The 72,089-nt window shown below is 51.3% G+C and overlaps 2 protein-coding genes across 3 annotated transcripts in view; one reads left to right on the top strand and one right to left on the bottom strand.

Annotated features, from left to right (window-relative positions):
- The window catches only part of LOC119967978 (A disintegrin and metalloproteinase with thrombospondin motifs 5-like), an 81,284-nt gene extending 71,757 nt beyond the window's left edge, over positions 1-9,527 (top strand). Inside the window, 4 exon segments of the mRNA XM_038801079.1 lie at positions 830-999; positions 7,393-7,488; positions 7,490-7,569; positions 8,245-9,527. Coding sequence (XP_038657007.1) covers positions 830-999; positions 7,393-7,488; positions 7,490-7,569; positions 8,245-9,415 — 1,517 coding nt within the window. The 3' untranslated portion in view covers positions 9,416-9,527.
- Positions 9,528-36,136: 26,609 nt separating this feature from the next.
- On the bottom strand, positions 36,137-68,963 carry LOC119967791 (rho GTPase-activating protein 30-like). Of its 2 annotated transcripts, none has more exons than XM_038800790.1 (8): positions 68,859-68,963; positions 66,138-66,274; positions 63,109-63,286; positions 60,999-61,099; positions 55,730-55,807; positions 53,563-54,009; positions 41,296-41,543; positions 36,137-37,124 (listed from the first exon to the last, which is right to left on the bottom strand). In XM_038800790.1, exons 1-8 carry the CDS (start codon positions 68,948-68,950, stop codon positions 36,150-36,152), a joined length of 2,256 nt encoding a protein of 751 aa, XP_038656718.1. In that variant the 5' UTR covers positions 68,951-68,963; the 3' UTR covers positions 36,137-36,149. The 2 variants fall into 2 exon arrangements, with proteins under 2 accessions (XP_038656718.1, XP_038656719.1); XM_038800791.1 differs by having other exon boundaries at positions 53,563-54,006.
- Positions 68,964-72,089: the final 3,126 nt, after the last annotated feature.

The following is a 72,089-nucleotide window of genomic DNA, read 5'->3' as shown; positions in this document are numbered from 1 at the left end:
GGCACACACACCTCGCACTGTGACACACACACTGTGATACATACACACACACACACACACACACCTCGTACTGTGACACACACACACACTGTGATACATACACACACACACCTCGCACTGTGACACACACACTGTGATACATACGCACACACACCTCGCACTGTGACACACACACACACTGTGATACATACACACACACACACACACACCTCGTACTGTGACACACACACTGTGATACATACACACACACACACCTCGTACTGTGACACACACACACACTGTGATACATACGCACACACATACACCCATGCTGTGACACATACAGAAATGAAATGAAATGAAAATCGCTATTGTCACAAGTTGGCTTCTAATGAAGTTACTGTGAAAAGCCCCTAGTCGCCACATTCCGGCGCCTGTTCGGGGAGGCTGGTACGGGAATCGAACCGTGCTGCTGGCCTGCCTTGCTCTGCTTCCAAAGCCAGTGATTTAGCCCTGTGTGCTAAACCAGCCATGTGATACATACGCATACACATACACCCATACTGTGACACACACACACACTGTGATACACACTCACACCTATCCTGTGATACGTACTCACAAATACTGCGATACACACACACACACGTTCACACACGCACACAAACACACTATGTTACACACTGACTCACACACCCATACTGTGATGCACACTCACTCACATATTCACACTAACGCAAACAATCACAAAGACCCACACACAAACACGTGGCACAGGAAGATCCCATGTGCATCCTGGGGTGACGTGCTGGCGGTCCGCCTGATTCCTTGACCCTCTTGCCTCTGACAGGTCGGACATATCGAGATGAACAATGCGAGGCCAGAAACGGGCCTGATCCGAATGAGCAGGGCCGCTACCTGGAGTGGGAGCCTTACTACCACGGCATTCGTGAGCCAGACCTTTGCAAGCTGAACTGCCTGCTGAGGAGCACGTCGCAAGTCAACGTTTTCCACATCAGGGTCCGTTTCATTTTCAATTTATTTTTGGTCTCCGAACACCGCTGGCTGGGCCGTGGTATTGCCCGTCCCTAATCCCTTCAGAAGATGGTGGGTTAGTTGTGGTCTTGAACGGCTGCAGTCCCTGTGGTGTAGGTACACCCAGCGTGCTGTTAGGGAGGGAGTTCCAGGACGTTGCCCCAGCGACAGTGAAGGAACGGCCGGTACATTTCCCAGTCAGGGCGGTGAGTGAGTTGGAGGGGAACCTCCAGGTGGTGGGGTTCCCAGGTATCTGCTGCTCTTGTCCTTCTAGATGGCAGTGGTCGTGGGTTTGGAAGGTGGTTAGATCCTCTCTTGTAGGAGATGGTCATTGCCTGGCACTTGCGTGGCACAAAGGGGCTGGTTTAGCTCACTCGGCTAAATCGCTGGCTTTTAAAGCAGACCAAGCAGGCCAGCAGCACGGTTCGATTCCCGTACCAGCCTCCCCGGACAGGCGCCGGAATGTGGCGACTCGAGGCTTTTCACAGTAACTTCATTGAAGCCTACTCGTGACAATAAGCGATTTTCATTTCATTTTCAAATGTAACTTGCCACTTGTCAGCTGAAGCCTGGATATTGTCCAGGTCTTGCTGCGTTTGGACGTGGACTGCTTCATTATCTGAGGTGTCGGGAATGGTGCTGAACATTGTGTAATCATCAGCGAACATCCCCACTTCTGACCTTGTGATGGAAGGGAGGTCATTGTTGAAGCAGCTGAAGGTGGTTGGGCCTCGGACAGTACCCGGAGGAACTCCTGTAGTGATGCATGCCACACAGAATTGGCACGGTGCAAATGGAGGCCATTCAGCCGGCTCTCCAAATGAGCAGCACTATAGCACAAGTGGATAGCACTGCGGCTTCACAGCGCCGGGATCCCAGGTTCGATTCCCCGCTGGGCCACTGCCTGTGCGGAGTCTGCACGTTGTCTGCGTGGGTTTCCTCCGGGTGCTCCGGTTTCGTCCCACGGTCCAAATGTTAGGAGTTATTGGGTTACTGGGATAGGGTGGAAGTGAGGGCTTAAGTGGGTTGGTGCAGACTCGATGGGCTGAATGGCCTCCTTCTGCACTGGTACGTTCCGTAACTCGGAGCCATTCCCCTGCCTTTTCCCCGTACCCCTGCACATTGATTCCGTTCAAATAATCATCTAATTCCCTCTTGAATGCCTTCGATTGAACCTGACTCCACCCCACTTCCAGGTATTCCTGACTCCCAACCACAGTGTGAAAAGGCTTTTTCTTTTGCAAATCACTTTCAATCTGTCCTCTCTCATTCTTGATCCTTTTGTGAGGCGGGAACAGTTTCTCCCGATCGACTCTGTCCAGTCCCTTCATGATTTTGAACATCTCCCCCCATCAAATCTCCCCTCAGTCTTCTCCTCTCCAAGGGAAACAGTCCCAACCTCTCCAAGTGGGCCGAATGGCCTCCTTCTGCACTGCCTGTTCTAGGTTCCAATCTATCCGCATAACTGACGGTTCCTCAGCCCGGGAACTTGTTGGGATCCAGGACGAGAACCCAATTAGTTATCCAAAGTTTTCATCATTTCCTCATTGTCCAATATAATTTGAGGAATGCTGAATTCAAAATAGAACATAGAACACAGAACAGTACAGCACAGAACAGGCCCTTCGGCCCTCGATGTTGTGCCGAGCCATGATCACCCTACTCAAACCCACGTATCCACCCTATACCCGTAACCCAAACAACCCCCCCTTAACCTTACATTTTAGGACACTACGGGCAATTTAGCATGGCCAATCCACCTAACCCGCACATCTTTGGACTGTGGGAGGAAACCGGAGCACCCGGAGGAAACCCACGCACACACGGGGAGGACGTACAGACTCCGCACAGTGACCCAGCCGGGAACCGAACCTGGGACCCTGGAGCTGTGAAGCATTTATGCTAACCACCATGCTACCGTGCTGCCCCAAAATCACCTGGATTTTTTCTCTTCTCCCTGAGTTATAATGCCTGCGCCCCTTACTTCGTCCCTTGTCCATCAAAATACACTTTGAGTTTATTAACACAACACCCTCTGTGAGTTTTCCTTCTGTGTGGCATTCTTATCAAATAATTTACCTCACTCAATTTCCTTTGAATTCAGTAAGGCCCACTAAATCTTGCTTTTATTGATTCCCCTACTAGTGGTAACAATATTGATACTTTCTCCTCACTAACAAAATTACGAAGATATATCAAATGCAACTCATGAAGAAAGTTAACAATTATGATGTTGCTTGATTTTTTTCTGTGCTTAATCTTTGGAGAGAGAACGTTTCAGGACCAAGCTGAACCTCTGTTCAGATTAGAGTTCAATCAAGGACCTACTGACACTTCAGACAGACCTGGCTCCTCCCATCTACTATATAATCTGTACCCAAAGCTTAAGGCATTCTTTTGTCTCTTCTTACAAGATGTCCCTTCACTTGTTTAGCCAGGATCTAACACAATATCCCCAATAAAGTATCGACACCCCAGGGGACCTTCTAACATGAATGATATTCCATTAGCCAGCTATCTGTAAACAAGTAGGACCTACTTCTGCCAACTGGCTGACCTTCGGGACGCAAGGCGGCCTCCCTTTGTGGCAAGCGCCACGCTTGCTTACCATTAGCGCCAGGACCTCCTTGGTCCTCACAACCTCACTCCAAACAGGTTTAAAGGAGGAGTGGGCAAATGCGTATATCAGGTGCCATCTTCAACTAGTTCCTTTATGTCGTCTTCATCTTCACGAATACGAAAAATCCAACCTCGCACATATAGATCGTCATGAAGGGCAATAGCAACAAAATGCTTGTTTTACTCAGCACTGGATACTCCTGGGAGATGCCACACATGAATGCTGACCGCCTCGAGGGCTCTTGGTGTGTTTTTAATGTGGTATCACAGGTCAACTACAGCAGCGTAGTCTTTTCATTTAGAGTCAGCTGTAAATAGTAACTGACTCCAGGGTCTCAGCCTTTAAAATAAATTTTCACCCATCACTTTTCTTTCACAAAGTCTGCCACTTCTCTGATTTGCCAGTACTTCCCTGCCTTTAACTCACATGGCCTTTGCGTCCTTAAATTCAAAATGGAAGCAACACTGCTCCGTGATTTGGCGCCAGTAGCGTGTTCCTGGAGGGTGCTTCATGTCAAGTGCGCGTGCAGAGCATGTGACCTGCTCTCTGCTGCCACATCTGGCCGGAAGATTCCACACAGTCTCGTTTATTTTCGTATGAAAGGCGGCAGCAGCTGCCATTCTCTTCATTTTTATTTGCAATAAATATATTCTTGTGGACAGGTGGGCAGCAGAGATCGCAATATAACCAATAGCAAAGATGTTGAATACCAAAAAAAGCTGTCGACCTTTTTGACACCAAAGTTGGGTTCAGCGGGAGTCCTACTAACGTAGAATGTAAAAAGCTGTGGACACCGCTCCTGAGAATAAATATCATTGCCTCACCCGGATCTCAGCGTGGTCCAGGCCTCCAGCATTTCCGTTTCTCTCTCCGCCCCGCTGACATCTCCCCATCGCTGCTGACTCCCCCTCCCTCTGCCGCAGCCGCAGACGTTTTCAAACTTGGCCGCCATTCTCAATGTAAAGTGCGGACGCGGCGTTAAGTGCTTCTCCCACCCCTCCCCCCAGAGCGGGTCCACCGTGGGAGCGGAGCGACCAATCACTCCGCAACCCTCCCGACACCTTCCCCCAATCCCGACTTTGAGAAACGCTGCCGGGACCTACGCTCCAGCAGCCATACTGTCTATGTCCATCTTAACCCAGGTTTGAATAATATTACCGCACAAAATATAAAATATGACAATTTGTTGTGCTTATCATAGAATCAACAGTGCAGAAGGAGGCCATTTGGCCCATCGAGCCTGCACTGGCTCTTGGAAAGAGCATGCTACTTAAGTCCACGCCCCCACCCTCTCCCCGTATCCCAGTAACCCCACCCAACACTGAGGGCAATTTTGGTCACTAAGGGCAATTTAGCAAGCCCAATCCACCTAACCCGCACATCTTTGGACTGTGGGAGGAAACCGGAGCACCCGGAGGAAACCCACACGCACACAGGGGGAGAACGTGCAGACTCCGCACAGACAGTGACCCAACTGGGAATCGAACTTGGGACCCTGGAGCTGTGAAGCAACGGTGCTAACCACTGTGCTACCGGTGCTGCCCCCCCCCCCCCATCATAAACCGTTCTTGCGAACCTCTTCTGCAGTCTGCAATGCGCCCACACGCTGCCTATAGTGTGGAGCCCAGAACTGGACACAGTACTCCAGCTGTCGTCTAACTAGTGATTTATTTCTTTTTTTTAAAAATATTGTTATTGGAGCATTTGCAAAAATTTTACAACAATAACAAACAAAACAATAATAACATAAACATCAACATGGTAAGCTAGACATTTCCCACCCAACCCCTTCTGTACATCCCTTAACCATATTGCACCTACTCTCCCCCCCCCCTCCCCCCCTTCAGAATGCTGCTGACATTTTAATTTTCCCCGAGAAAGTTGACGAACGGCTGCCACCTCCGGGAGAACCCCAGCATTGACCCCCTCAAGGGAAACTTTATTTTCTCCAGCTTGAGAAACCCAGCCATGTCACTGACCCAGGTCTCCACACTCCGGGGCTTCGAGTCACTCCACATTAACAGGATCCGTCTCCGGCCTAGCAGGGAGGCAGAGGCCAGAACGTCGGCCTCTTTCACTCCCTGAACTCCCGGATCTCCTGACACCCCAAAGATCGCCACCTCTGGACTCGGCACCACACGCGTACCTAGCCCCTTGGTCATTGCCTTGGCAAACCCCTGTCAGGCTCCCCCAAGCTTCGGGCATGCCCAAAACATGCGGACATGGTTTGCTGGGCTTCCCGCACACCTCACACATCTGTCTTCTACCCTGAAAAGCTTGCTCATCCTCGCCACCGTCATGTGTGACCGGTGTACCACCTTAAACTGGATTAGACTGAGCCTGGCACAGAAGAGGAGGAATTAACCCTGTTTAGGCCGTCCGCCCACAGACCTGCCTCTAACTACCCACCTAGCTCCTCCTCCCACTTGCCCTTCAGTTCCTCCACCGGGGTCTCCTCCGCCTCCAACAACTCCTGATAGATATCCGACACTTTCCCCTCCCCCAGCCAGATACCGGAGACTACTCGGTCCTGTATCCCCCATGGCAGGGTCAGCGGGAAAGCCAACACCTGTTTCCTCAGAAAGTCCCGGACTTGTAAATATCTGAAACCGTTCCCCCGGCGACAGCTTGAACTTGTCCTCCAGCGCCTTCAGACTGGGAAAGATCTCCCATCCGTCTAATCCAGGGGTGGGCAAACTACGGCCCGCGGGCCGCATGCGGCCCGCCAAAGGTATTTCTGCGGCCCACCAAGTCATTAAAAAAAAAAAAAATTATTTTTTTTAAAATAATTTTTTTTTTTTTTAACATTTTTTTTAAGGTTAATGGGGGGGGGGGGCTGTTGGGTTACTTACTGGTATAGGGTGGATACGTTGACTTGAGTAGGGTGATCATTGCTCGGCACAACGTCGAGGGCTGAAGGGCCTGTTCTGTGCTGTACTGTTCTATGTTCTATATGAGGCGCCCAGAATCATAACCGGGTGAAGTAATTATTTTACTTAATATACTATGCGGCCCTTTGTGAATTGTGAATTTCTGAATGTGGCCCTTGCACGGAAAAGTTTGCCCACCCCTGGTCTAATCCCTGCTCTCTGCCAACTCCGGAACCCGCCATCTATCCTGCCCGACGCAAACCTGTAGTTATTGCAAATCGGGGTCCAGACTGACGCACCCTCCACCCTCCATTGCCCTCGGATCCTCGTTGCCGCCACCACCACCGGGCTAGTGGAGTAACGGGCCGGCGAGAACGGCAGAGGTGCCGTTACCAGTGCTCCCAGGCTGGTGCCTTTGCATGACGCCGCCTCCATCCGCTCCCATGCCGACCCCTCCCCCATTACCCACTTCCTAATAATCATGGCTATATTCGTCGCCCAGTAGTAGTTGCAGAAGTTCGGCAGCCCCAACCCACCCCCCCCCCCCTCCCCTCCCCCCCTCGACTGCGCTCCAGCAACATTTCTATAAGTTCAGCATCCTTTCTCTTCTACTCTTTTCCCTGATTAATAAAGCCCAGGGTACTGTATGTTTTATTAACTGCTCTCTCTGCCTGTCACCTCCAATGAACCAGGCACCACTACACCAAAGGCCCTCTGCTCCTGGACCCAGTTTTAGAATTTTACTCCTTATTTTATCTCGTCTCTTCACGTAGCTCCTATCACAATGCATCAAACACTTCTACACATCGAACCTGATCTGCCGCCTATCCGCCAATGGTTCTGACCTTGACAACTGACCTCTGAACCCATCCCTTGCCCCCCCTGCAGGTGAAGGACGGGACGCGGTGCAGTCCCCACAGCGACGCCGTTTGTGTCAGGAACCGCTGCGTCAAGACGGGCTGCGACGGGGTCATCGGGTCGAATAAAACGGTACAACAAGTGTGGGATATGCGGCGGGTTGGACACAGTCTGCCAGCGTGTCATCAGACGCTTCCGGAACAGCACGTGAGTCCAAGCGCAAGCCCCGTGGGCAAGCCGCAACCTTTGACCCCGTGCCTCATCTACTTTCCAACCACCTGGCCCTCCTGACCCTCGCTCCCCGCGATATTTCTTTCACCCCCTGAACTCCCCAAGTACGCTTAAATCCAAAGAACCCACAGAATCCTTCCACTGCAGGATAAGCCATTCGGCCCATCGAGTCTGCACCGACCATCCGGAAGAGCACCCTGCCTGGGCCCACTTCCGCGCACTATCCCCGTAACTCTGCACATTGATCGTGGCCAATCCACCTAACCTGCACACCTTTGGACTGTGGGAGGAAACCGGAGCACCCGGAGGAAACCCGCGCTGACACGGGGAGAACGTGCAAACTCGACACTAGTGCTGCATCTGCCATCCTCTCCACAGCCCAAGAGGTTGCTGCCAACATCGCATGACCTCTGACCCCCTTGACATTAAGCATCCAGCCGCTGAAAGCTGACTCACTCCTGCCCCAATCCCCTCTCCCTTGGATCTCACGACGCCACACCCCCCCCCCTCCCCCACACCCAATCCCCCTGAGCCCTTGACCCCACATGTCTCCCTCAATTGGAGAGTGAACAGATTCATCGTGGGGGTGTGGTCGATGGATGACAAAACCTGCCGATTAAAGAACTGAATTCTCTCCCAAATCTCTTCCAGGGTCAACTACAATGACGTGGTTGTCATTCCTGCCGGGGCGGCCAACTTCAAAGCACGTCAGGAGTTTCGGCGAGGACAGACGCGGTTCACGGCCTACCTGGCTCTGAAGAGGGCGAATGGGACCTACGTCCTCAACGGGAACACCCAGATCTCAGGCTTCGAGAGCCTGATAGATGTGGGCGGTGTGGCGCTGCGTTACACAGGGTGGAGCCCGAGGCGAGACGCTGTGGAGGCCATCACTCACGGAGTACTGACCGAGCCACTGACCCTGCAGGTCTACAACCCGAGCAGGCAGAGGGTGGTCAGGATCCTTTACTCTTACTATTTGCGCCGGGCAGAGGTGCGAGGTGAAGGGCAGGGTGGCGCACATGCGTCCATCCCCAGGCAGCCCACTGCAACATCTGTCCATGCACCGCTCCACCTCACGCTGCCCACTCATGTGCCTGGTACTGCCCGGCCCAATGCCACACTGCCCACTGCCACTGTGCGCCCTCGCACGCCAGCTTCAACATCACCCACCACCACAATGCCCACTGCCACTGTGCGCCCTCGCACGCCAGCTTCAACATCACCCACCACCACACTGCCCACTGCCACTGTGCGCCCTCGCACGCCAGCTTCAACATCACCCACCACCACAATGCCCACTGCCACTGTGCGCCCTCGCACGCCAGCTTCAACATCACCCACCACCACAATGCCCACTGCCACTGTGCGCCCTCGCACGCCAGTCCCAACATCTCCCACCACCACACTGCCCACTGCCACTGTGCGCCCTCGCACGCCAGTCCCAACATCTCCCACCACCACACTGCCCACTGCCACTGTGCGCCCTCGCACGCCAGCTCCTGCACTGCCCATTGTCACTCTGCCCACTGCCAGAGTGCCCACCCGCAAAGCTGTGCCACCATCGCTCAGCCCAGCGCTGCCCAGTCACACGCAGACTCCCACAATGACCAGCTCCTCACTGCCCAACTCTACAGTCACTCCCGTTGAGAAGACCACTGAAAGGTGGTACGCAGGACGCTGGCAATCTTGCTCCGCTAAGTGCGGAGTAGGATGGCGTGTTCGTTGGGTGCGTTGCCTCAATGGAAATGACGTTCACAAGGGGGGGTGCAATCAACAGAGGAAGCCAAAAGCCATGGCGTTATGTGTGAAGCGGAGGTGTTAAGTGGGCGAGGGACAGGAGGCTTCCCTCTGCCAGCAACATCCCCTCTCCTACTCAGCTGCCATCACCTCGGTCCCATCAAACACTCCCAGGACAGGTACAGCATGGGGTTAGATACAGAGTAAAGCTCCCTCTGCACTGTCCCCATCAAATACTCCCAGGACAGGTACAGCACGGGGTTAGATACAGAGTAAAGCTCCCTCTGCACTGTCCCCATCAAACATTCCCAGTACAGGTACAGCACGGGGTTAGATACAGAGTAAAGCTCCCTCTGCACTGTCCCCATCAAACACTCCCAGGACAGGTACAGCACGGGGTTAGATACAGAGTAAAGCTCCCTCTACACGGTCCCTATCAAACACTCCCAGGACAGGTACAGCACGGGGTTAGATACAGAGTAAAGCTCCCTCTACACTGTCCCCATCAAACACTCCCAGGACAGGTACAGCACGGGGTTAGACACAGAGTAAAGCTCCCTCTACACTGTACCCCATCAAACACTCCCAGGACAGGTACAGCACGGGGTTAGATACAGAGTAAAGCTCCCTCTACACTGTCCCCATCAAACACTCCCAGGACAGGTACAGCACGGGGTTAGATACAGAGTAAAGCTCCCTCTACACTGTCCCCATCAAACACTCCCAGGACAGGTACAGCACGGGGTTAGATACAGAGTAAAGCTCCCTCTACACTGTCCCCATCAAACACTCCCAGGACAGGTACAGCACGGGGTTAGATACAGAGTAAAGCTCACGTGACATTTTAAATTATTGATTACAGTAAGAAGTCTTAGAACACCAGGTTAAAGTCCAACAGGTTTGTTTCAAACACGAGCTTTCGGAGCGCAGCTCCTTCCTCAGGTGATGGCTCCGAAAGCTCGTGTTTGAAACAAACCTGTTGGACTTTAACCTGGTGTTCTAAGACTTCTTACCGTGCTCACCCCAGTCCAACGCCGGCACCTCCACATCAAAATTATTGATTGATTCTGTTTAAATGTTCTGCTGATAAAAAGCTTGTCAATGCAGATGTCTCTGTAAGAGATGGTCCTCTGCAATTCAGATTATATTTTAGAATGCTCCTTTTGCATTTTTTGAAATTCCCCACTCAAATAAATCAATATTTTGCACAACGTTCATCGATGTCTCTTCGGTTACTGAAGATTACACATTAAGACTCACTTTTCTTCGGGAATTTTGGGGACAGTAACTCACCTCCTGACTCCCAAAGGCTGTCCACCATCTACAAGACACAAGTCAGGAGTGTGATGGATTACTCCCCTACTTGCCTGGACGGGTGCAGCTCCAACAACACTCATGAGGCGGCATGATAGCACAGTGGTTAGCACTGCTGTTTCACAGCTCTAGGGGCCCAAGGTTCGATTCCCAGCTTGGGTCACTGTCTGTGTGGAGTCTGCACGTTCTCCCCGTGTCTGGTGATGAGGAAAGTTGCAATCACCTAATATTATTACACTATTATTATCTTTACACACTTCTGCAAATTACGCACATATTTGCTCCTCAATTTTACGCGACTAGGGGTTTATAATAAACACCTAGCAATGTGCTTGTACCTTTTTTATTCCTAAGCTCTACTCACCAAGCTTCATTTAACAAGATGATGTCCCCCAAGATGTCATCTCTCTGACTGCAGTGATTGACTCCTCAATTAATAGTGCAATGCTTCCCCCTTTTTTGCTCCCTTCCCTGTCCCTCCTGAATATTCTGTTACCCCGGGATGGTAAGCTGAAAGTTATGCTCTTCCCTCAACGCCATCTGTAAATCAGTCCTAGTTATTATTTATTCTATATATAAACCACCCCGAACCCCTCGATCAGATTCCAGCCTGTAACTCAGTCCCAGGTATATGTTATTCTAGATATAAACCACCCCGAACGCCTCGATTAGATTCCAGTCTGTAACTCACTCCCGGGTATCTGTTATTCTAGATATAAACCACCCCGAACGCCTCGATTAGATTCCAGTCTCTAACTCACTCCCGGGTATCTGTTATTCTATATATAAACCACCCCGAGCCCCTCGATTAGATTCCAGTCTCTAACTCACTCCCGGGTATCTGTTATTCTATATATAAACCATCCCGAACCCCTCGATTAGATTCCAGTCTGTAACTCACCCCCGGGTATCTGTTATTCTATATATAAACCACCCTGAACCCCTCGATTAGATTCCAGTCTGTAACTCAGCCCCGGGTATCTGTTATTCTTTATATAAACCACCCCGAACCCCTCGATTAGATTCCAGTCTGTACCTCACTCCCGGGTATCTGTTATTCTATATATAAACCACACTGAACCCCTTGATTAGATTCCAGTCTGTAACTCACTCCTGGGTATCTGTTATTCTATATATAAACCACCCTGAACCCCTCGATTAGATTCCAGTCTGTAACTCAGCCCCGGGTATCTGTTATTCTTTATATAAACCACCCCGAACCCCTCGATTAGATTCCAGTCTGTACCTCACTCCCGGGTATCTGTTATTCTATATATAAACCATCCCGAACCTCTCGATTAGATTCCAGTCTGTAACTCACTCCCGGGTATCTGTTATTCTATCTCTAAACCAACCTGAACCCCTCGATTAGGTTCCAGTCTGTAACTCACTCCCGGGTATCTGTTATTCTATATATAAACCACCCTGAACCCCTCGATTAGATTCCAGTCTGTAACTCACTCCCAGGTATCTGTTATTCTATATATAAACCACCCCGAACCCCTCGATTAGATTCCAGTCTGTAACCCACTCCTGGGTATCTGTTATTCTATATATAAACCATCCCGAACCCCTCAATTAGATTCCAGTCTGTAACTCACTCCCAGGTATCTGTTATTCTATATATAAACCACCCCGAACCCCTCGATTAGATTCCAGTCTGTAACTCACTCCCAGGTATCTGTTATTCTATATATAAACCATCCCGAACCTCTCGATTAGATTCCAGTCTGTAACTCATTCCCGCGTATCTGTTATTCTATATATAAACCACCCCATCCCTTGATTAGATTCCAGTCTGTAACTCACTCCCGGGTATCTGTTATTCTATATATAAACCACCCGAACCCCTCGATTAGATTGAAGTCTGTAACTCACTCCCGGGTATCTGTTATTCTATATATAAACCACCTGAACCCCTCGATTAGATTCCAGTCTGTAACTCACTCTTGGGTATCTGTTATTCTATATATAAACCACACCGAACTCCTCGATTAGATTCCAGTCTGTAACTCACTCTTGGGTATCTGTTATTCTATATATAAACCACCCCGAACTCTTCGATTAGATTCCAGTCTGTAACTCACTCCCGGGTATCTGTTATTCTATATATAAACCATCCCTGAACCCCTTGATTAGAAAGTAGTCTGTAACTCATTCCCAGGTATCTGTTATTCTATATATAAACCACCCTGAACCCCTTGATTAGATTCCAGTCTGTAACTCATTCCCAGGTATCTGTTATTCTATATATAAACCACCCCAATACCCCTCGATTAGATTCTAGTCTGTAACGCACTCCCGGGTATCTGTTATTCTATATATAAACCATCCCGAACCCCACAATTAGATTCCAGTCTGTAACTCACTCTTGGGTATCTGTTATTCTATATATAAACCACCCCGAACACCTCGATTGGATTCCAGTCTGTAACTCACTCCCGGGTATCTGTTATTCTATATATAAACTACCCCGAACCCCTCGATTAGATTCCAATCTGTAACTCACTCCCGGGTATCTGTTATTCTGTATATAAACCATCCCGAACCTCTCGATTAGATTCCAGTCTGTAACTCACTCCCGAGTATCTGTTATTCTATATATAAACCACCCGAACCCCTCGATTAGATTCCAGTCTGTAACTCACTCCCGAGTATCTGTTATTCTATATATAAACCACCCCAAACCCCTCGATTACATTCCCATCTGTAACTCACTGCCGGGTATCTGTTATTCTATACATAAACCACCCCGAGACCCTGGATTAGATTCCCGACATTCTGTCATTCCCGGGTAAATGTAATTATTTTTGTAAGTTATTCCAAATCCATCTATACGATGCTAATACAATACTTTGCCATGCACCAGCCAGTGACACAGTGGATCTGACCTTTTGGTGGGCCAAGTGTAGCTTCCGTCCTTTTTGTCCCGGCTTTTTTTTATTTGTCTCTCCTCTCTCCGAGAGAAAAAAAAAGTTTCGCTTTTTTTTAAGCAATTTTTTTATTGGAATTTATTTTTCTCTCTGACTTCCCTTTCTCGCTCGGTTTTTTAACGCGGTAGCTGAGCAGGTCAGAATTCTGAGGTGTTGAGAGTATGTTCAATTGAAGAAGGCTGCGGGGAACTAATCTCAGACCGAGAGCCTGGTGAAAAACAAAGAACAAAGAAAAATGACAGCACAGGAACACGAGGGGACATAGCTTTAAATTGAGGGGTGGTGGATATAGGACAGATATCAGAGGCAGTTTCTTTACTCAGAGAGTAGTAGGGGTGTGGAATGCCCTGCCTGCAACAGTAGTAGACTCGCCAACTTTAAGGGCATTTAAGTGGTCACTGGATAGGACATATGGATGAAAATGGAATAGTGTAGGTCAGATAGGCTTCAGATGGTTTCACAGGTCGGCGCAACATCGAGGGCCGAAGGGCCCATACTGCGCTGTAGTGTTCTATGTTCTATAGGCCCTTCGGCCCTCCAAGCCTGCGCCGATCCAGATCCTCTATCTAAAACTATCACCTATTTTCTAAGGATGTGTATCCCTCTGCTCCCTGCCCATTCATGTATCTGTCTGGATAAATCTTAAATGAAGCTATCGTGCCCGCCTCTACCACCTCCACCGGCAATGCGTTCCAGGCACCCACCACCCTCTGTGTTAAGAACTTTCCACGTATATCTCCCTTCAACTTTTCCCCTCTAACCTTGAAAACCATGAGGGAGACAAGATGGCGGAGGATTCGGGCGCACCCACCACCTTAGAAACTCTGAGGAAGGCGATCGCACAGGAGCTTGAATATTTTGGAAGACATGTGTATGGCAGGTTCAAAAGGCAGGGCAGGGAACGGAGGGAATCTTTTCCAACCTTCTGCAAGGAGGCGTTGGGCCCACTCTGGGAGTAGCTGAAGCAAAACTCTCAGGGCTGTGAGGGAGCAGGCTGAGACACTAAAGTATTGACGAGGCCCAGTCTGGCCATGGGGACCGACTCACTTCGTTAGAAACCGAGGGGGTGATTCTCCGAGCCCCGCGCCGGGCCGGAGAATCGGCGTAACCGGGCCACGACACTCCGACGCCGGCCCGCGGTTCTCCGAGGTGCGGAGAATCGCCGCCATCTGCGGCGGCGCGGTTGGAGCGGGGCAGCCGCGGGCCGCTGGATCCGGCCCGGAGGGACCGAGCTGCCGCCTGGATACGACAGAGACCCACTGGCGCCGTTCACCCCTGTTCGCTGCCGGCGGGAACTCTGCACAAACGGTGGGGGGGGGGGGGGGGGGGCGGCCTGTGGGGGGAAAGGGAGGATGGGGAGGGGGGCTCCGTTCCTGGGAGGGCCTCAGTTGGGATCTGGCCCACGATCGGGCACCACCGATTGGCGTTCCGGCCTCTCCCCCCCCCTCCCCCTGGGCCTACGTTCCTACGCGGCTGGCCCCTGAACACCGACGTCATGTTGAGTCCGGGCCGGCGCGCTGAAGAAGCCCCCCCCCACATGCGCAGGTTGCCGCAGCGCCCATTTGGCACCGGGAAGGAAGGCTGGAGCGGCGTGAACTACTCCAGCGCCGTGATCGGCCGTCCCCCTGCCCGTTTTGTGCCGTCGTGAAATGCGACGGCGTTCACGATGGCACAAACACTCGGGCTCAATTTGGGAGAATCACCCCCTCAATGTTACATTCAGCTGCTTCGTCGGATAGAATTAGTGCACTAGTGAACGCCTAGTTTGTGACTAGTTGAATGTTTGTTGTTCATCAATAACGTGGATCAGATAACAATAAGAAAACTAACAAAATCTACTCACTACAATATTGCTATTATTAAATTGTCTAAGAGCTGCTACTAATGGAACTATCCACGATGACGACTATCTCCGGACTCCCTGAGGTAACGGTGTCACATGGCTGTTCTTTGCTGGTTGGAGGTGGCACCGATTAATATTTACGTGAGTGCTTTTGCATATTGGATTGGATTGGATTGGATTTGTTTATTGTCACGTGTACCGAGGTACAGTGAAAAGTATTTTTCTGCAAGCAGCTCAACAGATCATTCAGTACATGGGAAGAAAAGGGAATTAAACAAAATTTAAGAAAATACAAGAAAATACATAATAGGGCAACACAAGATATACAATGTAACGACATAAGCATTTGCATCGGATGAAGCAAACAGGGTGTAGTGTTAATGAGGTCAGTCAATAAGAGGGTCATTTAGGAGTCTGGTGACAGTGGGGAAGAAGCTGTTTTTGAGTCTGTTCATGCGTGTTCTTAGACTTCTGTATCTCCTGCCCGATGGAAGAAGTTGGAAAAGTGAGTAAGCCGGGTGGGAGGGATCCTTGATTATGCTGCCCGCTTTCCCCCGGCAGCGGGAGGTGAAGATGGAGTTCAATGGATGGTAGGCAGGTTCGTGTGATGGACTGGGCAGTATTCACAACTCTCTGAAGTTCCTTGCGGTCCTGGGCCGAACAGTTGCCATACCAGGCTGTGATGCAGCCCGATAGGATGCTTTCTATGGTGCATCTGTAAAAGTTGGTAAGAGTTAATGTGGACATGCCGAATTTCCTTAGTTTCCAGAGGAAGTATAGGCGCTGTTGTGCTTTCTTGGTGATAGCGTCGACGTGAGTGCACCAGGATAGATTTTTGGAGATGTGCACCCCTAGGAATTTGAAACTGCTAACCATCTCCACCTCGGCTCCGTTGATGCTGACAGGGGTGTGTACAGTACTTTGCTTCCTGAAGTCAATGACCAGCTCTTTAGTTTTGCTGCCATTGAGGGATAGATTGTTGTCGCTGCACCACTCCACTAGGTTCTCTATCTCCCTCCTGCATTCTGACTCGTCGTTATTCGAGATCCGGCCCACTATGGTCGTATCGTCCAAAGATGTGCAGGTTAGGTGGATTGGCCATGATAAATTGCCCTTGGTGTCCAAAAAGGTTAGGAGGGGTTATTGGGTTACAGGAATGGGGTGGAAGTGAGGGCTTAAGTGGGTCGGTGCAGATCGATGGGCCGAATGACCTCCTTCTGCACTGTATGTTCTATGTTCTATGTTCTATGTTCCGGATTGGTTCCCGGTGGAGTTCTGTAAAATGTTCAGGATGGGGCCATTGTTAGTGGACATGTTTCGGGAATCCTTGGAATAGGTCGCTCCCCTGGGGACATTGGGGCAAGAGTCCATTTCACCACTTTTGGAGAAGGACAAAGACCATAAGGAGTGTGAGTCATGACGTCCGATCTCTCTGTTCAAGTAGACACCAAATTACGGGCCAAGTTGTTTGCCTTAAGACCAGAGTAAGGGCTCTCAGAGTTGACAGGGGAAGATCAGATAAAGGTTCATGAAAAGGCGGTGAATGAGCTCCGGTGGTCCTACCCCTGTGACTAGACCGGTGCCAGAGAGTATTCTATCTCTGGATGCAGAGGTGTTCGACCGGGTGGAATGGGGAAACCCCTTTAGAGTATTGGAGAAATTTGGGCTGTGTCCGGGATTTGTGGCCTGTGTGCAGCTGCTGTGTGTGGCATCGTTTGCAAGTGTTTGCACTAATAATATGGGGCGGGATTCTCTCAGCCCAGGGCCGGGCCGGAGAATCCCCGAGACGGGCGCGAATAGCACCACGCCGCCTCAACGTCGGCACGTCATTCTCTGCAGAGCGGAGAATCAGCACCATTGGCACCGGCATGGTTGGCGTGGCGCTGGTAGAGCACCCAACCCCCCCCCCCCCCCCCCCCCCCCCCCCCCCCATCGATTCTCGAAAACTCAAGTCCCGCCAGTGCCATCCACACCTGCTCTCAGCCGGCGGGAACTCGGCGTGGAAGGGTCGGGGTGGGGGGCGCGACCTGTGGGGTGGGAGGGGAGGTCCGACCCCAGGGGGGCCTCCGATGTGGCCTGGCCCGCGATCGGAGCCCACCGATCGACAGGTCGGCCTCTCTGGCTGGGGGCCTCCTTTCTTCCGCGCCGGCCCCTGTACTCCTGCGCCATGTTGCGTCGGGGCCAGCGCGGAGAAGGGAGCCACTGCGCGTGCGCAGATCCCGCGACGCCCAGTTCACGCCGGGATCAGCAGCTGGTGCAGCGTGAACCGCTCCAGCGCCGTGCTGGCCCCCTGCAGGGGCCAGAATTGCTGATCCTGAGGCCGTGCTGACGCCATCGAGAAACCCGACGGCGTTTCCGACGACGTCAACACTTAGCCTCAGGATCGCAGAACCCCGCCCATGACCTCTGAGTCTTTTTGTTTACATCGGAGCGTGAAGCAAGGATGTCCACTATCTCCTTTGCTGTTTGTAATGGCAATTGAGCCGTTGGCCATGGTGTTGAGGGCCTCGAAGGAATGGAATTGGATAGGTAAGGGGGTGGGGGATATTTAGATATTTAGAACAGTACAGCACAGAACAGGCCCTTCGGCCCTCGATGTTGTGCCGAGCAATGATCACCCTACTCAAACCCACATATTCACCCCATACCCTTAACCCAACAACCCCCCCATTAACCTTATTCTTTAGGACACTACGGGCAATTTAGCATGGCCAATCCACCTAACCCGCACATCTTTGGACTGTGGGAGGAATCCGGAGCACCCGGAGGAAACCCACGCACACACGGGGAGGACGTGCAGACTCCACACAGACAGTGACCCAGCCGAGAATCGAACCTGGGACCCTGGAGCTGTGAAGCATTTATGCTAACCACCATGCTACCGTGCTGCCCTTTTGGATGGAGCACAGAGTATTGTTATGTGCTGATGATTTGCTGTTCGATGTAAGGATTCCAGAGACGTCTATTGGGAACATCATGGAGGTTTTGCAGCGATTTGGGGCTTTCTCCGGCTATGAGCAGAATCGAGGGAAAAGTGGAAGTTATGTGGTGGGAGCGGCAGGAGGGGGCACGAGACCGAGGGGTTTGCCGTTTCGATTGGCAGGGACCTGCTTCAGGTACTTGGGATACTGGTGTCGGGAGAGTGGGGGCAGTCACAGAAGCTGAATTATATGAGAATGGTGGGAACGGTCAAGGCAGACCTGCAGAGGTGGGACAGCCTCCCTCTATCGCTGTCAGGTCAGGTTCAGTCGGTTAGAATGAATGTACTGCCCAGATTCCTCTTCTTGTTCCGGTGCTCCCCAGTATTTCTGCCCAAAGCGTCTTTTCAAGAGGTAGACCAAACGTTTACCGGATTTATCTGGGCCGGTAAGGCCCCAAGTATTCGAAGGGGGTGTCCTTCAGAGAGAGAAACAGGCGGGGTCCTCGCGCTGCCAAATCTGTTATATTAGCTGTGATATGCGTGCCTTCAGGAATTATGTCGAAGGGAGGGGTTTCGATGGGTGATTGGGCAGCACGGTAGTGTGGTGAATGTAATATGATAATTCACACTATGTCTTTGTAAGCGCAGTAGCGTTATCCGACCACTAGGGGGAGTAGCTTTGGGAATGCTCAGGAGCTTGTACAGGGCTCCACCCTTGGCTCCGCCCATGACTCCTCCCCCTAGTACTGCTGTATAAATACCCTTGTCCAGAGTCAGCCTGCAGTTCACTGAGAGTTCATCAACGGGTAACAGGCTGGCTTTGTAGTAAGTCGATTAAAGCCTAGATTCATGTCTGGTGAATTGATGGTTCCATCAGGTAGTATAGTGGTTAGCACAGTTGCTTCACAGCTCCAGAGTCCCAGGTTCGATTCCGATTGGGTCTGTGCCGAGTCTGCACGTTCTCCCCCCGTCTGCGTGGGTTTCCTCCGGGTGCTCCCGTTTCCTTCCACAGTCCAAAGATGTGCGGGTTAGCTGGATTGGCCGTGCAAAATTGCCCCTTAGTGTCCGAAAAAGGTTAGGTGGGGGTTACTGGGTTACAGGGATAGCGTGGAAGTGTGGGGTTAAATAGGTGCTATTTCCAAGGGCCGGTGCAGACTCGATGGGCCGAATGGCCTCCTTCTGCACTGTATGTTCTATGGGCTTAGTTTTGGGAAAGATGTTAGACTGGCTTCACCTGAGGCCAAATGGAACCAATCTGCTGGTTGAGAGAGTAAACAGTGCAGCGGGAATGGATTTAAACTTGTCAGGTAAGGGGGTGGGTGACTAATGGGCCTAGTTTTAGAAGTATCAGTGAGGGAAAAAAGATGGGGAACAGGGAAAAGGCAGAGAGAGAAGGCTCGAGTGTTGACAGTGAACAAAGAAATGGTCGCCTCCCCCCTAAAGGGCAAAAAAGCGATAAGGGGCGGGTTAAATTGTATGCCTGTAAATGCACGGAGTTTGATGAACAGAATTGCAGAACTGGAAGCAGGAAATGGAGGCCGGGTGTATGACTTGGTAGCATTGACAGGAATGTGGCTCAGGCCAGAACAGGGGCCGGGATTCTCCCCTACCCGGCGGGGCGGGGGGTCCCGGCGTGCCGGAGTGACGTGAACCACTCCGGTGTCGGGCCGCCCCAAAGGTGTGGAATTCTCCGCACCTTTAGGGACCAAGCCCTCAAATTGAGGGGCTAGGCCCGTGCCGGAGTGGTTCCCACTCTGCGGCTGGCGTGAACAGCCTTTGGCGCCATGCCAGCCAGGGCCGAAAGGACTTTGCCGACCGGCGTAAGTCCGCGCATGCACCGGTGCGTCAGCGCCTGCTGACATCATCCCGGCGCATACGCAGGGGAGGGGGTCTCTACCGCCTCCACCATGGTGAAGGCCATTGTGGAGGTGGAAGAAAAAGAGTGCCCCCACGGCACAGGCCTGCCAGCCGATCGGTGGGCCCCGATAGCGGACCAGGCCACCGTGGGGGCACCCCCCCGGGGTCAGAGAGCCCTGCGTTCCCCCCCCCCCAGGACCCCGGAGGCCGCCTGCACCGCCACTCCCGTCGGTCAGGTAGGTGGTTTAATCCACGCCGGCGGGAGAGGCCTGTCAGCGGCGGGACTTCGGCCCATCGCGGGCCGGAGAATCGCCGTGGGGGGCCCGCCGACTGGCGCGGCACGAGAACCTCGGGGGGGGGGGGGGAGAGAATTCGGGACACGGCGGGGGCGGGATTTACGCTGGCCCCGGGCGATTCTCCGACCCTGCCCGGGGTGGAGGGGGGGGCTCGGAGAATTCCGCCCATGGACTGGATACTTAACGTCCCGGGTTCTAAGGTTTTTAGTAGGAACCGGGTGGGTAAAAAGAGAGGAGGTGTAGCAATCTTGGTCAAAGATAGTAACCTAGCTCTTGAACGAGTTGCAGTTCCTGAATTAGAATCTATGTGGTTAGAAACAGGAAGGGAGCGGTGACCTTGTTTGTTATTTATCATAGACCTCCAAATAGAGGGGAGGAAGAGGAAGAGGGCATCTGTAGGCAAATTATCGAAACCTGCAGGGCAGGTAGGGTTTTGACAGTTGGGGATTTCAATTACCTTAACGTAGACTGGGAAAAGGGTAGAGTGTGGGGCACGGAAGAGGAGAAATTCCTGCAGTGTGTGCCCCCACGGTGGCCTGGCCACCGATCGGCGGGTGGGCCTGTGCCGTGGGGGCACTCTTTTTCTTCCGCCTTTGCCATGGTCTTCACCATGGCGGAGACAGAAGAGACCCCCTCCCCTGCGCATGCGCCAGTATGATGTCAGCAGCCGCTGACGCTCCGGCGCTTGCACGGACTTACGCCGGCCGGTGAAGTCCTTTCGGCCCCGGCTGGCGTGGCACCAAAGGCCGTTTAAGCCAGCCGGCGGAGTGGGAGCCACTCCGGCTGGAGCCTAGTCCCTCAAGGTGAGGGCTTGGCCCCTAAAGGTGCGGAGAATTCCCACCCCTCTGGGGCGGCCCGATGTCGGAGTGGTTCACGCCACTCCAACACGCCGGGACCCCCCACCCCGCCGGATAGGGGAGAATCCCGGCCAGGGTATCCAAGGCTAGAGTACCCTGGATGACTAAGGATATTGTTGATAAAATGAGGAAGAGAAAAGAGGCATATGATGCATTCCGGAATAAAATAGAAATCAGGAAGAATATCACAAATGCAGGAGAGAGTCTAAGGCAGGAATAATGAAGGCTAAGAGGAAGCATGAGGAAAGGATGGCAGGCTGTGCGAAAACAAATAGCAAAATCTTCTTCAAGCATATTAATGGTAAAAGGTGAAGGACAGAGCGGGGCCCATAAGGGACACGGAAGGTAAACGGTTCACTGAAGCGGAGGCTATGGCAGTGATACTAAATGTCTACTTTGCTTCTGCCTTTACCAAATTAGAAGATGGTGACAATGGCCCAGTTGAAAATGCGGGAGTTGAGCAACTGAGCAGAATAGCGGTAGACAAAGAAAAGGTGCTTTTAGCTGGCAGCACTGCAGGTAGAGAAGTCGCCAGGCCCGGATGGAATGCATCCTAGATTACTGAGAAAGGTGGGGGAGAGTAGGATTAGGATTACACCTGGGGGGGCTGGAGGATTGCAAATGTGACACGTTGTTTAAGAAAGGGGCAAAGGATAACGCAGGAAACTACAGACCTGTCAGCTTGACGCCAATAGTGGGAAAACATGATGGCGGCCATAATACGGGATGAGATAAATATACACTTTGAGAAAAATAAGTTAATACTAGACCGTCAACGTGGCTTTGTCAAGGGCAGGTCATGTCTGACAAATTTAATTGAATTCTTTGACAAGGTGACACAGGCTGTGGATGAAGGTAGTGCCGTGGATGTTGTATATTTGGACTTTCAGAAAGTGAAATGTGAGGTAATGCATTTTGGTGGAAGAAACACAGGGAGACAATACCGGCTCCACGGTACAACATTGAGGGTAGTGCAGGAGCAGAGGGACCTCGAGGCTCAAGTGCATAATTGTCTGAAGGTGGCCAGGCAAGTTGTTAAGAAGGCTTATGGGATCCTTGAGTTTATAAATTGAGGCATGGAGTTTAAAAGCAAGGAGGGTAGAGTCTTGGGGAGGTCCATTTTAGACACCATGTTGGCGATCCAGAACGAGGGGATGGAACCTTGCCCACAGCTGCTGATTTATGGGATGTGCGAAGTGCCCGAACAGCAGACGGGAGCAGGGGCTGACGTCCTGGCTTTGTGGCGTTGGTGGCTCGGAGGAGAATCTTATTGGGCTGGAACCGCTAAAGGTACCGCTTGACAAGGTGATTTGATGGTGTTTGTGTACCTCAAGAAGGTCAAGTACACCTTGAGAAGGTTGACTGTGGGGTTTTATCGAGATGGCATAGTGTATTTCAAAGAGTAGGTCACTAATAAAGTTTAAGGGGGGGGTGCTTACTTGTTTACAATGGGGGGGAGATGGAGGGGTAGTCCAGGAGCGGGTTGGATGGGGGAAGGGTAAAGGTGAGAATCTTTGTAAAACGTTTGTTGATGGTATCTTGTGAAAGAACGTTTATTATAGCACACGGGTTTTATTTCTGTGTATGAAAGCATATATTTTCTAAAAATCATTCCCAAAAATATGATTCCAGTCAATATTCTGTTATTCGATATAAAAACCACCCCGAAAACCTCAATTCAATTTCAGTCTGTAACTCACTCCCGGGTGTCTGTTATTCTATATATAAACCACCCCAATACACCTCGATTAGATTCCAGTCTGTAACTCACTCCTGGGTAGCTGTTATTATATATATAAACCACCCTGAACCCCTCGATTAGATTCCAGTCTGTAACTCACTCCCGGGTATCTGTTATTCTATATATAAACCACCGCGAAAAACTCAATTCGACTTCAGTCTGTAACTCACTCCCGGGTGCCTGTTATTCTATATATAAACCACCCAAACCCCTCGATTAGATTCCAGTCTGTAATTCACTCCCGGGTATCTGTTATCCTATATATAAACCAACCTGAACCCCTCGATTAGATTCCAGTCTGTAACTCACTCCTGGGTATCTGTTATTCTATATATAAACCACCCCGAACCCCTCGATTAGATTCCAGTCTGTAACTCACTCCCGGGTATCTGTTATTCTATATATAAAACACCCTGAACTCCTCTATTAGATTCCAGTCTGTAACTCACTCCTGGGTACCTGTTATTCGGTATATAAATCACCCCAAACTTCTCGATTAGATTCCAGTCTGTACCTCACTCCCGGGTGTCTGTTATTCTATATCTAAACCGCTCTGAACCCCTCGATTAGTTTCCAGTCAGTAACTCACTTCCGGGTATCTGTTATTCTATATATAAACCAACCCGAATCTCTCGATTAGATTCCAGTCTGTACCTCACTCCCGGGCACCTGTCAATCTATATATAAACCACCCTGAATTCCTCGATTAGATTCCAGTCTGCAACTCACTCCCGGGTATTTGTTATTCTATATACAAAAAACCCCGAACCGTTCAATTATATTCCAGTCTGTAACTCACTCCGGGTATCTGTTATTCCACATGTAAACCACCCTGAGCCCCTCGATTAGATTCCAGTCTGTAACTCACTCCCTGGCTTCTGTTATTCTATATATAAATCACCCCGAACACCTCGATTAGATTCCAGTTTGTAACTCACTCCCGGGTTTCTGTTATTCTGTATAAAAACCACCCCGAACCCCTCGATTAAATTCCAGTCTGTAACTCACTTACGGGTATCTGTTATACTGTATATAAACCACCCCGAACCCCTCGATTAGATTCCAGTTTGTAACTCATTCCCGGGTATCTGTTATACTGTACATAAACCACCCCGAAAACCTCGATTCGATTCAATCAGTAACTCACTCCCGGGTATCTGTTATTCTATATAAAAACCACCCTGAGCCTCTCGATTAGATTCCAGTCTGTAACTCACTCCCGGGTGCCTGTTATTCTATATATAAACCACCCCGAACCCCTCGATTAGATACCAGTCTGCAACTCACTCCTGGGTATCTATTATTCTATATATAAACCACCCCGAACCCCTCAACTAGATTCCAGTCTGTAACTCAATCCCGGGTGTCTGTTATTCTATATATAAACCACCCCGAAACTCTCGATTCAATTCCAGTCTGTAACTCACTCCCGGGTATCTGTTATTCTATATATAAACCACCCTGAACCTCTCGATTAGATTCCAGTCTGTAACTCACTCCCAGGTATCTGTTATTCTATATATAAACCACCCTGAACCCCTCGATTAGATTCCTGTCAGTACCTCATGCCTGGGCATCTATCAATCTATAGATACACCATCCCGTACCCTCGATTAGATTCCAGTCTGTAACTCGCTCCCTGGTTTCTGTTATTCTATATATAAACCACCCCGAAAACCTCAATTCGATTTCAGTTTGTAACTCACTCCCGGTTGTCTGTTATTCTATATATAAACCACCCCGAAAACCTCAATTCGATTTCAGTCTGTAACTCACTCCCGGGTGCCTGTTATTCTATATATAAACCACCCCGAACCCCTCGATTAGATTCCAGTCTGTAACTCACTCCCGGGTATCTGTTATTCTATATATAAACCACACCGAACCCCTCGATTAGATTCCAGTCTGTAATTCACTCCCGGGTATCTGTTATCCTATATATAAACCAACCTGAACCCCTCGATTAGATTCCAGTCTGTAACTCACTCCCGGGTATCTGTTATTCTATATATAAAACACCCTGAACTCCTCTATTAGATTCCAGTCTGTAACTCACTCCTGGGTACCTGTTATTCTGTATATAAATCACCCCGAACTTCTTGATTAGATTCCAGTCTGTACCTCACTCCCGGGTGTCTGTTATTCTATATCTAAACCACCCTGAACCCCTCGATTAGATTCCAGTCTGTAACTCACTCCCGGGTATCTGTTATTCAATATATAAACCACCCCGAACCTCTCGATTAGATTCCAGTCTCTAACTCACTCCCAGGCACCTGTCAATCTATATCTAAACCACCCTGAACCCCTCGATTAGATTCCAGTCTGTAACTCACTTCCGCGTATCTGTTATTCAATATATAAACCACCCCGAACCTCTCGATTAGATTCCAGTCTGTACCTCACTCCCGGTCACCTGTCAATCTATATATAAACCACCCTGAATTCCTCGATTAGATTCCAGTCTGTAACTCACTCCCTGGTTTCTGTTACTCTATATATAATCCACCCTGAACCCCTCGATTAGATTCCAGTCTCTTAATCACTCCCGGGTATCTGCTATTCTATATATAATCCACCCCAATACCACTCGATTAGATTCCAGTCTGTAACTCACTCCCGGGTATCTGTTATTCTATATATAAACCACCCTGAGCCCCTCGATTAGATTCCAGTCTCTAACTCACTCCCAGGTATCTGTTATTCTATATATAAACCACCCCGAACACCTCGATTAGATTCCAGTTTGTAACTCACTCCCGGGTATCTGTTATTCTGTATATAAACCACCCCGAACCACTCGATTAAATTCCACGCTGTAACTCACTCCCGGGTATCTGTTATTCTATATATAAACCACCCCGAACCCCTCGATTAGATTCCAGTTTGTAATTCATTCCCTGGTATCTGTTATACTGTACATAAACCACCCCGAAAACTTGATTCGATTCCAATCAGTAACTCACTCCCGGGTATCTGTTATTCTATATAGAAATCACCCTGAGCTTCTCGATTAGATTCCAGTCTGTAACTCACTCCCGGGTGCCTGTTATTCTATTTATAAACCACCCCGAACCCTCGATTAGATTCCAGTCTGTAACTCACTCCCGGGTATCTGTTATTCTATATATAAACCACCCCGAACCTCTCGATTAGATTCCAGTCTGTAACTCACTCCCAGGCACCTGTCAATCTATATATAAACCACCCTGAACCCCTCGATTAGATTCCAGTCTGTAACTCACTTCCGGGTATCTGTTATTCTATATATAAACCACCCCGAACCTCTCGATTAGATTCCAGTCTGTACCTCACTCCCGGGCACCTGTCAATCTATATATAAACCACCCTGAATTCCTCGATTAGATTCCAGTCTGTAACTCACTCCCTGGTTTCTGTTATTCTATATATAAACCACCCTGAACCCCTCGATTAGATTCCAGTCTCTTACCCAATCCCGGGTATCTTCTATTCTATATATAATCCACCCCAATACCCCTCGATTAGATTCCAGTCTGTAACTCACTCCCGGGTATCTGTTATTCTATATATAAACCACCCCGAACCCCTCGATTAGATTCCAGTCTGTAACTCACTTCCGGGTATCTGTTATTCTATATATAAACCACCCCGAACCTCTCGATTAGATTCCAGTCTGTACCTCACTCCCGGGCACCTGTCAATCTATATATAAACCACCCTGAATTCCTCGATTAGATTCCAGTCTGTAACTCACTCCCTGGTTTCTGTTATTCTATATATAAACCACCCTGAACCCCTCGATTAGATTCCAGTCTCTTACTCAATCCCGGGTATCTTCTATTCTATATATAATCCACCCCAATACCCCTCGATTAGATTCCAGTCTGTAACTCACCCCCGGGTATCTGTTATTCTATATATAAAACACCCTGAACTCCTCTATTAGATTCCAGTCTGTAACTCACTCCTGGGTACCTGTTATTCTGTATATAAATCACCCCGAACTTCTTGATTAGATTCCAGTCTGTACCTCACTCCCGGGTGTCTGTTATTCTATATCTAAACCACCCTGAACCCCTCGATTAGATTCCAGTCTGTAACTCACTCCCGGGTATCTGTTATTCAATATATAAACCACCCCGAACCTCTCGATTAGATTCCAGTCTGTACCTCACTCCCGGTCACCTGTCAATCTATATATAAACCACCCTGAATTCCTCGATTAGGTTCCAGTCTGTAACTCACTCCCTGGTTTCTGTTACTCTATATATAATCCACCCTGAACCCCTCGATTAGATTCCAGTCTCTTAATCACTCCCGGGTATCTCCTATTCTATATATAATCCACCCCAATACCACTCGATTAGATTCCAGTCTGTAACTCACTCCCGGGTATCTGTTATTCTATATATAAACCACCCTGAGCCCCTCGATTAGATTCCAGTCTCTAACTCACTCCCAGGTATCTGTTATTCTATATATAAACCACCCCGAACACCTCGATTAGATTCCAGTTTGTAACTCACTCCAGGGTTTCTGTTATTCTGTATATAAACCACCCCGAACCCCTCGATTAAATTCCACGCTGTAACTCACTCCCGGGTATCTGTTATTCTATATATAAACCACCCCGAACCCCTCGATTAGATTCCAGTTTGTAATTCATTCCCTGGTATCTGTTATACTGTACATAAACCACCCCGAAAACCTCGATTCGATTCAATCAGTAACTCACTCCCGGGTATCTGTTATTCTATATAAAAACCACCCTGAGCCTCTCGATTAGATTCCAGTCTGTAACTCACTCCCGGGTGCCTGTTATTCTATATATAAACCACCCCGAACCCCTCGATTAGATACCAGTCTGCAACTCACTCCTGGGTATCTATTATTCTATATATAAACCACCCCGAACCCCTCAACTAGATTCCAGTCTGTAACTCAATCCCGGGTGTCTGTTATTCTATATATAAACCACCCCGAAACTCTCGATTCAATTCCAGTCTGTAACTCACTCCCGGGTATCTGTTATTCTATATATAAACCACCCTGAACCCCTCGATTAGATTCCAGTCTGTAACTCACTCCCAGGTATCTGTTATTCTATATATAAACCACCCTGAACCCCTCGATTAGATTCCTGTCAGTACCTCATGCCTGGGCATCTATCAATCTATAGATACACCATCCCGTACCCTCGATTAGATTCCAGTCTGTAACTCGCTCCCTGGTTTCTGTTATTCTATATATAAACCACCCCGAAAACCTCAATTCGATTTCAGTTTGTAACTCACTCCCGGTTGTCTGTTATTCTATATATAAACCACCCCGAAAACCTCAATTCGATTTCAGTCTGTAACTCACTCCCGGGTGCCTGTTATTCTATATATAAACCACCCCGAACCCCTCGATTAGATTCCAGTCTGTAACTCACTCCCGGGTATCTGTTATTCTATATATAAACCACACCGAACCCCTCGATTAGATTCCAGTCTGTAATTCACTCCCGGGTATCTGTTATCCTATATATAAACCAACCTGAACCCCTCGATTAGATTCCAGTCTGTAACTCACTCCCGGGTATCTGTTATTCTATATATAAAACACCCTGAACTCCTCTATTAGATTCCAGTCTGTAACTCACTCCTGGGTACCTGTTATTCTGTATATAAATCACCCCGAACTTCTTGATTAGATTCCAGTCTGTACCTCACTCCCGGGTGTCTGTTATTCTATATCTAAACCACCCTGAACCCCTCGATTAGATTCCAGTCTGTAACTCACTCCCGGGTATCTGTTATTCAATATATAAACCACCCCGAACCTCTCGATTAGATTCCAGTCTCTAACTCACTCCCAGGCACCTGTCAATCTATATCTAAACCACCCTGAACCCCTCGATTAGATTCCAGTCTGTAACTCACTCCCGGGTATCTGTTATTCAATATATAAACCACCCCGAACCTCTCGATTAGATTCCAGTCTGTACCTCACTCCCGGTCACCTGTCAATCTATATATAAACCACCCTGAATTCCTCGATTAGATTCCAGTCTGTAACTCACTCCCTGGTTTCTGTTACTCTATATATAATCCACCCTGAACCCCTCGATTAGATTCCAGTCTCTTAATCACTCCCGGGTATCTGCTATTCTATATATAATCCACCCCAATACCACTCGATTAGATTCCAGTCTGTAACTCACTCCCGGGTATCTGTTATTCTATATATAAACCACCCTGAGCCCCTCGATTAGATTCCAGTCTCTAACTCACTCCCAGGTATCTGTTATTCTATATATAAACCACCCCGAACACCTCGATTAGATTCCAGTTTGTAACTCACTCCCGGGTATCTGTTATTCTGTATATAAACCACCCCGAACCACTCGATTAAATTCCACGCTGTAACTCACTCCCGGGTATCTGTTATTCTATATATAAACCACCCCGAACCCCTCGATTAGATTCCAGTTTGTAATTCATTCCCTGGTATCTGTTATACTGTACATAAACCACCCCGAAAACTTGATTCGATTCCAATCAGTAACTCACTCCCAGGTATCTGTTATTCTATATAAAAATCACCCTGAGCCTCTCGATTAGATTCCAGTCTGTAACTCACTCCCGGGTGCCTGTTATTCTATTTATAAACCACCCCGAACCCTCGATTAGATTCCAGTCTGTAACTCACTCCCGGGTATCTGTTATTCTATATATAAACCACCCCGAACCTCTCGATTAGATTCCAGTCTGTAACTCACTCCCAGGCACCTGTCAATCTATATATAAACCACCCTGAACCCCTCGATTAGATTCCAGTCTGTAACTCACTTCCGGGTATCTGTTATTCTATATATAAACCACCCCGAACCTCTCGATTAGATTCCAGTCTGTACCTCACTCCCGGGCACCTGTCAATCTATATATAAACCACCCTGAATTCCTCGATTAGATTCCAGTCTGTAACTCACTCCCTGGTTTCTGTTATTCTATATATAAACCACCCTGAACCCCTCGATTAGATTCCAGTCTCTTACCCAATCCCGGGTATCTTCTATTCTATATATAATCCACCCCAATACCCCTCGATTAGATTCCAGTCTGTAACTCACTCCCGGGTATCTGTTATTCTATATATAAACCACCCCGAACCCCTCGATTAGATTCCAGTCTGTAACTCACTTCCGGGTATCTGTTATTCTATATATAAACCACCCCGAACCTCTCGATTAGATTCCAGTCTGTACCTCACTCCCGGGCACCTGTCAATCTATATATAAACCACCCTGAATTCCTCGATTAGATTCCAGTCTGTAACTCACTCCCTGGTTTCTGTTATTCTATATATAAACCACCCTGAACCCCTCGATTAGATTCCAGTCTCTTACTCAATCCCGGGTATCTTCTATTCTATATATAATCCACCCCAATACCCCTCGATTAGATTCCAGTCTGTAACTCACCCCCGGGTATCTGTTATTCTATATATAAAACACCCTGAACTCCTCTATTAGATTCCAGTCTGTAACTCACTCCTGGGTACCTGTTATTCTGTATATAAATCACCCCGAACTTCTTGATTAGATTCCAGCCTGTACCTCACTCCCGGGTGTCTGTTATTCTATATCTAAACCACCCTGAACCCCTCGATTAGATTCCAGTCTGTAACTCACTCCCGGGTATCTGTTATTCAATATATAAACCACCCCGAACCTCTCGATTAGATTCCAGTCTGTACCTCACTCCCGGTCACCTGTCAATCTATATATAAACCACCCTGAATTCCTCGATTAGGTTCCAGTCTGTAACTCACTCCCTGGTTTCTGTTACTCTATATATAATCCACCCTGAACCCCTCGATTAGATTCCAGTCTCTTAATCACTCCCGGGTATCTCCTATTCTATATATAATCCACCCCAATACCACTCGATTAGATTCCAGTCTGTAACTCACTCCCGGGTATCTGTTATTCTATATATAAACCACCCTGAGCCCCTCGATTAGATTCCAGTCTCTAACTCACTCCCAGGTATCTGTTATTCTATATATAAACCACCCCGAACACCTCGATTAGATTCCAGTTTGTAACTCACTCCAGGGTTTCTGTTATTCTGTATATAAACCACCCCGAACCCCTCGATTAAATTCCACGCTGTAACTCACTCCCGGGTATCTGTTATTCTATATATAAACCACCCCGAACCCCTCGATTAGATTCCAGTTTGTAATTCATTCCCTGGTATCTGTTATACTGTACATAAACCACCCCGAAAACTTGATTCGATTCCAATCAGTAACTCACTCCCGGGTATCTGTTATTCTATATAAAAATCACCCTGAGCCTCTCGATTAGATTCCAGTCTGTAACTCACTCCCGGGTGCCTGTTATTCTATATATAAACCACCCTGAACCCCTCGATTAGATTCCAGTCTCTTACCCAATCCCGGGTATCTTCTATTCTATATATAATCCACCCCAATACCCCTCGATTAGATTCCAGTCTGTAACTCACTCCCGGGTATCTGTTATTCTATATATAAACCACCCCGAACCACTCGATTAGATTCCAGTCTGTAACTCACTCCCTGGTTTCTGTTATTCTATATATAAACCACCCTGAACCCCTCGATTAGATTCCAGTCTCTAACTCACTCCCAGGTATCTGTTATTCTATATATAAACCACCCAGAACACCTCGATTAGATTCCAGTTTGTAACTCACTCCCGGGTATCTGTTATTCTGTATATAAACCACCCCGAACCCATCGATTAAATTCCACGCTGTAACTCACTCCCGGGTATCTGTTATTCTATATGTAAACCACCCCGAACCCCTCGATTAGATTCCAGTTTGTAACTCATTCCCTGGTATCTGTTATACTGAACATAAACCACCCCGAAAACCTGATTCGATTCCAATCAGTAACTCACTCCCGGGTATCTGTTATTCTATATATAAACCACCCCGAGCCCCTCAACTAGATTCCAGTCTGTAACTCACTCCTGGGTATCTATTATTCTATATATAAACCACCCCGAACCCCTCAACTAGATTCCAGTCTGTAACTCACTCCCGGGTATCTGTTATTCTATGTATAAACCACCCCGAACCCCTCGATTAGATTCCAGTCTGTAACTCACTCCCGGGTATCTGTTATTCTATATATAAACCACCCCAAACCCCTCGATTAGATTCCAGTCTGTAACTCACTCCCGGTTATCTGTTATTCTGTATATAAACCACCCTGAACCCCTCGATCAGATTCCAGTCTGTTACTCACTCCCGGATATCTGTTTTTCTGTATATAAATCACCCCGAACCCCTCGATTAGATTCCAGTCTGTAACTCACTCCCGGATATCTGTTTTTCTGTATATAAACCACCCCGAACCCCTCGATCAGATTCCAGTCTGTTACTCACTCCCGGATATCTGTTTTTCTGTATATAAACCACCCTGAACCCCTCGATTAGATTCCAGTTTGTAACTCACTCCCGGATATCTGTTTTCTGTATATAAACCACCCCGAACCCCTCGATTAGATTCCAGTCTGTAACTCACTCCCGGATATCTGTTTTTCTGTATATAAACCACCCTGAACCCCTCGATTAGATTCCAGTTTGTAACTCACTCCCGGATATCTGTTTTTCTGTATATAAACCACCCCGAACCCCTCGATTAGATTCCAGTTTGTAACTCACTCCCGGATATCTGTTTTTCTGTATATAAACCACCCCGAACCCCTCGATTAGATTCCAGTCTGTAACTCACACCCGGATATCTTTTTTTCTGTGTATAAACCACCCAACTCCCTCTATGTTTTGACAAATATGTTGGAGCTGTTTAAGCATGTGGCTCACAAGATAGGGAACCAGTGGATGTGATGTATTTGGTTTGTCAAAAGTTTTGCGATAAGGTCCCACACACGAGACTTGTCAGAACATTACACTGGCTTGGATTGAGGATGGTGCTTTGGACAGTGAACTGAGAGCAGTTCGCCAGGTTGTCACCAGTGGGGTTCCACAAGGATCAGTGCTCAGAGCTGAGCTAATCACAATCTATATCAGTGATTTACGTATGGGCATGACCTCGCTGCCAGGTCCCACCGGGACTGGGATGGGACATGGCCGGGGAGGCTTCCCCCCGGGATTGCCGATGGCTGGTACGGCCCACAATCGGCGGGTCCAAGTCTCGCGCAGTTAAGTGGGTTTAAGAAGCCACTTAACTCTGCTAAAGCCGGATCTAACTGTCTCCCGGCATCTATCGGTCTCCCCAAGGGCAGCCCAGCTGGGCGTCAATCAATACTGCTGCATAGAAATGTGGGCCAGGTGGGCTGGCGCCTGGGGATCACCCAGACCATTGGAGGCCCCTGGGTTGTCAGGGACAGGGGAGGGTGGCAGTGCCAGGGTCTGGGTGGCACTGTGAAGAGTCGGGACCATGCCCATGAAAGGAGCGATGAGGGGTGTATGAAGGATTGGGGTTGGGGGGGGGGCGGGAGATGAAGGGCAGGTGTGAAGGGGTCTCGGGAAGGTTGGAGGGCTAGGATGGGGATCTTGAAAAGTGGGTGGGGTCCACAAAGGGTGTGTGGGAAGGTCTGAAATGGGGGGGGAAGGCCCTCAATGACCCCATAATAGGGTGTCGTCACTTGGGGGAGTGTGGGGCCGTGCACATACGTGTATGTGTGTGTGAGTGTCGAGGGGGGGGGAGGTTACATTGCCCATGAGTGGGGAGTGTGGGGGTTCCTCAAGCTCACTTAACGATCAGGGTACCCTTTCAAAATGGCGGCCCAATCTCTGAGGAGCCAGTCTGGCCAACGGGTTCAGCCCCTCCCCCCCCCCAGTGGTGAAAATAATTCGAAGCGTGGGCTTGACCGGGGAGAAGCTCCCCAAGGCTCAAAATGATGACTAAGTGTGGTTCGATAGCGGTGGAAACTCGCCAGGGAGGAAACCCCAGCAAAACCCGCCTGAAATGGCACTTAGAAACCTTTCTGCTAAATCACGCCCAAGTTTGCTGGTGACACGAGGTGGGAATGTAGGTTGTGAGGAGGGTGCAACAAGGTTTCCGGGGGATTTGGGCAGGCTCTGCGAGTGGACAAAGGGATGGCACATGCAGCATAACACGGATAACTGATGGAGTTCCCCATGGGGCAGCACTGTAGCACAGTGGTTAGCACTGTTGCTTCACAGCTCCAGGGTCCCAGGTTTGATTCCCAGCTTGGGTCTGTGCGGAGTCCCAAAACACGTGCTGTTAGGTGAATTGGACATTCTGAATTCTCCCTCTGTGTATAGAATAGAATAGAATAGAACAGTACAGCACAGAACAGGCCCTTCGGCCCTCAATGTTGTGCCGAGCCATGATCACCCTACTCAAACCCACGTATCCACCCTATACCCGTAACCCAACAACCCCCCCCTTAACCTTACTTTTATTAGGACACTACGGGCAATTTAGCATGGCCAATCCACCTAACCCGCACATCTTTGGACTGTGGGAGGAAACCGGAGCACCCGGAGGAAACCCACGCAGACACGGGGAGGACGTGCAGGCTCCGCACAGACAGTGACCCAGCCGGGAATCGAACCTGGGACCCTGGAGCTGTGAAGCATTTATGCTAACCACCATGCTACCCTGCTGCCCTAACAGGCAGCTGAACAGTGTACCTGAACAGGCGCCGGAATGTGGCGACTAGGGGCTTATCACAGTAACGTCATTGCGGTGTTGATGTATGCCTACTTGTGACACTAAGAAAGATTATTATTATACTTTGATGGGAAAAACAGAAAGGCAGAGTATTTCTTAAATGGCTAGACATTGGGAAGTGTCGATGTCCAGGGAGTGTTCTTGTCCATGAGTCACTCTAAGGCAGCATTCAGGTGCAGGCAGTTGGGCAGATAAATGTTACGCTACCTTTCATTGCAAGAAGGCTTTGAGTGTAGGGGTGTGGAAGGGAAATGAACATAAACGAAATACTGCTGAAATATTCTGGTTTCGGCCTTATTATGAAAACACATTGTCCTCCGAAAGATAAAAAAATGTGTACTTGAGTTGTTTTTAGCCAAGGACCAGAACATACGTACTGCATATTTCATCTTACGTACTTTCCAAGGTCTATTTAACATGGCTGTTTACTTCAAGCTGTGATTTCAGACTATAAAAATATGCTGTCTTCAATCGAATCTCAGAGAGCGGTGCCCTGGCTTTGCAGCTGGACCACTCTCTCTTCGCAAATATATTTGTGCAAATAAATTTCCTTCAATCGAACCTCGAGGAATTTGTTTTATTATAATTTCAAGGAGTGAAGATGTCTTGCTGCAGTCGTCTGGGGACCTGGATTCACTTGTGGGTCAGGCCAGGTAAGGACGGCAGATTTCCTTCTCTCACGGACATTTGTGAACCAAATGGGTTTTAACAACAACCGACGATAGTTTCAAGGTCACCAATTCCTGTTATAGGTTTTGAGGCACCCTCAATTACGACGCGAGAGCGAGGTCGGTAATCAAAAGGCTTTAATCTACAGAGAACTGAACAGCAGCCGAGAGAAGTGTGCTCGCCACATGGGAGCCTTATCCAATATACCGTTTCCTGGGGGCCTAGCCAGAGGCGGAGTCCCCCAGGGTTCCAAGCATCTTAAAGGGGCAAGGTATTAAAGGTCAGGTACGTTTACAACAGTTATTAATACCGTTCATCACAGGTTTTAATTCCAGATTTATTAATCAATTCAATTTAAATTCACTCCTAACCGCTGGGGTGGGATTTGAACCGATCTCTCTGCGGTATTAGTCCAGTCAAACAGCACTTCCGCAGTGCTAGTCGCCAGTGAACGTGTTGAATCAGTGTGCAGGGGACCCATTGTGCCGCCATGTGCCTTGAAGCTCCCTCTGTGAGGAAGACGCCATCGCCAAACAATCCCCGGCCTTGTCTCGGCCTGGTCTTGCCTGACTTGACCAGGCCTCAGTTTGCCATGGTGATCCCTCACACGCCGCTGCCCCACAATCCCACCCCTTCCCCCCCACCGAAAACCACCCCCCCCCCCCCCACCCCCACCCCAACAAATCCCACCCTCGACACCGCTTTCACTCCGCCTCATCATCCTCCAGCACCAGGGAGCGGCAGCGGGCCTGGCAGTCAGGGGAAACGTCCGGGTGCGGAGGCTTCACTGGGTCTGGGAACTGGGGCAGGCTCAGCCTGTCCCGGTAGGCCGAGGTGGGAGGGGCGGGATTTGGGAGGGAGTCGCCCCGCGCGAAGGGCTGCAGGTGCCTGCGGGGGGCGTTCTTGCGCTCCCGGGCCAGGGCAACCGCCTCGTCGAAGGAAATGCTGCCGCCGCAGCGCCACGCCTGCCGGCGGGTGGCGGGAGAAGTGCGAGCGACCTCTTCGGCAGGGACAGGCTGGGGTCGAGACTCAGCTGCGTGGAGCTCTGGGGGCTCAGGCCGGCGCTTCCCCTTCAAGGCCGGCGGCAGCTTAGCGTAGTGGGGCTTGGGGGGCACCACGGGCAGGGACTTGGCATGGAGGATCTTGCCCGGCGAGCACTCCAGTCTCATGGCGGCCCAGGCCGGCACCTGTGGCAAATCAGGATGCAGTGGGAATGGAGCTGGCTCCCCCTCTTCCTCCTCTTCCTCCTGCTCTGTGAAGGCCTCACTAGTCAAAGAGCACTCATCGCTGGCTCTCCCGCTCCCCTCGCCGGGAGCCTCCGGCTGCGGGAGGCACATGAGGGCGGGGCACCCCTCCTTCCCACCACTAGACTTCTCCTCCATGGGGTGGTCCTGCTCGATGAAGCACGCTACATTTGGGGAGCCCACATTCCCGGGCTCTCTGTTCCCCTCGCTGTGATTCTCCATCTCGGTGTTCCTGGCCTCCATGCTTGTGTCGGGGCCTGGAGCCTTGGGCTCCACGGCACACAGCTCAAGTTCTTGCCCCAGGCTTCTCTCTCCCAAAGGCGGATGCTCAATGGGACAGCTGATTTGGGTTCCAGGTGGCTCAGAGAGGGGCTCGTGAACCTCATCTTGGCTCCAGACCTCATCAACGGGGGGCTCGACGGAGAACTCCACATACTGGAGAGAGAGGAAGGAGGTGGGTTAACATCAACATGAAGAGCACACGAGCACCACACCTCGACAAGTCTTGCCTTACAAGTCTTATTGACATTTTTGAGGAGGTGACCAAACATATGGATGAAGGTAAAGCAGTGGATGTAGTGTACATGGATTTTAGTAAGGCATTTGATCAGGTTCCCCATGGTAGGCTTATGCAGAAAGTAAGGAGGCATGGGATAGTGGGAAATTTGGCCAGTTGGATAACGAACTGGCTAACCAATAGAAGTCAGAGAGTGGTGGTGGATGGGAAATATTCAGCTTGGAGCCCAGTTATCAGTGGCGTACCACAGGGATCAGTTCTGGGTCCTCTGCTGTTTGTGATTTTCATTAATGATTTGGATGAGGGAGTTGAAGGATGGGTCAGTAAATTTGCAGATGATACGAAGATTGGTGGAGTTGTGGACAGTGAGGAGGGCTGTTGTCGGCTGCAAAGAGACATAGATAGGATGCAGAGCTGGGCTGAGAAGTGGCAGATGGAGTTTAATCCTGACAAGTGTGAGGTTGTCCATTTTGAAAGTACAAATATGAATGCGGAACACAGGGTTAATGGTAGGGTTCTTGGCAATATGGGGGAGCAGCGAGATCTTGGGGTCTATGTTCATAGATCTTTGAAAGTTGCCACAAGTGGATAGAGCTGTGAAGAAGGCCTATGGTGTGCTAGCGTTCATTAGCAGAGGGATTGAATTTAAGAGCCGTGAGGTGATGATGCAGCTGTACAAAATCTTGGTCAGGCCACATTTGGAGTACTGTGTGCAGTTCTGGTCGCCTCATTTTAGGAAGGATGTGGAAGCTTTGGAAAAGGTGCAAAGGAGATTTACCAGGATGTTGCCTGGAATGGAGAGTAGGTCTTACGAGGAAAGGTTGAGGGTGCTAGGCCTTTTCTCATTAGAACGGAGAAGAATAAGGGGCGACTTGATAGAGGTTTATAAGATGATCAGGGAAATAGATAGAGTAGACAGTCAGAGACTTCTTCCCCGGGTGGAATAAACCATTACAAGGGGACATAAATTTAAGGTGAATTGTGGAAGAGATAGGGGGGATGTCAGAGGTAGGTTCTTTACCCAGAGAGTAGTGGGGGCATGGAATGCACTGCCTGTGGAAGTAGTTGAGTCAGAAACGTTAGGGACCTTCAAGCGGCTATTGGATAGGTACATGGATTATGGTAGAATAATGGAGTGTAGATTAATTTGTTCTTAAGGGCAGCACGGTAGCATTGTGGATAGAACAATTGCTTCACAGCTCCAGGGTCCCAGGTTAGATTCCGGCATGGGTCACTGTCTGTGCGGAGTCTGCACGTTCTCCCGTGTGTGCGTGGGTTTCCTCCGGGTGCTCCGGTTTCCTCCCACAGTCCAAAGATGTGCGGGTTGGGTGGATTGGCCATGATAAATTGCCCTTAGTGTCCAAAATTGCCCTTAGTGTTGGGTCGGGTTACTGGGTTATGGGGATAGGGTGGAGGTGTTGACCTTGGGTAGGGTGCTCTTTCCAAGAGCCGGTGCAGACTCGATGGGCCGAGTGGCCTCCTTCTGCACTGTAAATTCTATGATAATCTATGATCAATCTAGGACAAAGGTTTGGCATAACATCGTGGGCCGAAGGGCCTGTTCTGTGCTGCATTTTTCTATGTTCTATGTTCTAATGGGTGGGGGATGTTGGTGGGGGGGTTATTGGACGGGGAGTGTGTGGGTGGTGATGGGTCCAGGGTTTTTTTTGGATTGGTTTCATTTTATAAATAATATGTGTTTTATGTGTTTCATTGTTAAAATTTGAACTTAAATATGTTTTAACCTCTCTCCCCCCGCCCCCCCCCCCCCCCCCCCCCCCACCCCCCCCACCCCCCCCCCCCATCTCAGTATCCTTTTCCAGCCCCTACAACCCTTCATTCCCACAATCCTCTAATTCCGGCCTCTTGAACAGGCCCCATTCCCATCGCTCCACCATTGGTGGCCGTGCCTCCAGCTGCCTGCGCCTAAGCTCTGGAATTGCCTCCTTAAACCATTTGCCATCTCTCTCGCTCTCTTTCTCACTCTCTCTATCTCTCTCATTCTTTTTCTGACTCTCTCTCTTGCTCTTTCTCTCTCTCTGTCCCTCTGAATTTCTCTCTCTGTCTTTCTCATTCTTTTTCTCTATCTCTCTCTCTCTGTCTCTCTCACTCTCTCTGTTTCTCCGTCTCTTTCTCTCTTTTCTTATCTCTCTCTCTCCCTCTCTTTCTCTCTCACTATCTCTCTGTCTGTCTCTGTGTCTCTCTCTGTCTCTGTCACTCCCTCTCTATCTGTCTCTCTGTTACTTTCTCTCTCTCTCTCTATCTCTGTTACTCTCTCGCTCTCTCTCTTTCTATGTTTCTTTCTCGCATTCTCTCTGCTCCTTTGACACCCTCCTTAAAATCTCCTCCTCTGTCCGGGCTTTTGGTCGCCTGTTCTCAGGACTCGGAGTAAATTTTGTTTGATGGCTCGTATGGAAAACACCTTGGGAGCTTTCACGAGCTTAACCGTCCGGTGTTAATGGGCGCCATTTGCTGGCTGCGTCCTGCCAGGGTCGGGGCCGGGACGTGATTGGTAGATCCCGGGAGAGGCCGCTTGCACCTTGCGAGATCTAACGAAATCCCGCGAGATGTCGCGACCCGGCTCCCGCCCACGACCGGCAGGACCCAGGCGAGCAGAGTTCGGTGAGTTTGAAAAGCTCACGTGACTCTGCCAACGCCTGAGCGAGCTGGCTTCCCGGGATCTACCCGCTCGGGTCTGAGGAGACCCCAGCCGGCCGCCATTCAGCACTGGTTCCCACCAGAACAGGGATGAGGCAGAACGGCACGGGCGCTCCCTCGGTGCTGTTGATGCCACCCGGGCACTATGTCGCTGCCAGCCGGTCACCCTGACAGTGCCATCTGGGCGCCTTGCCAACCGGGTGTCAGCCTGGCACGACCAAGGTGCCTAGGTGGCACTGTCAGGAAGGCAGGGGCATTGCCAGGGTGCTGGGTTGGCTGGGCCAAGATGCCAAGCTGACATTTTGCCCGTGCCGGGGTTCAAACCCGGAGGGGGTAGGGGGTAGGTGGGGGTGGTGTCCAGCCTGCATGAGAAGGGATGCGGTGGGCTCGAGGACTCCCAACTCACGGGGGGGGGGGTTGTGGGCAGGGGCGGAGAGATCAAAAATGGCGCCTTCCTGCAGTGAGGAAGTCCACTCGGTGGGAAATGAGGCTAAGCGTGGCCTTGGGCGGGGGTGGGGGGGGGGGGGGGGGGGGGGGGCCGGCGGGGGTGGGGGGGGGGGGTGCGGGGGGGATTCCCCCTCGAGGCCCGAACAAAATAGAGTGCGCCGGCAACGGCCCCTTTCGTCCCGCCCCAGAACGGATTGGATAGATCGGGCCCAATGTGGCTTCTTGCTGGTTGCCCACATGTTCCTCGTCATGGACCACGTCATGTTCTCCCCCCCCCCCCCCCCCCCCCCCCCCATGTTCCGCATTCCCTCTTTATGGAGTGAAGGTGAGGGAGAAGGGAACGCAGACACTTCCTTGATGTCAAACCCAAGGAAAGAGATCGCGGCCATGGCGCTGTTTGACCTCAGCATGTGCCTGCTCACCCCTTCCTCCAGCTTAGTTCAAAGGGCAGCATGGGTAGCACAGTGGTTAGCACAGTTGCTTCACGGCTCCAGGGTCCCAGGTTCAATTCCCGACTTGGGTCACTGCCTGTGCGGAGTCTGCACATCCTCCCCGTGTGTGCGTGGGTTTCCTCCGGGTGCTCCGGTTTCCCCCCACAGTCCAAAGATGTGCGGGTTAAGTGGGCTGGCTACGCTAAATTGCCCTTGGTGTCCAAAAAGGTTAATTGGGGTTACTGGGTTAAGGGAGATGGGATGGAGGAGGTGTGTGCTTGAGTGGGGCTGATGCAGACTCGATGGGCCGAATGGCCTCTTTCTGCACTGTAAATCCGATGATTCTGTGACACACGAGGGTAAACATCCGATTGGACCCCCCCGTCAATCACCAACGTGGCAGGGAAGAGCAGCTCGCTCTCTTCAAGAAGTCTTTCATGTGGAATTTTATCATGTGCCTTCCTTAAAATAAGTTGGCGGTGGGGTGGGGTGTGTAATTGGTGTTGCATTGGCTGCTTCAGAAGGGAACACAGCCTAGTTACGGTCACCGTACCTGCATTTCATAAGCCCTCAGCTCCCTGCTGTCCAAATCGCGATCCATCAGCTCCGACTCAATGCTCATTTGCAGGACACCAGTCCTGTCACGGTCGCTGTTGGCATAGTAATCGTACGGCTCCATCTCCTCAGGCATCATGAGCGGCATTCCCAGCTCGCCGGGATAGTCCGACTCGCAGTCCCCATTCTCCGAGGTGTCCTGGGTGTCAAGGAAGGAGAACGTGTCCTGTAGTTCCAGGGAGAGTTCTGCAGACGAAGGGATGCATAAAATCAGGTTTTTTTTCATTTCTCTCTCTCGCTTTAATCTCTCTCTCTCCAGCTCTCTGCTTCGCTGTACCTATACCATATCAATCTGCACGTCACTCGTTCTCTCTCTCTCTCTCTGTCACTCTCTTCCTTTCCATCTCTCTGTCGCATTCTGTGTCTCTCTCTCGCTCACTTTCTCATTCTGTCTGTCTCTCCCTCTCTCGCTGTCTCACTCTGCCTTTCTCTCCCTCTCTCTCACTCTGCCTTTCTCACCCCCTCTCTCTGGTTCTCTGTTTCTGTCTGTCTCTCTCTCTCGCTCTGTCCTTCTCTCTCTGCCTCATCCTCCTCTCAGTCTCTGTCTCTCACTCTCTCTCTGTCACTCTGTCTGACTCTGCCTCTCTCTCTCCTTACTTTTCTCTCTGCCACTCTTTGCTCCTCCATCTCTCTCTCTCTTACTCTTGACCCACCCTCTTCCCGTACCGGCCTCCCCGAACAGGCGCCGGAATGTGGCGACTAGGGGCTTTTCACAGTAACTTCATTTAAGCCGACGCGTGACAATAAGCGATTTTCATTTCATTTTTCATTTTCATTTGTCATTCTCAAAGCTCTCAAAGAAATGGGGGCAGAGGGAGGCCATCCGGCCCTTTGAGCCTGCTCCGTCATTCATTCATCGGGAACATCCTTCCTGCATCTACCCTGTCCCCATCGGGAACATCCTTCCTGCATCTACCCTGTCCCCATCGGGAACATCCTTCCTGCATCTACCCTGTCCCCATCGGGAACATCCTTCCTGCATCTACCCTGTCCCCATCGGCAACATCCTTCCTGCATCTACCCTGTCCCCATCTGGAACATCCTTCCTGCATCTACCCTGTCCCTATCGGGAACATCCTTCCTGCATCTACCCTGTACCCATCGGGAACATCCTTCCTGCATCTACCCTGTCCCCATCGGGAACATCCTTCCTGCATCTACCCTGTCCCCATCAGGAACATCCTTCCTGCATCTACCCTGTCTCCATCGGGAACATCCTTCCTGCATCTACCCTGTCCCCATCGGGAACATCCTTCCTGCATCTACCCTGTCCCCATCGGGAACATCATTCCTGCATCTACCCTGTCCCCATCAGGAACATCCTTCCTGCATCTACCCTGTCCCCATCGGGAACATCCTTCCTGCATCTACCCTGTCCCCATCGGAAACATCCTTCCTGCGTCTACCCTGTCCCCATCGGGAACATCCTTCCTGCATCTACCCTGTCCCCATCGGGAACATCCTTCCTGCATCTACCCCGTCCCCATCGGGAACATCCTTCCTGCATCTACCCCGTCCCCATCGGGAACATCCTTCCTGCATCTACCCTGTCCCCATCGGGAACATCCTTCCTGCACCTACCCTGTCCCCATCGGGAACATCCTTCCTGCACCTACCCTGGCCCCATCGGGAACATCCTTCCTGCACCTACCCTGGCCCCATCGGGAACATCCTTCCTGCATCTACCCTGTCCCCAGCGGGAACATCCTTCCTGCATCTACCCTGTCCCCATCGGGAACATCCTTCCTGCATCTACCCTGTCCCCATCGGGAACATCCTTCCTGCATCTACCCTGTCCTCATCCCCATCGGGAACATCCTTCCTGCATCTACCCTGTCCCCATCGGGAACATCCTTCCTGCATCTACCCTGTCCCCATCGGCAACATCCTTCCTGCATCTACCCTGTCCCCATCGGGAACATCCTTCCTGCATCTATCCTGTCCCCATCGGCAACATCCTTCCTGCATCTACCCTGTCCCCATCGGGAACATCCTTCCTGCATCTACCCTGTCCCCATCGGGACCATCCTTCCTGCATCTACCCTGTCCCCATCGGGAACATCCTTCCTGCATCTACCCTGTCCCCATCGGGAACATCCTTCCTGCATCTACCCTGTCCCCATCAGGAACATCCTTCCTGCATCTACCCTGTCTCCATCGGGAACATCCTTCCTGCATCTACCCTGTCCCCATCGGGAACATCCTTCCTGCATCTACCCTGTCCCCATCGGGAACATCCTTCCTGCATCTACCCTGTCCCCATCAGGAACATCCTTCCTGCATCTACCCTGTCCCCATCGGGAACATCCTTCCTGCATCTACCCTGTCCCCATCGGAAACATCCTTCCTGCGTCTACCCTGTCCCCATCGGGAACATCCTTCCTGCATCTACCCTGTCCCCATCGGGAACATCCTTCCTGCATCTACCCCGTCCCCATCGGGAACATCCTTCCTGCATCTACCCTGTCCCCATCGGGAACATCCTTCCTGCACCTACCCTGTCCCCATCGGGAACATCCTTCCTGCACCTACCCTGGCCCCATCGGGAACATCCTTCCTGCACCTTCCCTGGCCCCATCGGGAACATCCTTCCTGCATCTACCCTGTCCCCAGCGGGAACATCCTTCCTGCATCTACCCTGTCCCCATCGGGAACATCCTTCCTGCATCTACCCTGTCCCCATCGGGAACATCCTTCCTGCATCTACCCTGTCCCCATCGGGAACATCCTTCCTGCATCTACCCTGTCCTCATCCCCATCGGGAACATCCTTCCTGCATCTACCCTGTCCCCATCGGGAACATCCTTCCTGCATCTACCCTGTCCCCATCGGCAACATCCTTCCTGCATCTACCCTGTCCCCATCGGGAACATCCTTCCTGCATCTACCCTGTCCCCATCGGGAACATCCTTCCTGCATCTACCCTGTCCTCATCCCCATCGGGAACATCCTTCCTGCATCTACCCTGTCCCCATCGGGAACATCCTTCCTGCATCTACCCTGTCCCCATCGGCAACATCCTTCCTGCATCTACCCTGTCCCCATCGGGAACATCCTTCCTGCATCTACCCTGTCCCCATCGGCAACATCCTTCCTGCATCTACCCTGTCCCCATCGGGAACATCCTTCCTGCATCTACCCTGTCCCCATCGGGACCATCCTTCCTGCATCTACCCTGTCCCCATCGGGAACATCCTTCCTGCATCTACCCTGTCCCCATCGGGAACATCCTTCCTGCATCTACCCTGTCCCCATCAGGAACATCCTTCCTGCATCTACCCTGTCTCCATCGGGAACATCCTTCCTGCATCTACCCTGTCCCCATCGGGAACATCCTTCCTGCATCTACCCTGTCCCCATCGGGAACATCCTTCCTGCATCTACCCTGTCCCCATCAGGAACATCCTTCCTGCATCTACCCTGTCCCCATCGGGAACATCCTTCCTGCATCTACCCTGTCCCCATCGGAAACATCCTTCCTGCGTCTACCCTGTCCCCATCGGGAACATCCTTCCTGCATCTACCCTGTCCCCATCGGGAACATCCTTCCTGCACCTACCCTGTCCCCATCGGGAACATCCTTCCTGCACCTACCCTGGCCCCATCGGGAACATCCTTCCTGCACCTACCCTGGCCCCATCGGGAACATCCTTCCTGCATCTACCCTGTCCCCAGCGGGAACATCCTTCCTGCATCTACCCTGTCCCCATCGGGAACATCCTTCCTGCATCTACCCTGTCCCCATCGGGAACATCCTTCCTGCATCTACCCTGTCCCCATCGGGAACATCCTTCCTGCATCTACCCTGTCCTCATCCCCATCGGGAACATCCTTCCTGCATCTACCCTGTCCCCATCGGGAACATCCTTCCTGCATCTACCCTGTCCCCATCGGCAACATCCTTCCTGCATCTACCCTGTCCCCATCGGGAACATCCTTCCTGCATCTACCCTGTCCCCATCGGGAACATCCTTCCTGCATCTACCCTGTCCCCATCGGGAACATCCTTCCTGCATCTACCCTGTCCCCATCGGGAACATCCTTCCTGCATCTACCCTGTCCCCATCGGGAACATCCTTCCTGCGTCTACCGTGTCCCCATCGGGAACATCCTTCCTGCATCTACCCTGTCCCCATCGGGAACATCCTTCCTGCATCTACCCTGTCCCCATCGGGAACATCCTTCCTGCACCTACCCTGTCCCCATCGGGAACATCCTTCCTGCATCTACCCTGTCCCCAACGGGAACATCCTTCCTGCATCTACCCTGTCCCCATCGGGAACATCCTTCCTGCATCTACACTGTCCCCATCGGGAACAAACTTCCTGCATCTACCCTGTCCCCATCGGGAACATCCTTCCTGCATCTACCCTGTCCAGTCCTGTTAGAATTTTATAGGTTTCTATGAGATCCCCTCCTCATTCTTCTGAACTCCAGCGAATATAATCTCTCCTCATACGTCAGTCCCCGCCATCCCTGGAATCTGTCTGGTAAACCTTCGCTGCACTCCCTCGAGAGCAAGAACATCCTTCCCCAGATAAGGAGACCAAAATGGACGCATTATGTCCCTGTCTCTCCCTCTTAACCACATTTGGAATACTGCGTGCAGTTCTGGTCGCCACATTACCAGAAGGATGTGGGTGCTTTGGAGAGGGTGCAGAGGAGGTTCACCAGGATGTTGCCTGGTATGGAGGGTGCTAGCTATGAAGAAAGGTTGAGTAGATTAGGATTGTTTTCGTTGGAAAGACGGAGGTTGAGGGGGGACCTGATTGAGGTCTACAAGATCATGAGAGGTATGGACAGGGTGGATCGCAACAAGCTTTTCCTAAGAGTGGGGGTGCCAGTTACAAGGGGTCACGATTTCAAGGTGAGAGGGGGAAAGTTTAAGGGAGATGTGCGGGGAACGTTTGCAGAGGGTGGTGGGTGCCTGGAACGCTTTGCCAGCGGAGGTGGTAGAGGCGGGCACGATAGCATCATTTAAGATGTATCTGGACAGATATATGAACGGGCAGCAACAGAGGGAAGTAGACCTTGGAAAATAGGCGACAGGTTTAGATAAAGGACCTGGATCGGCGCAGGCTGGGAGGGCCGAAGGGCCTGTTCCTATGCTGTAATTTTCTTTTTTCTTTGTTCTCTTTGTTCTTTATGTTGTTCTCATTCCTTTTCTTTCACAGGTCTGAACTGGAGTTTCATTTGAAGGTTCCAGTTCAGATCAGTAACAGTCATTTTCCTGGTTTTATTGGTTTGGTCTTTATCTCCCTCTCTCTCTCCGTCTGTCCAGCCATTCAGTCAGTCCAGCCTGCTCGGTCATCCAATTCAATTGTTGGGCTGCTCAGCTCCCTCGCTGCCATTTTCCTGCACCATCGGCATTCCCTTGGTGTCTTTAATAGCTAGAAATCTTATCAGCCTCCGCCCTGAACATATTTAATGACTGAGCCAACACAGCCCTCTGGGTGAAGAACATAGAACATAGAACAGTACAGCACAGAACAGGCCCTTCGGCCCTCGATGTTGTGCCGAACAATGATCACCCCACGTAACCTGTATACCCGTAACCCAACAATCCCCCCATTAACCTTACACTACGGGCAATTTAGCATGGCCAATCCACCTAACCCGCACATCTTTGGACTGTGGGAGGAAACCGGAGCACCCGGAGGAAACCCACGCACACACGGGGAGGACGTGCAGACTCCACACAGACAGTGACCCAGCCGGGAATCGAACCTGGGACCCTGGAGCTGTGAAGCATTGATGCTAACCACCATGCTACCGTGAGGCCCACTAAGAATTCCAAAGATTCACCACCCTCGGAGTGAAGGAATTCCCCCTCATCTCAGTCCTCAATGGCCGACTCCTTATTGGGAGACTGTGTCCTCTGGCTTTGGAGTCAGCAGCCAGGGGAAACGTACAATCCGCATCTGCCCTTCTCGCGCTCTGTCAGAATTTAGCCTAAGTTTCAGCGGGACCATCGCTCAGAAAACGGAAACACTCCGTTTTGTCCCCGCATCCAAATGTCTGGTGTTGATTGTGATTGTCTTGGGTTCAAGCATTGAGCCTGCAGTGCCTCAATCATCCCAGCCTGCCGACCTGAGAATGGACCATTTATTCCTACTCTCTGTTCCATGTCCAATAACCCATCCCCAATCCAGGCCAGTATATTACTTCCAGTCCCGTGGGGTCTAATGTTTTGACTCGCGTCCTACATGGGATCCTATTGAAAGCCTTCTGGAAATCCACTGTGGCCATCTGGGATGGCCCCTTCCAACTAGGGACAGAGAAGCTCGCAAAGCCTAGTGGGTAAAATGGACAAGGCAGGACTCAGGCAGGCTCAGAGCCTGAAAATGTACACTTGCAAGTGAGGAGACGGTATCGAAACTCCGGCCAATTAGCATTTTAATGGGGTCGATGAGCATTTGATATCCCATCTTCACCAAAACAAAGGGCTGGTACTCGAGCGACCGGTACAGTCACAGACATTTCGGCTCCACTCCCTGTTCAGGGGAAGCGTAAACAACGGGGTCAGTGACAGCTTGGGACGCGCCCAGCCATCCAGATCCCCGCCCACTTATTGGCTAAGGAATCGAACAGAGTGATCAGGGATCACCCAATTAGTGGGGCCCAAACCGGAGGACCGCCCAAAAGAGCGTGAAAACCCCCAAATATAAGAAGAGAGTCCACATATGTTCATCCTCTCTTGGACCTGACGCCCCAGCTACATCTGCTTCCAATCGTAGCAGCGCCAGAAGCAAGTGCAAGTTCAACGCTCGCTACCAGACGGATGAGCCCAGCTGAGCAGCAGTTACTTCTACAGACCCAGTAGATCCAGATTCGAACAGCGGCCACTGTTCCTCTGACTTAAGCCAGGTGCCTGAAGTTAAGTACAGGTTGTCTTAGTCGATAGGTGTAGTTAACTAGTAATATTTATGTTGCATGACTAATTGTTTGTAAATAAAGTACCCTTGACCTTGAACTAACTAACTGGTGTTTGGCTTTTTGATCGATAGCCGGATGAACCTTGTGGTGGTATCATTTATACCTGACGACTCTGAGCGTTGGAATATAGATATCACAAGAAAGGAGGGCAGATTCACCGACCGCCATAATTGGAACAGAGTCACAGGAAAAGGCAGAGAAACAGAAAAGGCAACACCACCAAGATGGTAACCCAGTGCAATGCCACAGGGGATCAGTGCTGCGGCCACAATTATTTACAATAAAGGTGAATGACTTGGACGTGGGGGAGTGAATGCACGGTAGCACAGTGGTTAGCACAGTTGCTTCACAGCTCCAGGGTCCCAGGTTCGATTCCCGGCTTGGGTCACTGTCTGTGCGGAGTCTGCACGTCTTCCCCGTGTCTGCGTGGATTCCCCTCCGGGTGCTCCGGTTTCCTCACACAAGTCCGGAAAGGCGTGCTGTTAGGTGAATTAGACATTCTGAATTCTCCCTCTGTGTACCCGAACAGGCGCCGGAATGTGGCGACTAGGGGCTTTTCACAGTAACTTCATTGCAGAAACCTGCAATTAAGTCGCCTCTTACTCTTCTAAACACCAGTGAATGCAAACCTAGCCTCTCTAACCATTACCCTTATTGCTCGCTTGCCCTCTGTGATGAATGATAACTGTATAACTGTACCTTTAATGCGATGGCCCCTTCAAGACCGGGTTTGGAACCCTGGGGGACTCCGCCTCTGGCTCCGCCCCCAGGAACTGTATATAAGGTGATGTTCACTGGGCAGCGTGCTGTGAGCACACTTCTCGGTAGCTGTCTGGTTCTCTGATAATTAAAGCCTTAGAATTACCAATCCTCTCCTGAGTCGTAATTGAGGGTATCTCAATTTAATTACCAGAAACATCAAGATGGACAGCGGTCTAAAGCCGGAGAAACTCAACTTAGACACTCGGTCGCCGGAGGCCACTGAAATTTTAAAATACTGGCTCCAGTGCTTTGAGGCCTATCTGAATTCCTCAGAGACTGAAGTTGATGGCCCTCGCAAGCTGAGCTTACTACATGCTCGGGTGGGCCACCGACTCTCCTCCGTTATCGAAAAAGCTCCAACGTACGAAACTGCGGTCGAAATACTACAGAAGCGCTTCGTAAAGCCGATAAACGAGGTACACGCCAGACATTTGCTCTCGACCTGCCGCCAGCGCTCCGGGGAAACGCTAGACGAATACGTGAACTCACTGCGCTCGCTAGGAACTGCAATCATAAAAAAGTGACGGCAGAAGTCCACATGAACTTACGTATTTGTGATGCTTTCGTGTCCGGTATCCGATCCACGTAAATCCGGCAGCGGCTCCTAGAAGACGGGCCAAAGGACCTCCAAGGCACAGTAACGCTCGCCTCTACTCTGGAAACAGCCCACCGTAACCTCTGTACATACTCCGCGGACCTTGCGAACCTCTCTCGCTCCCCTCCAGGCTCGGCCTCGCTACAGGCCTGCGCCGCGCAGCGACCCTCTCACACCGGGGGCACACCGTGCTATTTCTGTGGGCAAGGCCAGCACTCACGCCGGCATTGCCTGCCCGCTCCTCTATCTGCAACGACTGCGGAAAGAAGGGACACTTCGCAAAGGTCTGCCTGGCTGGCCCCAAAGGCCGGAAACAAAAGTCCCATCGGGCTCAGAAATTGAACTCACGGCCTCACAGGCCCCGCAACGCGGCCGCTCGCCGGCTGGACACGCCTACTTCTGACGCGTCATCGGCCTCATGCGAGTCATGGGGGCGACCATCTTGGCGGTGGCCATCTTCGAAACCCGACACATGCGACCGACGGCGGCAGCCATTTCGTGAATCCCGGCGGCCATTTTGTGAGTCCGACTCGACCGAGGACTCTGGCTACCTGCAACTAGGAGCGATTACGCTCGATCAATCTCAGCCCGAAGCACCTGCGGAACTTAATGATGCAGGTTCAAATCAACGGTCGCGACACGGTAAAACGTTGCTCCTTGAGCACCCATCCCGCCTCCCAAACTATCGCCCTAGCTTCGGGGTCCCATTCAGTCCAAATCACGGGGTATTGCGTCGCAAACCTCGCATTTCAAGGTGCCAAATATACCCGTTTTAAACTTCACATCCTCCCTCACCTCTGCTCGGCCTGGACTTTCAGTGCAGCCACCGGAGCCTGACACTGAAGTTCGGCGGACCCCTGCCCCCACTCACGGTCTGCAGCCTGTCGATACTCAAAGTTGCGCCACCCCGCCTCTTCGCGAACCTCACTCCCGACTGTAAGCCCGTCGCCACCAAGAGTCGACTTTTATCAAGTCAGAGGTTCAGCGGCTACTAAAAGAGGGGGTCATAAAGGCCAGCAACAGCCCTTGTAGGGCCCAAGTATTGGTAGTCCGCTCCGGGGAAAAGCAACGGATGGTAGTGGATTATAGCCAGACCATAAAACGCTTTACGTAACTCGGTGCGTACCCACTTCCCCGCATAGCAGAAATGGTGAACCAAATCGCCCAGTATCGAGTATTCTCCACGGTCGATCTAAAATCGGCCCACCAACTCCCTATCCGCCCAGAGGACCGCCCCTACACGGCCTTCGAAGCAGCCGGTCGGCTGTTTCACTTCCTCAGGGTCCCTTTTGGTGTCACAAACGGAGTCTCCGTTTTCCAAAGGGCAATGGATCAAATAGTGGACCAGTACGGCTTATGGGCTACCTTCCCGTACTTGGACAATGTCACCATCTGCGGCCATGACCAGCAGGACCACGACGCAAACCTGAGGAAGTTCCTCCAGACTGCCCGGGCCCTCAACCTCACCTACAACAAAGAGAAATGCGTGTTCCACACAACCCGGCTCGCCATCCTCGGCTACATCGTGGAAAACGGGGTCCTAGGCCCTGACCCCGACCGCATGTGTCCCCTTAAGGAACTCCCCCTCCCCCGTCGCCTCAAGGCACTCAAACGGTGCTTGGGGCTCTTTTCCTATTTTGCCCAGTGGGTCCCCAGATTTGCGGACAAAGCCCGACCACTCAGTAAGACCACGGTTTTTCCCCTGATTGCTGAGGCCCAGTCGGCTTTCAGCCGTATCAAGGCCGATATCATCAAGGCCGCCATGCACACGGTGGACGAAACCATTCCCTTCCAGGTAGAAAGCGACGCATCAGACGTCGCCCTGGCTGCTACCCTCAACCAGGCGGGCAGACCAGTAGCATTCTTCTCCCGAACCCTCACTGCCTCGGAAATCCGGCACTCTGCAGTCGAGAAGGAGGCACAAGCCATAGTGGAGGCCGTGCGGCACTGGAGGCACTACCTAGCCGGTAGGAAGTTCACCCTCGTCACCGACCAACGGCCGGTCGCCTTTATGTTGCCCTTAGTGTTGGGTGGGGTTACTGGGTTATGGGGTTAGGGTGGAGTTGTTGACCTTGGGTAGGATGCTCTTTCCAAGAGCCGGTGCAGACTCGATGGGCTGAATGGCCTCCTTCTGCACTGTAAATTCTATGATTCTATGTTCGATAACGCACAACGTGGCAAAATAAAGAATGATAAAATTCTGAGGTGGAGGATAGAGCTCTCCACCTATACGTACGATATTAACTATCGCCCGGGGAAGCTCATCGAGCCCCCGGATGCCCTGTCCCGTGGCACGTGCGCCAACGTGCAAAAAGACCGCCTGAGAGCCATCCACGATGACCTCTGCCACCCGGGGGTCACCCGGCTTGCCCATTTCATCAAATGCCGCAACTTATCTTACTCCACAGAGGAGGTCAAGGCCATGACTAAGGCATGCCAGATCTGTGCGAAATGCAAACTGCACTTCTACCGACCAGACAGGGCCCGCCTGATAAAGGCCTCTGGGCCCTTTGAGCGACTAAGTGTGGACTTCAAAGGGCCCCTCCCATCCACCAACCGCAACATCTATTTCCTCACCGTTATCGATGAGTCCCGCTTCCCCTTCGCTGTCCCCTGCCCTGATATGACTTCGGCCTCCGTAATCAAGGCACTGCACAATGACTAGCTATAACCCGCGGGGAAACGGGCAAGTGGAGAGGGAGAATGCAACAGTTTGGAAGGCTGTCCTCCTAGCCCTACGGTCAAGGAGTCTCCCTATCGCCCGCTGGCAGGAGGTCCTACCCGATGCCCTGCACTCCATTAGGTCGCTCCTCTGTACGGCCACGAACGAGACCCCCCACAATCGTGTGTTTGTCTTCCCCAGGAAGTCCACTTCTGGGGTCTCGCTTCCACGTTGGCTGACGACTCCGGGACCAGTCCTACTCCGGAGACACGTGAGGAGCCATAAGACGGACCCTCTAATTGAGAGGGTCCAATTGCTACACGCAAACCCTCAATACGCCTACGTCGAGCACCCCGACGGCAGGCAGGACACCGTTTCCCTGCGAGACCTGGCACCCGCTGGCTCTCCCACCGACCCTCCCCCCTTCTACCGACGCTCCCCTCCCCCGCACTGGCTGCCGACTCCAACAGCGCCCCCCCCCCCCCCCCCCCCCGCCATAGCCCCCCCCCCCCCCCCCCCCCCCCCCCCCCCAGCCCCCAGCCAGCGCCGGCACCAATCACCCTAGTCACTCCGGATACCCCCCCCCGCTCCAACGCGGGCAAAAGCTCAGACAACTGTGCTCCCGGATATACCCCCACCGAGGACGACCGTATCCATGGCACCACCACCGGAGCTGAGAAGGTCAACACGGACAATCAGACCACCCAAAAGACTGGACATGTAATTCCACTTCACCCCCGACGGACTATGCGTTTTTTTTAAACGTGAATGTGATGAATGATATCTGTATAACTGTACCTTTAATGCGATGGCCCCTTTAAGACCGGGTTTAGAACCCTGGGGGACTCCGCCTCTGGCTCCACCCCCCCAGGGAACTGTATATAAGGTGATGCTCACTGGGCAGCGTGATGTGAGCACACTTCTCGGCCGCTGTCTGGTTCTCTGGTAATTAAAGCCTTTGAATTACCAATCTGCTCTCCTGAGACGTAATTGAGGGTATCTCACCCTCTATCTTTAATTTATCATGTCTTCCCACATTGATTCCCTCATCCCTGCTATTTAATTTAAAATCCTTTCTACTGCTCTAGTTATGCGATTGCCAGAAGACGGCTCAGGTCAAGGCCCTGCTTTCTCCTGCATTAGTACCAGTGTCCCATGGATCCTGTTTTCTATCTCTGTCTCTCCCTCTCTTCTTTTTCTCTGTCTAACTTCCTGTTCCCTCTCCCTCCCTCCCTCCCCCTCTCGCTCACCGTGGCACTCCATCGTCTCCTCTCCGCCCTGCACGTTATCTGCAACCAGCTCACGGGGCGCGTCCACGTCCTCTTCCTCCTCCTCTGCGCTGCTCTGATCCCGCGTCTCTTTGCTGCCCCCCGTGCTCTCGGGCTCCTGTTCGGCGTTCCTCGAGAGCAGCGAGGAGACGTGCTCGGGTAGGCTGACCGAGAAGGGTCCGGAGATGTGCATGGCCACCCGCTTCTCTGCCCTCTGCCTCGCGGCCTTGCGCGAGCGGGGAGAGTCCAGTCCCGCCCGGAGCACGGGGGCTGGCTCGTCGGCCACGCCTGCGGCCAGCAGCACCTCGGGGCCCAGGGAGGAGAAGGCCATGGGGTGGCGGGTCGGCGATCCCATCCGCACGGAGCCAAAACTGTCGCGGCGGGCAACCGTGGGCGCGCGTTTGTCGTCCATTACCAGGGAGCCGCCTGCTGGGGAGAGAGAGAGAGAGAGAGAAGGGAGCGGTTAGAAGGGCGGAAAGGTGGAGGGGGCGGGTGGGAACAGGGAGGGAGGGAAGAGAAGAGGTGGTGGGGAGGTTTGAGGCCTCACGGTAGCATGATGGTTAGCATCAATGCTTCACAGCTCCAGGGTCCCAGGTTCGATTCCCGGCTGGGTCACTGTCTGTGTGGAGTCTGCACGTCCTCCCCGTGTGTGCGTGGGTTTCCTCCGGGTGCTCCGGTTTCCTCCCACAGTCCAAAGATGTGCGGGTTAGGTGGATTGGCCATGCTAAATTGCCCATAGTGTAAGGTTAATGGGGGGATTGTTGGGTTACGGGTATACGGGTTACGTGGGTTTAAGTAGGGTGATCATGGCTCGGCACAACATCGAGGGCCAAAGGGCCTGTTCTGTGCTGTACTGTTCTATGTTCTAATTGCACAAGGGATCAATATGGAACTCAACACAAACAGCTCAGACAGGAACGAAGAGGTGTGGGCTCGGGTGCTCTTTCCAAGAGCCGGTGCAGACTGGATGGGCCGAATGGCCTCCTACTGACTGTAAATTCTATGAGACCTGTATTAATTGGAACTTAGAAGAATGAGAGGCGATCTAACTGAAACATCTAAAACTCTGAAAGGGCTGGACAGACTTTGGCCTCTTTCCTCTGGCTGAGATGTCGGGAACCAGGGATCATAGTATCAAGGTACGGGGTCAGCCGTTTATGGCTGAGATGAGGAGACATTTCTTCACCCCGGCGGTGGCGATCCTGTGGAATTCTCGACCACACGAGGCTGTGGAGGCCAAGTCACTGAATGTATCTAAGAGGGAAATTGATAGATTTCTAGTTTCCAAAGGGGTGAAGGGTAACGGGGGAAGTGTTTGGGAGTGTGCTGTTGATTTAGAGAAACAGCCTTGTGGGGCAGGCAGAAAGGGCAGCACGGTAGCACAGTCAGTAGCACTGTTGCTTCACAGCTCCAGGCTCCCAGGTTCAATTCCCCGCTGGGTCACTCTCTGTGTGGAGTCTGCACGTTTTCCCCGTATCTGCGTGGGTTTCCTCCGGGTGCTCCGGTTTCCTCCCACTTGTCCTGAAAGACGTGCTTGCTAGGAGAATTGGACATTCTGAATTCTCCCTCCGTGTACCCGAACAGGCGCCGGAATGTGGCGACTAGGGGATTTTCACAGGAACTTCATTGCAGTGTTAATGTCAGCCGACTTGTGGCAATGAAGGTTATTATTATTAAGGACTGAATGAACAACTACTGCTCCCACTTCCTTCAGCGGGGCGGCTGAGAGAGCAGAGAGAGAGAGGGGAGGAAATAATTTAAGGGTGCGAGGGGAGCCAGGGAGAGAAAGAGAGGAAGGGAGGAGAGAAAGGAAAGGAGCGGGAGTGGGAAGAGAGACAAATGGGAGCTGGGTGAGTTTTGGGAGCAAATGAAGGACAGAGATGAGGGAGGCGGGAGAAGAGCCGAGAGTGGCAAGAAAGATGGAGAGATGGAGGGGAAGACATGCTACAAAGAGATATTGAGAGGAGTGAGGAAGGGAGTAAGGGATTGAGGGAGAAAGTGAGGACGAGAATGATTGAGGCGAAGGAGATTGATTGAATGGGAGAGATATTAAAAAGACAGAGAAAGCGAAACAACGGCAGAGATAAGTGCTGTTGCCATTTTAAGAAATGGGCGCACCTTGGTAAATATTTTACCGAGTGAGACTCACCATCATCAGTGAACTGAGCAGAGCTGAGGGAGTCCATACTCTTCGCAGGTCGCAGATTCCTTGTGTTGGACTTTATTTCTGTAAGGTCACCAAGAATAAGGAAGGGGTTTGAGCGAAAAGTCAGAGATATAAAAACTCATTCCATTCACTCCCAATGTACACAATCCCAATGGACCCAAACTCCTTCCCATTCACTCCCACTGTACACAATCCCAATAGAACATAGAACATAGAACGATACAGCGCAGTACAGGCCCTTCGGCCCTCGATGTTGCACCGACATGGAAAAAATCTAAAGGCCATCTAACCTACACTATGCCCTTATCATCCATATGCTTATCCAATAAATTTTTAAATGCCCTCAATGTTGGCGTGTTCACTACTGTTGCAGGTAGGGAATTCCACGGCCTCACCATTCTTTGCGTAAAAAACCCACCTCTGACCTCTGTCCTATATCTATTACCCCTCAATTTAAGGCTATGTCCCCTCGTGCTAGCCACCTCCATCCGCGGGAGAAGGCTCTCGCTGTCCACCCTATCTAACCCTCTGATCATTTTGTATGCCTCTATTAAGTCACCTCTTAACCTTCTTCTCTCTAACGAAAACAACCTCAAGTCCATCAGCCTTTCCTCATAAGATTTTCCCTCCATACCAGGCAACTTCCTGGTAAATCTCCTCTGCACCCGTTCCAAAGCTTCCACGTCCTTCCTATAATGAGGCGACCAGAACTGTACGCAATACTCCAAATGCGGTCGTACTAGAGTTTTGTACAACTGCAACATGACCTCATGGCTCCGGAACTCAATCCCTCTACCAATAAAGGCCAACACACCATAGGCCTTCTTCACCACCCTATCAACCTGGGTGGCAACTTTCAGGGATCTATGTACATGGACACCGAGATCCCTCTGCTCATCCACACTACCAAGAATTTTACCATTAGCCAAATATTCCGCATTTCTGTTATTCTTTCCAAAGTGAATCACCTCACACTTCTCCACATTAAACTCCATTTGCTACCTCTCAGCCCAGCTCTGCAGCTTATCTATGTCCCTCTGTAACCTGCAACATCCTTCCGCACTGTCTACAACTCCACCGACTTTAGTGTCGTCTGCAAATTTACTCACCCATCCTTCTGCGCCCTCCTCTAGGTCATTTATAAAAATGACAAACAGCAACGGCCCCAGAACAGATCCTTGTGGTACGCCACTCATAACTGAACTCCATTCTGAACATTTCCCATCAACTACCACTCTCTGTCTTCTTTCAACTAGCCAATTTCTGATCCACATCTCTAAATCACCCTCAATCCCCAGCCTCCGTATTTTCTGCAATAGCCGACCGTGGGGAACCTTATCAAACGCTTTACTGAAATCCATATACACCACATCAACTGCTCTACCCTCGTCTACCTGTTCAGTCACCTTCTCAAAGAACTCGATAAGGTTTGTGAGGCATGACCTACCCTTCACAAAACCATGCTGACTGTCCCTAATCATATTATTCCTATCTAGATGATTATAAATCGTATCTTTTATAATCCTCTCCAAGACTTTACCCACCACAGACGTTAGGCTCACCGGCCTATAGTTACCGGGGTTATCTCTACTCCCCTTCTTGAACAAAGGGACCACATTTGCTATCCTCCAGTCCTCTGGCACTATTCCTGTGCCAATGATGACCTAAAAATCAAAGCCAAAGGCTCAGCAATCTCTTCCCTGGCTTCCCAGAGAATCCTAGGATAAATCCCATCCGGCCCCGGGGACTTATCTATTTTCACCTTGTCCAGAATTGCCAACACTTCTTCCCTACGCACCTCAATGCCATCTATTCTAATAGCCTGGGTCTCAGCATTCTCCTCCACAATATTATCTTTTTCTTGAGTGAATACTGACGAAAAGTATTCATTTAGTATCTCGCTTATCTCCTCAGCCTCCACACACAACTTCCCACCACTGTCCTTGACTGGCCCTACTCTTACCCTAGTCATTCTTTTATTCCTGACATACCTATAGAAAGCTTTTGGGTTTTCCTTGATCCTACCTGCCAAAGACTTCTCATGTCCCCTCCTTGCTCGTCTCAGCTCTCTCTTTAGATCCTTCCTCGCTTCCTTGTAACTATCAAGCGCCCCAACTGAAACTTCACGCCTCATCTTCACATAGGCCTCCTTCTTCCTCTTAACAAGAGATTCCACTTCTTTGGTAAACCACGGTTCCCTCGCTCGACCCCTTCCTCCCTGCCTGACTGGTACGTACTTATCAAGAACATGCAATAGCTGGACCCAAACTCCTTCCCATTCACTCCCACTGTACACAATCCCAATGGACCCAAACCCCTTCCCATTCACTCCCACTGTACACAATCCCAATGGACCCAAACCCCTTCCCATTCACTCCCACTGTACACAATCCTAATGGACCCAAACCCCTTCCCATTCACTCCCACGGTAGGCAATCCCAATGGACCCAAACCCCTTCCCATTCACTCCCACTGTACACAATCCCAATGCACCCAAACCCCTTCCCATTCACTCCCACTGTACACAATGCCAATGGACCCAAACCCCTTCCCATTCACTCTCACTGTACACAATCACAATGCACCCAAACCCCTTCCCATTCACTCCCACTGTACACAATCCCAATGGACCCAAACCCCTTCCCATTCACTCCCACTGCACACAATCCCAATGGACCCAAACCCCTTCCCATTCACTCCCACTGTACACAATCCCAATGGACCCAAACCCCTTCCCATTCAATCCCACTCTACACAATCCCAATGGACCCAAACCCCTTCCCATTCACTCCCACTGTACACAATCCCAATGCACCCAAACCCCTTCCCATTCACTCGCACTGTACACAATCCCAATGGACCCAAACCCCTTCCCATTCACTCCCACTGTACACAATCCCAATGCACCCAAACCCCTTCCCATTCACTCCCACTGTACACAAACCCAATGGACCCAAACCCCTTCCCATTCACTCCCACTGTACACAATCCCAATGGACCCAAACCCCTTCCCATTCACTCCCACTGTACACAATCCCAATGCACCCAAACACATTCCCATTCACTCCCACTGTACACAATCCCAATGGACCCAATCACCCTTCCTATTCACTCCCACTGTACACAATCCCAATGGACCCAAACCCCTTCCCATTCACTCCCACTGTACACAATCCCAATGGACCCGAACCCTTCCCATTCACTCCCACTGTGCACAATCCCAATGGACACAAACCCCTTCCCATTCACTCCCACTGTACACAATCCCAATGGACCCAAACCCCTACCCATTCACTCCCACTGTACACACTCCTAATGGACCCAAACCCCTTCCCATTCACTCCCACGGTACACAATCCCAATGGACACAAACCCCTTCACACTCCCACTGTACACAATCCCAATGGACCCAAACCCTTTCCCATTCACTCCCACTGTACACAATCCCAATGGACCCAAACCCCTTCCCATTCACTCCCACTGTACACAATCCCAATGGACCCAAACCCCTTCCCATTCACTCTCACTGTACACAATCCCAATGGACCGAAACCCCTTCCCATGCACTCCCACTGTACACATTCCCAATGGATCAAAACCCCATCCCATTCACCCCCGCTGTACACAATCCCAATGGACCCAAACCACTTCCCATTCACTCCCACTGTACACAGTCCCAATGGACCAAATCCCCTTCCTATTCGCTCCCACTGTACACAATCCCAATGGACCCAAACCCCTTCCCATTCACTCCACTGTACAAAATCCCACTGGACCCAAACCCCTTCACATTCATTCCCAATGTACACAGTTCCAATGGACCCAAACCCCTTCCCATTCACTCCCACTGTACATAATCCCAATGGACCCAAACCCCTTCCCATTCACTCCCACTGTACACAATCCAGATGGACCCAAACCCCTTCCCATTCACTCCCACTGAATACAATCCCAATGGACCCAAACCCCTTCCCATTCACTCCCACTGTACACAATCCCAATGGACCCAAACCCCTTCCCATTTACTCCCACTGTACACAATCCCAATGGACCCAAACCCCTTCCCATGCACTCCCACTGTACACATTCCCAATGGATCCAAACCCCTTCCCATTCACCCCCGCTGTACACAATCGCAATGGACCCAAACCCCTTCCTATGCACTCCCACTGTACATATTCCCACTGGATCCAACCCCCTTCCCATTCACTCCCACTGTACACAATCCCAATGGACCCAAACCCCTTCCTATTCACTCCCACTGTACACAATCCCAATGGACCCAAACCCCTTCCTATTCACTCCCACTGTACACATTCCCAATGGATCCAAACCCCTTCCCATTCACTCCCACTGTACACAATCCCAATGGACCCAAACCCCTTCCCATTCACTCCCACTGTACACAATCCCAATGGACCCAAACCCTTTCCCATTCACTCCCACTGTACACAATCCCAATGGACCCAAACATCTTCCCATTCACTCCCACTGTACACAATCCCAATGGATCCAAACTCTTCCCATTCACTCCCACTGTACACAAACCCAATGAACCCAAACTCCATCCCATTCACTCCCACTGTACACAATCCCAATGGACCCAAACCCCTTCCCATTTACTCCCAGTGTACACAATCCCAATGGACACAAACCCCTTCCCATTTACTCCCACTGTACACAATCCCAATGGACCCAAACCCCATCCCATTCACTCCCACTGTACACAATCCCAATGGATCCAAACCCCTTCCCATTTACTCCCAGTGTACACAATCCCAATGGACACAAACCCCTTCCCATTTACTCCCAGTGTACACAATCCCAATGGACCCAAACCCCTTCCCATTCACTCCCACTGTACACACTCCCAATGGATCCAAACCCCTTCCCATTCACTCCCACTGTACACAATCCCAATGGACCCAAACCCCTTCCCATTCACTCCTATTGTACACAATCCCAATGGACCCAAACCCCTTCCCATTCACTCCCACTGTACACAATCCCAATGGACCAAACCCCTTCCCATTCACTCCCACTGTAGAGAATCCCAATGGACCCAAACCCCATCCCATTTACTCCCAGTGTACACAATCCCAATGGACCCAAACCCCTTTTGAGTCACCGCAAGTGTGCACAACCCTTCTATCATTCTAATTGTCTCACTTTTTTGTTCCCTTTACTCTGACTTGCACGCTCTGTGTCTCCATCTCAATAAAAGCAGTGATCAGTGACTCTCGATGCTTACCTTTTTCCTCATTCCTACAGGCTTTCCGTTTTGAATCAGTCCCGGATCGGCCAATGTTAAAGATTGATTTCCACTTCTTCACTTTCAGCGATCCTTTCCGCCTGGATATATATGAGAAAGAAGTAATCTGTTAATTAATATAGAGGTCACCTCAAACCCTCGATTGGATTCCAGTCTGTAACTCGCTCCCGGGTATCTGTTATTCTATATATAAACCACCCTGAACCCCTCGATTAGATTCCAGTCTGTAACTCGCTCCCGGATATCTGTTATTCTATATATAAACCACCCGAACCACTCAATTAGATTCCAGTCTGTAACTCACTCCCGAGTATCTGTTATTCTATATATAAACCACCCCAAACCCCTCGATTAGATTCCAGTCTGTAACTCACTCCCGGGTATCTGTTATTCTATATATAAACCACCCCGAGACCCTCAATTAGAAAATAGTCTGTAACTCACTCCCGGGTATCTGTTATTCTATATATAAACCACCCCGAACCCCTCGATTAGATTCCAGTCTGTAACTCACTCCCTGGGTATCTGTTATTCTATATATAAACCGCCCCAAACCCCTCGATTAGATTCCAGTCTGTAACTCCCTCCCGGGTATCTGTTATTCTATATATAAACCGCCCCGAACCCCTCGATTAGATTCCAGTCTGTAACTCACTCCCCGGTATCTGTTATTCTATATATAAACCGCCCCGAACCCCTCGATTATAATCCAGTCTGTAACTTACTCCCGGGTATCTGTTATATATATAAACCACCACGAACCCCTCGATTAGATTCCAGTCTGTAACTCACTCCCGGATATCTGTTATTCTCTATATGAACCACCCCAAACCCCTCGATTAGATTCCAGTCTGTAACTCACTCCCGGGTATCTGTTATTTTATAAATATACCACCCCGAATCCCTCGATTAGATTCCAGTCTGTAACTCACTCCCGGGTATCTGTTATTCTATGTATAAACCACCCCGAACCCCTCGATTAGATTCCAGTCTGTAACTCACTCCCGGGTATCTGTTATTCTATATATAAACCGCCCCGAACCCCTCGATTAGATTCCAGTCTGTAACTCACTCCCGGGTATCTGTTATTCTATATATAAACCACCCTGAACATCCCGATTAGATTCCAGTCTGTAACTCACTCCCGGGTATCTGTTATTCTATATATAAACCACCCTGAACATCCCGATTAGATTCCAGTCTGTAACTCACTCCCGGGTATCTGTTATTCTATATAAACCACCCAAACCCCTCGATTAGATTCCAGTCTGTAGCTCACTCCCGGGTATCTGTTATTCTATATTTAAACCATACTGAACCCCTCGAATGGATTCCAGTCTGTAACTCACTCCCGGGTATCTGTTATTCTATAGATAAACCACCCTGAACCCCTCGATTAGATTCCAGTCTGTAACTCACTCCCGGGTATCTGTTATTCTATAGATAAACCACCCTGAACCCCTCGATTAGATTCCAGTCTGTAACTCACTCCCGGGTATCTGTTATTCTATAGATAAACCACACCGAACCCCTCGAATAGATTCCAGTCTGTAACTCACTCCGGAGTATCTGTTATTCTATATATAAACCACCCGAGCCCCTCGATTAGATTCCAGTCTGTAACTCACTCCGGAGTATCTGTTATTCTATATATAAACCACCCTGAACCCCTCGATTAGATTCCAATCTGTAGCTCGCTCCCAGGTATCTGTGAACCACACCAACCCCCTTTATTACATTCCAGTCAGTCACTCACTCCCATTGTTCCATACATTTATTCATTTTTTAATTATCAATTTATTGCTTTGACATGTATTATTCATTAAATTCGTTTCTAAGGTTGTGCCAAACCGTATCTTACTGGAACTTGTTTATCAATCACTGAGTGCGTGAGAAATTGAAATTTGCCTCCCCACCCCTTTGCGAAAGGTTTGGAAATGATTGGTGGAGATGGATGATGCCCTCACCCCCCCCCTCCCCTTGGATGCTTTTCAACCATGTATCCCTTGCCCCCTTCAATCGTGCTGCCCCTCTGTCCCAACTGCTCTGGTGGCAGCCCTCCGTCTCCCTCACCCCCTCACCCTCTCACCTGTGTTCTGGAAGCTCGATAATGGAGTGGTAGGGGCGCATCGCGGGTGGTCCATCGCCCATGTGAAGGGTGTTTGGTATCTGGGAGGCCAAGGACCGGCAACCAGCTTCGTCATATGCCAAGCTCGGAGCAGAGGCATGAGAGGGGAGCGACTTTCGTCTGTCATCTGCGTGCAACCCTGCGGAGATAGAGAATGGGGGCATGATGTGAGGGGGCCATGGAGAGAGAGAGAGAGAACTTTGGGGGAGATAGATTGGGGGACAAGGGGGTATCGGAGGAGAGCTTGGAGGAAAGGGCGGAGAATGGTCCAAAGGATGAGAGAGAAGGAGAGAATGCGAGAGTAGGTGGGACTGTGGGATTGGGGAGAAGGTAGGTCAGTGGGATTGGGGAGAAGGTGGGTCTGTGGGATTGGGGAGAAGGTGGGTCAGTGGGATTGGGGAGAAGGTGGGTCAGTGGGATTGGGGAGAGGTGGGTCAGTGGGATTGGGGAGAAGGTGGGCCGGTGGGATAGGGGAGAAGGTGGGTCAGTGGGATTGGGGAGAAGGTGGGTCAGTGGGATTGGGGAGAAGGTGGGTCATTGGGATTGGGGAGAAGGTGGGTCAGTGGGATTGGGGAGAAGGTGGGTCAGTGGGATTGAGGCAAAGGTGGGCCAGTGGGATTGGGGAGAAGGTGGGTCAGTGGGATTGGGGAGAAGGTGGGTCAGTGCGAATAGGGAGAACGTGGGTCAGTGGGATTGGGATGAAGGTGGGTCAGTGGGATTAGGGAGAAGTTGGGTCAGTGGGATTGGGATGAAGGTTTGTCAGTGGGATTGGGGAGAAGGTGGGTCAGTGGGATTGGGGAGAAGGTGGGTCAGTGCGAATAGGGAGAACGTGGGTCAGTGGGATTGGGATGAAGGTGGGTCAGTGGGATTAGGGAGAAGTTGGGTCAGTGGGATTGGGATGAAGGTTTGTCAGTGGGATTGGGGAGAAGGTGGGTCAGTGGGATTGGGGAGAAGGTGGGTCAGTGGGATTCGGGAGAAGGTGGGTCAGTGGGATTGGGGATAAGGTGGGTCGATGGGATTGGGGAGAAGGTGGGTCGATGGGATTGGGGAGAAGGTGGGTCAGTGGGATTGGGGAGAAGGTGGGTCAGTGGGATTGGGGAGAAGGTGGGTCAGTGGGATTGGGGAGAAGGTGGGTCACTGGGATTGGGGAGAAGGTGGGTCAGTGGGATTGAGGAGAAGGTGGGTCAATGGGATTCGGGAGAAGGTGGGTCAGTGGGATTGGGGATAAGGTGGGTCGATGGGATTGGGGAGAAGGTGGGTCGATGGGATTGGGGAGAAGGTGGGTCAGTGGGATTGGGGAGAAGGTGGGTCAGTGGGATTCGGGAGAAGGTAGGTCAGTGGAATTGAGGCGAAGGTGGGTCAGTGGGATTGGGGAGAAGGTGGGTCAGTGGGATTGGGGAGAAGGTGGGTCAGTGGGATTGGGGAGAAGGTGGGTCAGTGGGATTGGGGAGAAGGTGGGTCAGTGGGATTGGGGAGAAGGTGGGTCACTGGGATTGGGGAGAAGGTGGGTCAGTGGGATTGGGGGGAAGGTGGGTCAGTGGGATTGGGGAGAAGGTGGGTCAGTGGGATTGGGGAGAAAGTGGGTCAGTGGGATTGGGGAGAAGGTGGGTCAGTGGGATTGGGGAGAAGGTGGGTCAGTGGGATTGGGGAGAAGGTGGGTCAGTGGGATTGGGGAGAATGTGGGTCAGTGGGATTGGGGAGAAGGTGGGTCAGTGGGATTGGGGAGAAGGTGGGTCAGTGGGATTGGGGAGAAGGTGGGTCAGTGCGACTGGGGAGAAGGTGGGTCAGTGGGATTGGGGAGAAGGTGGGTCAGTGGGATTGGGGAGAAGGTGGGTCAGTGGGATTGAGGAGAAGGTGGGTCAGTGGGATTGAGGAGAAGGTGGATCAGTGGGATTGGGGAGAAGGTGGGTCAGTGGGATTGGGGAGAAGGTGGGTCAGTGGGATTGCGGAGAAGGTGGGTCAGTGGGAATCGGGAGAAGGTGGGTCAGTGGGATTGGGGAGAAGGTGGGTCAGTGGGATTGGGGAGAAGGTGGGTCAGTGCGACTGGGGAGAAGGTGGGTCAGTGGGATTGGGGAGAAGGTGGGTCAGTGGGATTGGGGAGAAGGTGGGTCAGTGGGATTGAGGAGAAGGTGGGTCAGTGGGATTGAGGAGAAGGTGGATCAGTGGGATTGGGGAGAAGGTGGGTCAGTGGGATTGGGGAGAAGGTGGGTCAGTGGGATTGGGGAGAAGGTGGGTCAGTGGGATTGGGGAGAATGTGGGTCAGTGGGATTGGGGAGAAGGTGGGTCAGTGGGATTGGGGAGAAGGTGGGTCAGTGGGATTGGGGAGAAGGTGGGTCAGTGCGACTGGGGAGAAGGTGGGTCAGTGGGATTGGGGAGAAGGTGGGTCAGTGGGATTGGGGAGAAGGTGGGTCAGTGGGATTGAGGAGAAGGTGGGTCAGTGGGATTGAGGAGAAGGTGGATCAGTGGGATTGGGGAGAAGGTGGGTCAGTGGGATTGGGGAGAAGGTGGGTCAGTGGGATTGGGGAGAAGGTGGGTCAGTGGGAATCGGGAGAAGGTGGGTCAGTGGGATTGGGGAGAAGGTGGGTCAGTGGGATTGGGGAGAAGGTGGGTCAGTGCGACTGGGGAGAAGGTGGGTCAGTGGGATTGGGGAGAAGGTGGGTCAGTGGGATTGGGGAGAAGGTGGGTCAGTGGGATTGAGGAGAAGGTGGGTCAGTGGGATTGAGGAGAAGGTGGATCAGTGGGATTTAGGGATTGGGGAGAACGTGGGTGGGTGGGATTGGGGAGAATAGGGGCGATTGGGGATTCAGGGCCTGAGGTTCAGATGGGTCCTGGGATTGAGGAACTGGAGAAGGTAGGTAATCGGCGATTGAGGGATGGGAGAAATGGTGGGTTAGTGAAATTGAGGGGTTGGGGTAAGGTGGGTCGGTGTGGATATTTGGGAATCTGTGACAGCCATGTGGTGAGATGGACAGACACTGGGACATTATTACCAGGATTCAACTGGAGGTTCTTTCTGCCGAATAGCTGCTCCACATGGTTGAGGATGAACTCTACAACGATGGACTGCACACGGACCTCCATGAATGCTGCCGTCCCATTGAACCCTGACGACTCAATCTCCTTGGACCTGTTGATGTTGGAGCAGAGGGTTAAACGGAACTTTGACCCCAACCTTTTCAGCTCTTGCTCCGCCTCCACTCCCGCTTTGCTCTCCCCCTTCCCTAACACCTCTGCAATGGGGGACCAGTACCACAAACCAGCCGGTAGAGAACACCAAGACCACCTGGGAGGTGGTGGCATAGCGGTATTGTCGCTGGACCCAGATACCCAGAGTTAATGCTGGGTTCAAATCCCACCACAGCAGATAGTGGAATTTAAACTCAATAAAATATCTGGAATTAAATGTCTAATGATGACTGTGGTGATATGCATCACTGTAAATACACAAGGGGGTAATGTAGACTAGCTAGACACTAGAGGGATCACCAGAGACATGACACACAGACACTCAACCAATAGGTCAGTAAGATAGGACATGCCCAATGGGCATTCACGATACACACAGAGGTGACACTACCACAGGAGGGTATTACACCAACCCATATATAAAGGACATAGCACACATGATCTTCCTCTTTCCAGTGGAGACACTCAGTGAGTACAGACACAGGGTTGATTTGATATCACACCCACCACGTGGATTGTAGCAGACTGGTTTGTCAGTCCGAGTAGCTATAGAAGGATTAACAGTAGTGTCGAACCAAGTTATAGAAGTGTATATAGTTTAATAAACGTGTTGAAGTTATCTCCACGTCTGAACCTTTCTTTGTCAAGTGCACCACAAGGAAGCCGCTTGTCTGTGGGTCACGTGTAGGTCAGACCAGGTAAGGACGGCAGATTTCCTTCCCTAAAGGACATGAGTGAACCAGATGGGGTTTTACAACAATCTGTCCGACCACCGGGGAGGTGACTGTCTCCACTGGAAAGAGGAAGATCATATGTGCTGTGTCCTTTATATATGGGTTGGTGTAATGCCCACCTGTGGTAGTGTCACCTCTGTGTGTATCGTGAATGCCCATTGGGCATGTCCTATCTTACTGACCTATTGGTTGAGTGTCTGTGTGTCATGTCTCTGGTGCTCCCTCTAGTGTCTAGCTAGTCTACATTAACCCCTTGTGTATAACTTAGAGCATAACAAGACAATGACCATGAAACCATTGTCGCAAAAGCATATCCGGGCTTGATCCCCTTACTGTTTAAAAATCGAAGGGAACGTACGAAAGACTCAGTCTCTGCGGTAAAGAATGCCACAGATTCTCAACCCTCTGAGAGAAGAAATTCACCCTCATCTCTTAACTGGGTGGCCTCTTACTCTGAAATTCAGCCCTCTGATCCAAACTCACCCACAAGCGGAAAAATCCTCTCGACATCTGTCCTGTCAAGCCCCCTGACATTCCTATATAAGAACATAAGAACATAAGAACTAGGAGCAGGAGTAGGCCATCTGGCCCCTCGAGCCTGCTCCGCCATTCAATGAGATCATGGCTGATCTTTTGTGGACTCAGCTCCACTTTCCGGCCCGAACACCATAACCCTTAATCCCTTTATTCTTCAAAAAACTATCTATCTTTACCTTAAAAACATGTAATGAAGGAGCCTCAACTGCTTCACTGGGCAAGGAATTCCATAGATTCACAACCCTTTGGGTGAAGAAGTTCCTCCTAAACTCAGTCCTAAATCTATTTCCCCTTATTTTGAGGCTATGCCCCTAGTTCTGCTGTCACCCGCCAGTGGAAACAACCTGCCCGCATCTATCCTATCTATTCCCTTCATAATTTTAAATGTTTCTATAAGATCCCCCCTCATCCTTCTAAATTCCAACGAGTACAGTCCCAGTCTACTCAACCTCTCCTCATAATCCAACCCCTTCAGCTCTGGGATTAACCTAGTGAATCTCCTCTGCACACCCTCCAGTGCCAGTACGTCCTTTCTCAAGTAAGGAGACCAAAACTGAACACAATACTCCAGGTGTGGCCGCACTAACACCTTATACAATTGCAACATAACCTCCCTCGTCTTAAACTCCATCCCTCTAGCAATGAAGGACAAAATTCCATTTGCCTTCTTAATCACCTGTTGCACTTGTAAACCAACCTTCTGTGACTCATGCACTAGCACACCCAGGTCTCTCTGCACAGCGGCATGCTTTAATATTTTATCGTTTAAATAATAATCCCGTTTGCTGTTATTCCTACAAAATGGATAACCTCACATTTGTCAACATTGTATTCCATCTGCCAGGACATTCCTATATGCCTCGTTCTTCTGAACTACAAAGAGCCCAGGCCCACCTTACTCAACCTCTCCTCACAAGAAATCGCCCTGTAGCCGGGTGAACCTTCTAGGGAATGCCTCCAATGTCAGCATTTACCTCAGATACAGGGACAAAAATTGTTCACAGGGCTCAGAACACCCCCCCCCCCCCCCGTCCAACCTGCATCACGAACAGTAAACTAGGCCTCTGGATTCATATCCGAGTGAGAAAAAACACTTAGGGGACAGGAGTGCCCGACTGTAAAGCTCAAACCACCAATTCTTAGCTTCATGATGAACATTGTGAACACAAATAATTAATCAAATAAAAATTCCAACAACTCCCGCAACAGGCTCTGATCTCCTGACTCACGGACTGTTAATGAAGGAACAAATACCTCAGAAGGTTGGGGGCCCACACGATGGCCAGGTTTCGAGCGTGCATGTTGGTCTCGGAGCTGTGTGAAGCCATTCGGAGCAAATGCCGCATCAAAAACTCCAACGTCCTGGGGAATGCATGAGGGAGGGAAGGTAGGAGAGAGAGACAAAAGGAGGAGGGGAGACAGAGAGAGAGTAAAATGTAAACTCACATCCTTGATCTGGGCCCACAACTTTAAAAAAGACATGTCACGGTCAGTACTGAGGGAGCACCGCGCTGTCAGAGGGTCAGTACTGAGGGAGCGCCGCGCTGTCAGAGGGTCAGTACTGATGGAGTGCTGCACTGTCAGAGGGTCAGTACTGAGGGAGTGCTGCACTGTCAGAGGGTCAGTACTGAGGGAGTGCTGCACTGTCAGAGGGTCAGTACTGAGGGAGCGCCGCGCTGTCAGAGGGTCAGTACTGAGGGAGTGCTGCACTGTCAGAGGGTCAGTACTGAGGGAGTGCTGCACTGTCAGAGGGTCAGTACTGAGGGAGTGCTGCACTGTCAGAGGGTCAGTACTGAGGGAGTGCTGCACTGTCAGAGGGTCAGTACCGAGGGACTGCTGCGCTGTCAGAGGGTCAGTACTGAGGGAGCGCTGCACTGTCAGAGGGTCAGTACTGAGGGAGTGCTGCACTGTCAGAGGGTCAGTACTGAGGGAGCTCCGCACTGTCAGAGGGTCAGTACTGAGGGAGTGCTGCACTGTCAGAGGGTCAGTACTGAGGGAGCGCTGCACTGTCAGAGGGTCAGTACTGAGGGAGTGCTGCACTGTCAGAGGGTCAGTACTGAGGGAGAGCTGCACTGTCAGAGGGTCAGTACTGAGGGAGCGCTGCACTGTCAGAGGGTCAGTACTGAGGGAGTGCTGCACTGTCAGAGGGTCAGTACTGAGGGAGTGCTGCACTGTCAGAGGGTCAGTACTGAGGGAGCGCTGCGCTGTCAGAGGGTCAGTACTGAGGGAGTGCTGCACTGTCAGAGGGTCAGTACTGAGGGAGTGCTGCACTGACAGAGGGTCAGTACTGAGGGAGCGCCGCGCTGTCAGAGGGTCAGCACTGAGGGAGTGCTGCACTGTCAGAGGGTCAGTACTGAGGGAGCACTGCACTGTCAGAGGGTCAGTACTGAGGGAGCACCGCGCTGTCAGAGGGTCAGTACTGAGGGAGTGCTGCACTGTCAGAGGGTCAGTACTGAGGGAGTGCTGCACTGTCAGAGGGTCAGTACTGAGGGAGCACCGCGCTGTCAGAGGGTCAGTACTGAGGGAGTGCGGCACTGTCAGAGGGTCAGTACTGAGGGAGCGCTGCACTGTCAGAGGGTCAGTACTGAGGGAGCGCTGCACTGTCGGAGGGTCAGTACTGAGGGAGTGCTGCACTGTCGGAGGGTCAATACTGAGGGAGCGCTGCACTGTCAGAGGGTCAGTACTGAGGGAGTGCTGCACTGTCAGAGGGTCAGTACTGAGGGAGTGCTGCACTGTCAGAGGGTCAGTACTGAGGGAGTGCTGCACTGTCAGAGGGTCAGTACTGAGGGAGTGCTGCACTGTCAGAGGGTCAGTACTGAGGGAGTGCTGCACTGTCAGAGGGTCAGTACTGAGGGAGCGTTGCACTGTCAGAGGGTCAGTACTGAGGGAGTGCTGCACTGTCAGAGGGTCAGTACCGGTGCAGACTCGATGGGCCGAACAGCCTCCTTCTGCACTGTAAATTCTATGAATCTATTCTATGAATCAATGATTCATGCCTGTGAGGTGTGACGTGGCACGTTCTTTCAGGAAATACACGGAGGGGCATTATCAAACCGCCATCATCGTGTCAATGGTCGGAGCATGCTTGATGGGTCGAATGACGCACCTATGCTCCTGATCTCTGGATTACACCCAGTGTCATGTCCCAGTCAGTATGAAATAGGAGGTTAGTCCAGATGAATGTGTGACAGGAGAAATGGTAGAGGGGGAAGGGCTTTAGATTTCTGGGAGATTGGGACCATTTTTGGTGGTGGTGGGACCTGTACAAGGCGGACGGGTTTGCAGCTGAACCAAAATGGGACCAGTGCCCTTGAAGGGAGGGTTGCTGTGCTGTTGGGGAGGGTTTAAACCAACTTGGCAGGGACCTGGGATCCTGAGGGAAGGTTCAGCAGGGATTGAGGAACAATTAAAATTAGAGGAGACATGGGGCGAAATTCTCCGACCCCACGCAGGGTGGGAGAATTGGCGGGAAGCGGCGTTATTTCCGCTCCCGCAGGTTTTTGAATTCTCCCGCCGGTAAAAAACCGGCGTTGTGCAAATCCCGCCGGCAGCCTGTGAAAACAGCTGGCGCCGGCGGGATTTCATTTTTTTTGCACTGACCTTAAATCTCCGGCCCGGATGGGCCGAAGTCCCGCCGACGTGGCTATGGGTCACGTCGGCGAAAATCACAGTTGATTTAAAACGGCGTCAACCATTGATGATGGTTGACGCCGTTCAGTGTCGGGGGTGGGTTGCGGCATCGGGGGGGGGGTGGGTTGCGGCATCGGGGGGGGGGGGTGGGTAGCGGCATCGGGGGGGTGGGTAGCGGCATCGGGGGGGTGGGTAGCGGCATCGGGGGGGCATCGGGGGAGTGGGTTGCGGCATCGGGGGGGTTTGGAGGCAGCGGCGGGCAGAGAGGGGGGGCGACGGATGCCCGGGGCCAACGCACCGTCGCCACCCCCCTCTGTACGCCGCTGCCCCCTACCCCAACCACCCCCCCCTCACCACCCCTACCTCCCTCCAACGCCCCTAACCCCCTCTCCACCACCCCTACCTCCCTCCAACGCCGCCCCCCATCTCTCGCAACGCCGCAAACCCCCCCCCCCCTTAACGCCGGGTCCCCCCCCCCCCTTAACGCCGGGTCCCCCCCCCCCCTTAACGCCGGGTCCCCCCCCCCCTTAATGCCGGGTCCCCCCCCCACTCCTTAACGCCGGGTCCCCCCCCCCCTTAACGCCGGGTCCCCCCCCCCCTCAACGCCGGTACCCACACCCCGTCCCCCTCCCTCTGAAGGCCGGTACCCTCACCCCCCCCTCTCTCCTCCTCCTCCCCCCTCCTTCCTCCTCCCCCCCCTCCTTCCTCCGTCCCCCCCTTCCTTCCTCCGTCCCCCCCCTTCCTTCCTCCGTCCCCCCTTTCCTTCCTCCGTCCCCCCCCTTCCTTCCTCCGTCCCCCCCTTCCTTCCTCCGTCCCCCCCCTTCCTTCCTCCGTCCCCTCCTTCCTTCCTCCGTC

Source organism: Scyliorhinus canicula, chromosome 6 (assembly GCF_902713615.1).
Source record: "Scyliorhinus canicula chromosome 6, sScyCan1.1, whole genome shotgun sequence".
NCBI classification, from domain to species: domain Eukaryota; kingdom Metazoa; phylum Chordata; class Chondrichthyes; order Carcharhiniformes; family Scyliorhinidae; genus Scyliorhinus; species Scyliorhinus canicula.
The sequence above is the reverse complement of the archived record's forward strand: the minus strand, read 5'-3'. Positions and strand labels throughout refer to the sequence as shown.

Coding starts and splice junctions, on each gene's coding strand:
- LOC119967791 (XM_038800790.1), bottom strand. CDS start 68,950: ATGCGGCATTTGCTCCGAATGGCTTCACACAGCTCCGAGACCAACATG. Junction 66,275..68,858: donor TGGGCCCCCAACCTTCTGAG/GTATTTGTTCCT, acceptor CAACATCAACAG/GTCCAAGGAGATTGAGTCGT. Junction 55,808..60,998: donor CTGTAGGAATGAGGAAAAAG/GTAAGCATCGAG, acceptor GTGACCTTACAG/AAATAAAGTCCAACACAAGG.